This window comes from Arachis hypogaea, chromosome 13 (assembly GCF_003086295.3).
Source record: "Arachis hypogaea cultivar Tifrunner chromosome 13, arahy.Tifrunner.gnm2.J5K5, whole genome shotgun sequence".
In the NCBI taxonomy this organism is placed as follows: Eukaryota; Viridiplantae; Streptophyta; class Magnoliopsida; order Fabales; family Fabaceae; genus Arachis; species Arachis hypogaea.
Window position 1 is genome coordinate 43,219,851 of NC_092048.1, and position 72,089 is coordinate 43,291,939.

The window sequence follows — 72,089 nt, forward strand, 5'->3', positions numbered from 1 at the left end:
AATTTATTATTAGAGATTTTACTTTCAAAAATTATTTCATTGAGAATAATTAAATCAAGTTTTGATAATTAAAGTGAAGATTTTACTTAATTTCATAATTATTGAGTTATTTTCTATATTTAAAATTATAACGTTAGTAGTTATGAAATAATAAGAATTTTATATGATTTGGACTAAATAATTAATATTTTAAAATATTAATACTGCTGTTTTGGAAAATAAAGAAATTAATTATATTATCTCTAATTATCGGATTTGAACATTTTATTGAAAATAATTTGTGAAATTGATGAACAAATAGTACTTTTATATATTATTATTGTTGAATTAAAATTTATTTCTAATTATTATATTATCCCTATTTTTATTTGAAATTACCAAAATACCCTTATACCTAAATTTTTACCCAAAACACTAATTTTTGGAAAACACACATGCACCCCTCACTACCCCCTACACCGCCGTCACTCTTCCTCTCTCACACACACACACACACACAGTTTTCCCTTCATCCATGAAAGAAAGAGAACAGAGGAAGCAGAGGCAGGGAGAAGAAGAGAAGAGAGAGGGGCGCTGGCACCGGTGGACCTGGCCAAGAGAGAGAGAGAGAGAGTTCGCGTCGGAGAGGGAGAGGGAGCTCGTGCCTTAGCGTCGTCACCACGCTACTGCTACGGCCTAACCACGTCACCGCCGACCCATGAAGCTGCCGCCAAACTGCCACGCGTGAGGAGCCCGTGCTGTCGCCGCCATTACCATCGCGGAGGAGGAAGCTCAGAGGAGCGAGAAAGACTGCGCGACTCTGAGGGAGGAGGACGCGGCCAGTGACGCGAGGAGCGCAACCCACTGCACGGAACTGCGCCGCCGTGTACTATCACCGTCATCGAGCTCCCAGGGCAACCACCGGCAAGATTCAGACAGAGAGAAGCTCGAGGAGAGAGAGAGATCGGCGGAGGGAGGGTTTCTGTTCGTTCAGCCGTGCCTCCCCGCCTCAGATCCGTCATCGTCTCCACTGCCTTTCATCGCCACTGATGTCGTCAGTCGCCGTTGCTTACCATTCGGAGTGGCTGCATCGCTATTTCCACCGTTCTGCTCACCGGGTGTGGCGCGAGTCTTGCTGGAACCACCATCGGAGCTGCCGCTACTCGATATAGTTGTTCTTCCCTTGTTGCGGTAAGCATGTTCATTTCGGAAAGTCCTTTTAGTCAGTATTCTGTTATGCTTGGTTAAAGACTCTGAGGTTTGGTAACATAGGTTCGAGTTCTGATTGCTGCACATCGCTTTTAAGTTGTTGTGGTTGCTGAGAAAATGGTTTGGAGCTGAGGATTGCAGTTGCCGTCGATTTCGGGTTGAGAGAGAGGGTCCCGTTGGCGCGTTTGAGTTATGGTTTCGATGAATCGAGGTAGGGGCTTTTCTAAAATCTCAATTTTATAATTTGGAATTGTTATAAATGGATATTGGTCTGAGAATTATATACTTTTAGTGATTGTACCAGTCTTATGTATTGTTTGGCTATTCTGGATAAATATGATTATATGTTTTGATTAAATTATTGTTTGGTTTTGATAAATGAATTGTTGCTGAACTATTTCTTTAAAGTTTTGGAAGGGAGTTTAATCGGTTGATAATGATTAATCTATAAATGGTTTCCTTGAGATATGAAAATGAGGTGACTGTTGGATTTAGCTTGCTTTTGAACTGATTTTGGGTTTTGGACCGTTGAAAAGGATTGTGAAATGGTTTGGTTGGGACCCGAAAAAGGTGGCAAAGTCTAAGTTTTAGGGGAGATGCTGTCGAAATTTCTATAAAAATCTTAGACTTTGTTTGAAAAGTTATTTAGTAAGGCTCGGATTTGAGAAATTATATTATTTGATTTCTTAAGAAAATAGTTATGTTTTCGAGTTTAATTTATTTAAGAAAAACTATATGTCTTGAGTTTGATTTATTTAGAAAGGAATTACTTTACCATTTTGAATCATTGAAGAAAAGTATTATGTTCTAATATTAATTTTAAATATAAAAAGGGTTTATGCTTTAGTTAGACTTAAGGATTTCGTTCAGAGGAGCTTTTAGTGATTTAAAAGGAAATTGGATTTTTGATTGAACAATTGAGTTTGTGACATTTTGGAGGAAGTTAGAGAATTGATTTTAAGAAGGAACCTGAAAATGGTTTTGATTTAAATGGGTTGGCTCCGTTTCAAGTGAATTGGTTTTAGATTGGGTTGGACTTGTGACTTTATATGATTCGATTTTATAGTAAATTCTGTTTCTATTTACTTAAACTAAGAATCTATGATTTTAAGAGTTTCAATGAATTTTTGAGAAATTGAGATAGGTTGTCCTCCCCTAAAGTCTTGAGACTCTGCTGAGAAATTTCTATTACCAAATTCCGTTTTGGGATGACTAATTTTTGGATCTTTCAAAAGAGATTTTTAATTTGGCCTAGTTGCTGAATTGTTTGGAAGTTTTAGAAGGGTTTTGTAGAAATTTGGCTTGTTTTGAAAGAGAAAATTTCTTTTGAGAAAGATGGCTTATAAGCTAGAAGTGATTCGAGAATGTGGATTTTTGAAGTTAAGACTGGGATAAATTAAAATTGATTTTCAAAGAAAAGTGCTTTGAGAAAAGTGATTTATGACTTAAATAATGATTATATGTTTGATGATGTTGGATGGCTGTATATAATAATGAATTATGGTTGTTTGTGGAATATGTTATGAGCTGGAATGGCTGTATATGATAATGAATCAAGGCTGATTATAAATCATGAATTTAAGCTGGATGACTGAGATGAATGTTGATTTATGGCTGACAATAAATGTATATATGCTGAGTTATTGATATTGTGATTGTTTCACTTCACCTATCTGAGATACGAGTTTCCCTGGATGAAAGCAGTGGCTAGCCACCACGTGCTCCAGGTGGAGACTCGATACTCTACTGACCCTATGCCGTAAGTGTGGCCGTACACTGTGAAAGTTCCAGATGAGCTCGCCCCGTGAATATACACCAGTGAGGGTGTTAGATGTGAATCATGATTATAATTGTGAATAACTCGAGTTGGGATGCACGACAGAGGGCTAGTCCAATGGTTAGCTACCAGGACTTGTCGGGTTGGCTTTATAACCGACAAATGAGACTCATCAGCCACTAGAACAGGCATTCATCATATGCATCTATGTGACATTATTTGGGTGTGCATATTGTACTTGGTTTGCCTATGTGACTGATGAGCGGATAATTTATACGCTTTTTGGCATTGTTTTTAGTATGTTTTTAGTAGAATATAGTTACTTTTAGGGATGTTTTCATTAGTTTTTATGTTAAATTCACATTTCTGGACTTTACTATGAGTTTGTGTGTTTTTCTATGATTTCAGGTATTTTCTGGCTGAAATTGAGGGACTTGAGCAAAAATCAGATTCAGAGGTTGAAGAAGGACTGCTGATGCTGTTGGATTCTGACCTCCCTGCACTCAAAGTGGATTTTCTGGAGCTACAGAACTCAAAATGGCGCGCTTCTAATTGCGTTGGAAAGTAGACATCCAGGGATTTCCATAAATGTATAATAGTCCATACTTTGAATGAGTTTAGATGACATAAAAGGGCGTTGAACGCCAGTTCGATGCTGTTGTCTGGAGTTAAACGCCAGAAACAAGTCACAAACCAGAGTTGAACGCCAGAAATACGTTACAACCTGGCGTTCAACTCTAGAAAGAGCCTCTGCATGTGTAACATTCAAGCTCAGCCCAAGCACACACCAAGTGGGCCCCGGAAGTGGATTTATGCATCAATTACTTACTTCTGTAAACCCTAGTAGCTAGTTTATTATAAATAAGACTTTTTACTAATGTATTAGACATCTTGGGAATCATCCTGGATTGTATTCTGATCCTGTGATCACGTTTTAGGGGGCTGGCCATTCGGCCATGCCTGGACCTTTCACTTATGTATTTTTAACGGTAGAGTTTCTACACTCCATAGATTAAGGTGTGGAGCTCTACTGTTCCTCAAAGATTAATGCAAAGTACTACTGTTTTCTATTCAATTCATCTTATTTCGCTTCTAAGATATTCATTCGTACTTCAACCTGAATGTGATGAACGTGACAATCATCATCATTCCCTATGAACGTGTGTCTGACAACCACTTCCGTTCTACCTTAGATTGAATGAGTGTCTCTTAGATCTCTCAATCGGAATCTTCGTGGTGTAAGCTAGAATGATGGCGGCATTCAAGAGAATCTGGAAAGTCTAAACCTTGTCTGTGGTATTTGATGAGCGGATAATTTATACGCTTTTTGACATTGTTTTTAGTATATTTTTAGTAGAATCTAGTTACTTTTAGGGATGTTTTCATTAGTTTTTATGTTAAATTCATATTTCTGGACTTTACTATGAGTTTGTGTGTTTTTCTGTGATTTCAGGTATTTTCTGGCTGAAATTGAGGGACTTGAGCAAAAATCAGATTCAGAGATTGAAGAAGGACTGCTGATGCTGTTGGATTCTGACCTCCCTGCACTCAAAATGGATTTTCTGGAGCTACAGAACTAGAAATGGCACGCTTCCAATTGAGTTGGAAAGTAGACATCCAGGGCTTTCCAGCAATATATAATAGTCCATACTTTGCTCAAGTTTAGACGACTCAAACTGGCGTTCAACGCCAGCTCTCTGCCCAATTCTGGCGTCGAGCGCCAGAAACAAGCTGCAAAGTGGAGTTCAACGCCCAAACTGGCACCAAAATTGGCGTTCAACCCCAAGAATGATTTCTACACATGTAACACTCAAGCTCAGCCCAAGCACACACCAAGTGGGCCCCGGAAGTGGATTTACGCATCAATTACTTACTTCTGTAAACCCAAGTAGCTAGTTTATTATAAATAGAACCTTTTACTATTGTATTAGACATCTTTGGATGCCTGGTTCTTAGATCAGAGGGGCTGGCCATTCGGCCATGCCTGGACCTTTCACTTATGTATTTTTAATGGTAGAGTTTCTACACTCCATAGATTAAAGTGTGGAGCTCTGCTGTTCCTCAAAGATTAATGCAAAGTACTACTGTTTTCTATTCAATTCATCTTATTTCGCTTCTAAGATATTCATTCGCACTTCAACTTGAATGTGATGAACGTGACAATCATCATCATTCCCTATGAACGCGTGCCTGACAACCACTCCCGTTCTACATTAGATTGAATGAGTATCTCTTAGATCTCTTAATCGGAATCTTCGTGGTGTAAGCTAGAATGATGGCGGCATTCAAGAGAATCCGGAAAGTCTAAACCTTATCTGTGGTATTCCGAGTAGGATTCAATGATTGAATGACTGTGACGAGCTTCAAACTCGCGATTGCTGGGCGTAGTGACAGACGCAAAAGGATAGTAAATCCTATTCCAGCAGGATCGAGAACCGACAGATGAATAACCGTGCCGTGACAGGGTGCGTTGACCATTTTCACTGAGAGGATAAGATGAAACCATTGACAAGGGTGATGCCTCCAGACGATTAGCCGTGCCGTGACAGGGCATTTGGATCATTTTCCCGAGAGAAGACCGAAAGTAGCCATTGACAATGGTGATGTATCACATAAAGCCAGCCATAGAAAGGAGTAAGACTGATTGGATGAAGGCGGCAGGAAAGCAAAGGTTCAGAGGAACGAAAGCATCTCTATTCGCTTATCTGAAATTCTCACCAATAATTTACATAAGTATTTCTATCCCTATTTTATTAATTATTTTCGAAAACCCCATTACTATTTTATATCCGCTTGACTGAGATTTACAAGGTGACCATAGCTTGCTTCATACCAATAATCTCCGTGGGATTCGACCCTTACTCACGTAAGGTATTACTTGGACGACCCAGTGCACTTGCTGGTTAGTTGTGCGAAGTTGTGAACCATGGTATTGGCATCATGTTTTTGGCGCCATTACCAGGGAAAGAAAGAGCAATGAATTTTACATAATCAAAGTATAATCACAACTTCTGTGCACCAAGTTTTTGGCGCCGTTGCCGGGGATTGTTCGAGTTTGGACAACTGACGGTTCATTTTGTTGCTCAGATTAGGTAATTTTCTTTTTGTTTTCTTTTCAAAAATTTTTCAAAAATCTTTCAAAAAAATTTTTCTTTTGTTTTCGAAAAAAAAAATTATAATAAAAATAATGTTTTCAAAAATATATTTTTCTTCAAAAGTTTTAAGAATGAATTCTAGTGTTTCATATAACATGTTTTAGCTTGGCTGGCTATTAAGCCATGTCTAATTCCCAGGATTTTGATTGAGGACTATGAATTCATTGCTTCCTTGTTCCCAAATATTTTCGAAAAAAAATTAAAATAAAATACAAAAAAATCATAAAATCATAAAAATAAAAAATATTTTGTATTTCTTGTTTGAGTCTTGAGTCATGTTATAAGTTTGGTGTCAATTGCATGTGCATCTTGCATTTTTCGAAATTCTCATGCATTCATAGTGTTCTTCATGATCTTCAAGTTGTTCTTGGTAAGTCTTCTTGTTTGATCTTTGCATTTGCATGTTTTGTGTCCTTTCTTGTTTTTCATATGCATTCCTGAATTCTTTATGTCTAAGCATTAAAGAATTCTAAGTTTGGTGTCTTGCATGTTTTCTTTGCATTAAAAATTTTTCAAAAATATGTTCTTGGTGTTCATCATAATCTTCATAGTGTTCTTGGTGTTCATCTTGACATTCATAGCATTCTTGCATACATCACATGTTTTGATCTAAAATTCTCATGCATTGCATCATTTTTCTTGTTTTTCTCTCTCATCATTAAAAATTCAAAAATAAAAAAAATATCTTTCCCTTTTTCTCTCTTAAAATTTCGAAAATTAGATTTGACTTTTTCAAAAAATTTTAAAAATCTAGTTGTTTTTATGAGTCAAATCAAATTTTCAATTTAAAAATCTCATCTTTTTTTCAAAATCTTTTTCATTTTTCTTAGTTATTTTCGAAAATTCCAAAAATATTTTTCAAAAATCTTTTTCTTATTTTATATATCAAATTTTCGAAAATAACAATAACAATTAATGTTTTGATTAAAAAATTTCAAGTTTGTTACTTACTTGCTAAGAAAGATTCAAACTTTAAGTTCTAGAATCATATCTTGTGGTTTCTTGTGAATCAAGTCATTAATTGTGATTTTAAAAATCAAATCTTTTTCAAAACTAATTTCAATCATATCTTTTCAAAAATATCTTCTTATCTTATCTTTTTCAAAATTTGATTTCAAAATATCTTTTCTAACTTCTTATCTTCTTATCTTTTTAAAATTGATTTTCAAAATTTGTTTCAACTAACTAACTAACTTTTTGTTTGTTTCCTATCTTTTTCAAAACCACCTAACTAACTCTCTCTCTCTCTAATTTTCGAAAATATCTTCCCTCTTTTTCAAAAATTCTTTTTAATTAACTAATTATTTTAATTTTTTTTTAATTTTCGAAAAAAAAAATCACTAACCTTTTTCAAAAACAATTTTCGAAAATTCCCTCTCTCTCTTTTCTTCTCCTTTTCTTCCACTCACCTAAAGGGAACCTCTATACTTGGGTAAAAAGGATCCCTATTATTATTATTTTTTTGTGCCCTCTTCTTTGTCATATGAGCAGGAGCAAGGACAAGAACATCCTTGTTGAAGCAGATCCAGAACCTGAAAGGACTCTAAAGAGGAAACTAAGAGAAGCTAAATTACAACTATCCAGCAAGCACCTGTCAGAAATTTTCGAACAGGAAGAGGAGATGGCAGCCGAAAATAATAATAATGCAAGGAGAATGCTTGGTGACTTTACTGCACCTAATTCCAATTTACATGGAAGAAGCATCTCCATTCCTACCATTGGAGCAAACAATTTTGAGCTGAAACCTCAGCTAGTTTCTCTGATGCAGCAGAACTGCAAGTTTCATGGACTTCCATCTGAAGATCCTTTTCAGTTCTTAACTGAGTTCTTGCAGATCTGTGATACTGTTAAGACTAATGGAGTAGGTCCTGAAGTCTACAGGCTCATGCTTTTCCCTTTTGCTGTAAGAGACAGAGCTAAAGTGTGGTTGGACTCTCAACCCAAAGATAGCCTGAACACTTGGGATAAGCTAGTCACGACTTTCTTAGCCAAGTTCTTTCCTCCTCAAAAGCTGAGCAAGCTTAGAGCTGATGTTCAAACCTTCAGACAGAAAGAAGGTGAATCCCTCTATGAAGCTTGGGAAAGATACAAGAAGCTGACCAAAAAGTGTCCTTCTGACATGCTTTCAGAATGGACCATCCTGGATATATTCTATGATGGTTTATCTGAGCTATCAAAGATGTCATTGGATACTTCTGCAGGTGGATCCATTCACCTAAAGAAAACACCTGCAGAAGCTCAAGAACTCATTGACATGGTTGCTAATAACCAGTTCATGTACACTTCTGAGAGGAATCCTGTGAGTAATGGGATGCCTATGAAGAAGGGAGTTCTTGAAGTTGATACTCTGAATGCCATATTGGCTCAGAACAAAATATTGACTCAGCAAGTCAATATGATTTCTCAGAGTCTGAATGGAATGCAAGCTGCATCCAACAGTACTCAAGAGGCTTCTTATGCAGAAGAAGCTTATGATCCTGAAAACCCTGCAATAGTAGAGGTGAATTACTTAGGTGAACCTTATGGAAACACCTATAACCCATCATGGAGAAATCATCCAAATCTCTCATGGAAGGATCAAAGGCATCAACAAGGCTTCAATAATGGTGGAAGAAACAGGTTTAACAATAATAAACCTTTTCCATCATCCACTCAGCAACAGACAGAGAACTCTGAACAAAATACTTCTAATTTAGCAAACTTAATCTCTGATCTATCCAAGGCCACTGCAAGTTTCATGAATGAAACAAGGTCTTCCATTAGAAATTTGGAAGCACAAGTGGGCCAGCTGAGTAAAAGGATCACTGAAATCCCTCCTAGTACTCTCCCAAGCAATATAGAAGAGAATCCAAAAGGAGAGTGCAAGGCCATTGACATAAGCACCATGGCCGAACCTGTAAGGGAAGGAGAGGACGTGAATCCCAAGGGGGAAGACCTCCTGGGACGTCCAGTGATTAATAAGGAGTTTCCCTCTGAGGAACCAAAGGAATCTGAGACTCATCTAGAGACCATAGAGATTCCATTGAACCTCCTTATGCCATTCATGAGCTCTGATGAGTATTCCTCTTCTGAAGAGAATGAGGATGTTACTGAAGAGCAAACTGTCAAGTTTCTTGGTGCAATCATGAAGCTGAATGCCAAATTATTTGGTATTGAAACTTGGGAAGATGAACCTCCCTTGTTCACCAATGAACTAAGTGATATGGATCAACTGACATTGCCTCAGAAGAGACAGGATCCTGGAAAGTTCATAATACCTTGTACCATAGGCACCATGATCTTTAAGGCTCTGTGTGACCTTGGTTCAGGAATAAACCTCATGCCCCTCTCTGTAATAGAGAAACTGGAAATCTATGGGGTGCAAGCTGCTAAAATCTCATTAGAGATGGCAGACAATTCAAGAAAATAGGCTTATGGACAAGTAGAGGACGTGTTAGTAAAGGTTGAAGGCCTTTACATCCCTGCTGATTTCATAGTCCTGGATACTGGAAAGGAAGAGGATGAATCCATCATCCTAGGAAGACCTTTCCTAGCCACAGCAAGAGCTGTGATTGATGTGGACAGAGGAGAATTGATCCTTCAATTAAATAAGGACAACCTTGTGTTTATTACTCAAGGATCTCTCTCTGCATCCATGGAGAGGAAGCAGAACAAGCTTTTCTCAAAGCAGAGTCAACCAAAGCCCCCACAGTCAAACTCTAAGTTTGGTGTTGGGAGGCCACAACCAAACTCTAAGTTTGGTGTCAAACCCCCATATCCAAACTCTAAGTTTGGTGTTGGGAGGTCTCAACAAAGCTCTGCACATTTGTGAGGCTCCATAAGAGCCCACTGTCAAGCTATTGACATTAAAGAAGCGCTTGTTGGGAGGCAACCCAATGTTTATTTATCTAATTTTGTTTTTGTTTTTCATGTTTTCTTAGGTTCATGATCATGTGGAGTCACAAAATAAACAAAAAATTTAGAAACGGAATGAAAAACAGCAGAAGAAAAATCACACCCTGAAGGAAGCACCTGTCTGGCGTTCAACGCCAGAACAGAGCATGGTTCTGGCGCTGAACGCCCAAAATGGGCAGTGTCTGGGCGCTGAACGCCCAAAATGGGCATCATCTGGGCGCTGAACGCCAGAATGGCACCCTGGAGAAGAGCTGGCGCTGAACGCCCAGAACAAGCATGGTTCTGGCGTTCAACGCCAGAAATGGCCAACAAATGGGCGTTGAACACCCAAAATGGGCACCAACCTGGCGCTGAACGCCCAGAGTTGTGTGCAAGGGCATTTTACATGCCTAATGGGTGCAGGGATGTAAATCCTTGACACCTCCGGATCTGTGGACACCACAGGATCACCTCAAGATCTGTGGACACCACAGGATCATCTCAGGATCTGTGAATCCCACAGGATCCCCACCCACCTCACCCTCTCTCTCTCTCCATTCATGGTCATCCCTTCTGTTTTCCATTCACCACTCACATCCATACACACATCCTTCCATCTCCTCCATATCTTCGTCTTCTTCTTCTATTCTTTCTTCTTTTGCTTGAGGGCGAGCAACATTCTAAGTTTGGTGTGGTAAAAGCATAAGTTTTTTGTTTTTCCATAACCATTAATGACACCTTAGGCCAGAGAAACCTCAAAGAGGAAAGGGAAGGCAAGTGCTTTCACCTTTGAGCCATGGGAGATGGAAAGATTCATCTCTAAAGCCCATCACTAAGAAAAGGATGGAGCAAGCAATTAAGGGTGGAACATCAAGAGCACTCCATCATCCTTCATGAAATCAGAGAAGATCTAAAAGCAATGGAGGAGGAGCAACAAAGGCAAGGAAGAGACATAGAAGAGCTCAAGGACATCATTGGTTCCTCAAGAAGAAAAAGCCACCATCACTAAGGTGGACTCATTCCTTGTTCTTACATTCTCTGTTTTTCGTTTTCTATGTTAAGTGCTTATCTATGTTTGTGTCTTCATTACATGGTCATTAGTATTTAGTAACTATGTCTTAAAGTTATGAATGTCCTATGAATCCATCACCTCTCTTAAATGAAAAATGTTTTAATTCAAAAGAACAAGAAGTACATGAGTTTCGAATTTATCCTTGAACTTAGTTTAATTATATTGATGTGGTGACAATGCTTCTTGTTTTCTGAATGTATGCTTGAACAGTGCATATGTCTTTTGAAGTTGTTGTTTAAGAATGTTAAATATGTTGGCTCTTGAAAGAATGATGACTAGGAGACATGTTATTTGATAATCTGAAAAATCATAAAAATGATTCTTGAAGCAAGAAAAAGCAGCAAAGAACAAAGCTTGCAGGAAAAAAAAATATAGGCGAAAAAAAATGGAAAGAAAAAGCAAGCAGAAAAAGCCAAAAGCTCTTAAAACCAAGAGGCAAGAGCAAAAAGCCAATAACCCTTAAAACCAAAAGGCAAGGGCAATTAAAAAGGATCCCAAGGCTTTGAGCATCAGGGGATAGGAGGGCCTAAAGGAATAAAATCCTGGCCAAAGCGGCTAAACCAAGCTGTCCCTAACCATGTGCTTGTGGCGTGTAGGTGTCAAGTGAAAACTTGAGACTGAGTAGTTAAAGTCAAGGTCCAAAGCAAAAAAAGAGTGTGCTTAAGAACCCTGGACACCTCTAATTGGGGACTTTAGCAAAGCTGAGTCACAATATGAAAAGGTTCACCCAATTATGTGTCTGTGGCATTTATGTATCCGGTGGTAATACTGGAAAACAAAGTGCTTAGGGCCACGGCCAAGACTCATAAAATAGCTGTGTTCAAGAATCATCATACTGAACTAGGAGAGTCAATAACACTATCTGAACTCTGAGTTCCTATAGATGCCAATCATTCTGAACTTCAATGAATAAAGTGAGATGCCAAAACTATTCAAGAGGCAAAAAGCTATAAGTCCCGCTCATTTAATTGGAGCTATGTTTCATTGATAGTTTGGAATTTATAGTATATTCTCTTCTATTTATCCTATTTGATTTTCAGTTGCTTGGGGACAAGCAACAATTTAAGTTTGGTGTTGTGATGAGCGGATAATTTATACGCTTTTTGACATTATTTTTAGTATGTTTTTAGTAGAATCTAGTTACTTTTAGGGATGTTTTCATTAGTTTTTATGTTAAATTCACATTTCTGGACTTTACTATGAGTTTGTGTGTTTTTCTGTGATTTCAGGTATTTTCTGGCTGAAATTGAGGGACTTGAGCAAAAATCAAATTCAGAGATTGAAGAAGGACTGCTGATGCTGTTGGATTCTGACCTCCCTGCACTCAAAATAAATTTTCTGGAGCTACAGAACTCGAAATGGCGCGCTTCTAATTGCGTTGGAAAGTAGACATCCAGGGCTTTCCAGCAATATATAATAGTCCATACTTTGCCCAAGTTTAGATGATTCAAACTGGCGTTCAACGCCAGCTCTCTGCCCAATTCTGGCATCCAGTGCCAGAAACAAGCTGCAAAGTGGAGTTCAACGCCCAAACTGGCACCAAAACTGGCGTTCAACTCCAGGAATGACCTCTACACGTGTAACACTCAAGCTCAGCCCAAGCACACACCAAGTGGGCCCCGGAAGTGGATTTACGCATCAATTACTTACTTCTGTAAACCCTAGTAGCTAGTTTATTATAAATAGAACCTTTTACTATTGTATTAGACATCTTTGGAAGCCTGGTTCTTAGATCAGAGGGGCTGGCCATTTGGCCATGCCTGGACCTTTCACTTATTTATTTTTAACGGTAGAGTTTCTACACTCCATAGATTAAGGTGTGGAGCTCTGCTGTTCCTCAAAGATTAATGCAAAGTACTACTGTTTTCTATTCAATTCATCTTATTTCGCTTCTAAGATATTCATTCGCACTTCAACCTGAATGTGATGAACGTGACAATCATCATCATTCCCTATGAACGCGTGCCTGACAACCACTCCCATTCTACATTAGATTGAATGAGTATCTCTTAGATCTCTTAATCGGAATCTTCGTGGTATAAGCTAGAATGATGGCGGCATTCAAGAGAATCCGGAAAGTCTAAACCTTGTCTGTGGTATTTCGAGTAGGATTCAATGATTGAATGACTGTGACGAGCTTCAAACTCGCGATTGCTGGGCGTAGTGACAGACGCAAAAGGATAGTAAATCCTATTCCAGCAGGATCGAGAACCGACAGATGAATAGCCGTGCCGTGACAGGGTGCGTTGACCATTTTCCCTGAGAGGATAAGATGAAACCATTGACAAGGGTGATGCCTCCAGACGATTAGCCGTGCCGTGACAGGGCATTTGGATCATTTTCCCGAGAGAAGACCGAAAGTAGCCATTGACAATGGTGATGTATCACATAAAGCCAGCCATAGAAAGGAGTAAGACTGATTGGATGAAGGCAGTAGGAAAGCAAAGGTTCAGAGGAACAAAAGCATCTCTATTCGCTTATCTGAAATTCTCACCAATGATTTACATAAGTATTTCTATCCCTATTTTATTAATTATTTTCGAAAACCCCATTACTATTTTATATCCGCCTGACTGAGATTTACAAGGTGACCATAGCTTGCTTCATACCAACAATCTCTGTGGGATTCGACCCTTACTCACGTAAGGTATTACTTGGACAACCCAGTGCACTTGCTGGTTAGTTGTGCGAAGTTGTGAACCATGGTATTGGCATCATGTTTTTGGCGCCATTACCAGGGAAAGAAAGAGCAATGAATTTTACATAATCAAAGTGTAATCACAACTTCTGCGCACCAGTATTCCGAGTAGGATTCAATGATTGAATGACTGTGACAAGCTTCAAGCTCGCGAGTGCTGGGCGTAGTGACAGACGCAAAAGGAGGATGAATCCTATTCCAGCATGATCAGGAACCTCAGATGATTAGCCGTGCCGTGACAGGGCATCTTGGACTATTTTCACAAGAGGAGGGGATGTAGCCACTGACAACGGTGATGCCCTTGCATAAAGCCAGCCATAGAAAGGAGTAAGACTGATTGGATGAAGACAGCAGGAAAGCGGAGGTTCAGAGGGACGAAAGCATCTCCATACGCTTATCTGAAATTCTCACCAATGAATTACATAAGTGTTTCTATCCTTCTTTTATTACTTATTTTCGAAAACCTCATTACTATTTTATATCTGCCTGACTGAGATTTACAAGGTGACCATAGCTTGCTTCATACCAACAATCTCCGTGGGATTCGACCCTTACTCACGTAAGGTATTACTTGGACGACCCAGTGCACTTGCTGGTTAGCTGTGCGAAGTTGTGAAGATATTCACAACCTGAGTAACAATTTCGCATACCAAGTTTTTGGCGCCGTTGCTGGGGATTGTTCGAGTTTTCGGCAAGCTTTTGGTCCAGTAACATCAGTGCCAAGTTTGATCCGGCAACAACACCAAGTTTTTGGCGCCGTTGCCGGAGAATGTTCGAGTTTTCGGCAAGCTTTTGGTCCGGTAACATCAGTGCCAAGTTTGATCCGGCAACAACACCAAATTTTTGGCGCCGTTGCCGGGGATTGTTCGAGTTTGGACAACTGACGGTTCATCTTGTTGCTCAGATTAGGTAATTTTCTTTTTATTTTATTTTCAAAAATTTTTCAAAAATCTTTCAAAAATTTCTCATCTGTTTTCGAAAAAAAAATGTTTTCAAAAATATATTTTTCTTCAAAATTTTTAAGAATGAATTCTAGTGTTTCATAAAGCATGTTGAAGCCTGGCTGGCTGTAAAGCCATGCCTGTAGGGCATGTTAGGCGTGTCATGTCTGAGTTACATACTAAAGCTTGGCTGGCTATTAAGCCATGCCTGACCCTTTGATTGGAGCTTTAGACTAAAGAGCATAAGATTCCTGGAATTCATATTAAAAATTTTGAATCCTTATTTTTCTTTTTTCAAAATGATTTTCAAAAAAAAAACTAAAAGAAAATACAAAAAAAAAAAATCATAAAATCATAAAAAAATCAAAAATATTTTTCATGTTTCTTATTTGAGTCATGTGTCATGTTATAAGTTTGGTGTCAATTGCATACTCATCTTGCATTTTTCGAAAATTTTCATGCATTCATAGTGTTCTTCATGATCTTCAAGTTGTTCTTGGTAAGTCTTCTTGTTTGATCTTTGCATTTGCATGTTTTGTGTCTTTTCTTGTTTTTCATATGCATTCTTGAATTCTTAGTGTCTAAGCATTAAAGAATTCTAAGTTTGGTGTCTTGCATGTTTTCTTTGCATTAAAAATTTTTCAAAAATATGTTCTTGATGTTCATCATGATCTTCAAAGTGTTCTTGGTGTTCATCTTGACATTCATAACATTCTTGCATACATTCATTGTTTTGATCCATAACTTTCATGCATTGCATCATTTTTCTTATTTTTCTCTCTCATCATAAAAATTCAAAAATAAAAAAAAATATCTTTCCCTTTTTCTTCTCATATAAGTCCAAAGGATGAGTGCATAATTGAGTTTTTAACTGAAGTGGTTGATCGGAAGGAGTTGATTTCTGTTTATGATCTGCTGCAGTGGGAGGAGAATAAGGCTGCTGTGATAGACTATCTGGGTAAGATTTTGAATTGTGGATGTTGTGTCATATTTGAGGTTTTTTGAGTAGGTTTATATTTTCCTTATTTTTCAGGTGGTAAATATCCTGGTGTATCTGCGGCGAGTTTGAGGTCTCGGGTGAAGAGTAAAGGTTTGGAGAAAGAAGTATCTTCGTCAAAGGCGGACAAGGTCGGCGTTGGCGAGGTTGATCAGCCAAGGCCAGGAAGGAGGAAAGTTATTGCTAAGAAAAGAAAAAGTGATCTGGTTGATTTGTCCGATGTTTCTGATGATGAGAAAGATGTTGTTCCAATGGAGGAGGTTCATAAGTTTTGTGATAACCAAAAGAAGTTGCATGGTTTTGTTGAGCGGAGTGAGGGGTCGTCGCTCTGGGGAAAGGATTATCCTTTTATGATTACTGCTGATGAAGTTTGCCAAACCCCTGCCGATGTTAATTTGGCTGAAGAGGTGGGGGATGTGGCAGTTGATCAGTATATGCAGGTAATCTTTTACCTTTTGTTTTGTTGTGGTTGATAATCTTGTGGGTGATCTCGTTTAATTCTGTGTTTGTTTGTTGAAGGTTGTTGGTATGAGGCTTGCTAGTTTAGGGCGGAGCCGAGAGAAGAAACATCGTCAAGTAGTCGAGCAAAAGCCGAATTTGGAGGAACAATTGAGGCTGAAGGCTGCCAAGGTTTCAGAATTGGAGAGTAAACTAGCTGGGGTGGAGAAAGATTTAAAATTGATGAAGGAGAATTATGCCAAAGAGGTTGAAGATGTTAAAAAGAAGGAAGCGGATCTATCTAGTATGAGTACTCGGGTAGTGGAGTTGACTGCAGAATTTAAAAGCTTAGAAAAGAGTAAGGAGACAGCGATCCTGGACTCCTTCATTGAGGGTTTCGAAAGAGCTTCTCTGCAAGCCAGGTTCTTAGCTCTTAATGTTGATCTTGATCAGATGGACCCTGGTAAGATTGTTCATGACGGGGTTATGGTTGAAGATGATGGCGCTGAAGAGGAGGAGGATGAAAATAGTTGCTTTAGTGTGTATGTTTGGTTAGAACATGTATTTTGGTGGGTTACTTTGCTCCTGTAGTGAGCTTTTGACTGTACTGAAACAGTTTTATTTTGTTTTTGGTTATGTGACTTTGATGAAAACATATATATTGCGTAGTTTCTGTTTGGCGATTATTCTGAATGATATGGCTTTCGATTAGGATCGAATGTTTTGTGTGCTAGATAAATTTTGAATGATTGCGTGTTGAGCAGAATTAGAAAATTTAGGGAAAGTTTTGAAATATTGGTTTCCAATTTGGATTGGAATTTTGTGTGAATGATCGGATTCCGATGTAGATCGGGTATGTAAAAAAAAATTTTGTTTTTTAATGATCGACTTCTGAAGTAGATCGGATAGACTGTGTTGTCGGATTCTGATTTGAAGTCGGCAGTCGGATTGACTGAGTGATAGATTCCGTTCAGATTTGACTGATTGCTTCCGAGTTAATCAGATTTCATTTTAAGGTCGGCAGTCGGATTGACTGTTTAATTCCGAGTTAATCGGATTCCGTTTTAAGGTCAGCAGTCGTATTAACTGTTTGCTTCTGAGTTAATCGGATACCGTTTTAAGGTCGGCAGTCGGATTGACTGTTTGCTTCCGAGTTAATCGGATACTTTTTAAGGTTGGCAGTCAGATTGATTGTTAGGTTCCGAATGACCTATTTGATCAATGTTAATAGTATCTGATTTGTCGGAATGATAGTATAGGTGGAAATGATATGTATATGAAAATGAAATGGAAATTATGAAATAGAAAAAATATTAATGTCATAAAGTTGGGGATCTACTTATTAAAGAACCCTTGATGTCTAGGGCTCAGGTAGGCTAGCCTCGTTAAAACCTCTCCAAGCAAAACCCTTGTGGGAAAAATCTTGGCAGTAGGAAAAAGAGTACTCGCCTGTCCCTGGTATTAGCTGTAATATAACTTTAGGGAAGATACATTCCAAGTGCTAGGGAGATCTTTACCCTCTAGTGTTTGTAGTCGATAAGCTCCATTGCCGATTACTTCTATGACGCGGTAAGGGCCTTCCCAATTAGCTGCTAGTTTGCCATGTGCTGGTGGTTTCCTAGCTTGTTCTATTTTTCGGAGCACCAGGTCGTGGACTTGGAAAGACCTTGGTTGAGTTTGTTTGTTATATCTTCGGGCAATGTGCTGCTGCATGGCTAAATGTTTGATTGCTGTGGACGACCTTAGTTATTCAATAAGATCAAGTTCGGTTTGCCTGGCCATGTCTTGTGTAGTTTGATCGGCCAACTCTGTGCGTAGTGAGGATTGGGAGATCTCCACGGGTATCATTGCGTCTGAGCCGTAGACTAAGCGGAAAGGTGTCTCCTTTGTGGTTGAGTGTATTATTGTATTGTATCCCCATAGGATTTCTGGGATAAGCTCGGCACAGAGGCTTTTTGTATCGTCCAACTTCTTTCTTAGAGCATGTAATATTACTTTATTTGCGGCTTCAGCTAGCCCGTTTGTTTGTGGGTGCTCTACTGATGAGAAATGGTGTTTGATTTTCAAGTTCTACAAGAAAGATGTAAATTTTTGATCGGCAAACTGGCGACCATTATCGATGATAATGTGCCGAGGAATGCCAATCGACAAATAATATATTTCCAAACAAAAGAAAGCATTTGTTGTGATGTAATTTTGGCTAGAGGTTGTGCCTCTATCCATTTGGAGAAATAATCAATTGCTACCACAAGGAATTTAACCTGACCTGCTGCTGTGGGGAAAGGTCCGAGGATATCTATGCCCCATTGGTTGAACGGCCAACTAATCTCAGAGCAGTGTAGGGGTTCAGCCGGGAGATGTGTAATCGAACTATGTTTTTGGCAGCTGTTACAGCTTTTAACTTTTGCTTGGCAATCCTGTCGTGTTTTCGGCCAATATAATCCAGCTCTGAGGATTTTCGAATACAGACTTCGGGCTCCGAGGTGTGTACCACAGATCCCTTCATGTGCTTCAGCAAGTGCAAGCTCGGCTTCTGATCTGCAAAGACATTTGAGTAATGGACGGGAAAATCCCCGTCTATATAGGCAATTATTAAAAATTGTATAAAAGGAGGCTTGTCGGCGGAAATGCCGAGCATTTTTGACGTCGCCTGGCAAGACCCCTGTCTGGAGATATTGTATGAATGGGGATCTCCAATCTGTTTCCTGTGTTACACTTAAGACATATGTTAGTTCAACGCTTGGATTGAGTAGTGTTGACTGATAAAGCGATGACCTTTAGTGCACGAAATTGTGATCTCAGGCAACGGCGCCAAAAACTCTGTATGCACGTCTTAATAAATTGTTTTTCATTCACAACTTCGATACAACTAACCAGAAAGTGCACTGGGTCGTCCAAGTAATAAACCTTACGTGAGTAAGGGTCGATCCCACGGAGATTGTTGGTATGAAGCAAGCTATGGTCACCTTGTAAATCTCAGTCAGGCAGATATCAAATGGTTATGGAGTTTTTGAAAATAAATAATAAAATAAGGATAGAAATACTTATGTAAATCCTTGGTGAGAATTTCAGATAAACGCATGGAGATGCTTTCGTTCCTCTGAACCTCTGCTTTCCTGCTTTCTTCATCCAATCAGTCTTACTCCTTTCTATGGCTGGCTTTATGTAAGGACATCACCATTGGCAATGGCTACTTTTGATCCTCTCTGGAAAATAGTCCGATGCGCTGTCACTGCATGGCTAATCGTCTGGAGGCATCACCCTTGTCAATGGCTGCATCCCATCCTCTTGTGAAAATGGTCCAAATGCTCTGTCACAGCACGACTAATCATCTGAGGTTCTCGATCATACTGGAATAGGATTCACCCTCCTTTTGCGTCTGTCACTATGCCCAGCACTCGCGAGCTTGAAGTTCGTCACAGCCATTCAATCCCAGAGTCCTACTCGGAATACCACAGACAAGGTTTAGACTTTCCGGACTCTCATGAATGCTGCCATCAATTTAGCTTATACCACGAAGATTCTGATTAAGAGATCCAAGAGATACTCATTCAATCTAAGGTAGAACGGAAGTGGTTGTCAGGCACGCGTTCATAGGGAATAATGATGATTGTCACGTTCATCACATTCAGGTTGAAGTGCAAATGAATATCTTAGAAGCGGAATAAGTTGAATTGAATAGAAAAACAGCAGTACTTTGCATTAATCTTTGAGGAACAGCAGAGCTCCACACCTTAATCTATGGAGTGTAGAAACTCTACCGTTGAAAATACATAAGTGAAAGGTCCAGGCATGGCCGAGAGGCCAGCCCCCAAAACGTGATCACAGGATCAGAAATACAATCCAGGATGTCAAATACAATAGTAAAAAGTCCTATTTATACTAAACTAGTTACTAGGGTTTACAAAAGTAAGTAATTGATGCATAAATCCACTTCCGGGGCCCACTTGGTGTGTGCTTGGGCTGAGCTTGAATGTTACACGTGCAGAGGCTTTTTCTGGAGTTGAACGCCAGGTTGTAACATATTTCTGGCATTCAACTCTAGTTTGTGACGTGTTTCTGGCGTTTAACTCCAGACAGCAGCGTAGAACTGGCGTTCAACGCCCATTTGCGTCGTCTAAACTCGGCCAAAGTATGGACTATTATACATTGCTGGAAAGCTCTGGATGTCTACTTTCCAACGCAATTAGAAGCGCGCCATTTTGAGTTCTGTAGCTCCAGAAAATCCACTTTGAGTGCAGGGAGGTCAGAATCCAACAGCATCAGCAGTCCTTCTTCAACCTCTGAATCTGATTTTTGCTCAAGTCCCTCAATTTCAGCCAGAAAATACATGAAATCATAGAAAAACACACAAAACCATAGTAAAGTCCATAAATGTGAATTTAACATAAAAACTAATGAAAACATCCCTAAAAGTAACTAGATTCTACTAAAAACATACTAAAAACAATGCCAAAAAGCGTATAAATTATCCCCTCATCACAACACCAAACTTAAATTGTTGCTTGTCCCCAAGCAACTGAAAATCAAATAGGATAAAAAGAAGAGAATATACTATAAATTCCAAACTATCAATGAAACATAGCTCCAATCATATGAGCGGGACTTGTAGCTTTTTGCCTCTTGAATAGTTTTGGCATCTCACTTTATCCATTGAGGTTCAGAATGATTGGCATCTATAGGAACTCAGAGTTCAGATAGTGTTATTGATTCTCCTAGTTCAGTATGATGATTCTTGAACACAGCTTCTTTATGAGTCTTGGCCGTGGCCCTAAGCACTTTGTTTTCCAGTATTACCACCGGATACATAAATGCCACAGACACATAATTGGGTGAACCTTTTCAAATTGTGACTCAGCTTTGCTAAAGTCCCCAATTAGAGGTGTTCAGGGTTCTTAAGCACACTCTTCTTTTGCTTTGGACCTTGACTTTAACCGCTCAGTCTCAAGTTTTCACTTGACACCTACACGCCACAAGCACATGGTTAGGGACAGCTTGGTTTAGCCGCTTAGGCCAGGATTTTATTCCTTTAGGCCCTCCTATCCACTGATGCTCAAAGCCTTGGGATCCTTTTTCTTACCCTTGCCTTTTGGTTTTAAGAGTTATTGGCTTTTTGCTCTTACCTCTTGGTTTTAAGAGCTTTTGGCTTTTTCTGCTTGCTTTTTCTTTTTCTTTCTATTTTTTTCGCTATTTTTTTTCTGCAAGCTTTGTTCTTTGCTGCTTTTTCTTGCTTCAAGAATCATTTTTTTGATTTTTCAGATTATCAAATAACATGTCTCCTTGTCATCATTCTTTCAAGAGCCAACATATTTAACATTCTTAAACAACAACTTCAAAAGACATATGCACTGTTCAAGCATTCATTCAGAAAACAAGAAGCATTGTCACCACATCAATATAATTAAACTAAGTTCAAGGATAAATTTGAAACTCATGTACTTCTTGTTCTTTTGAATTAAAACAGTTTTCATTTAAGAGAGGTGATGGATTCATAGGACATTCATAACTTTAAGACAAAGTTACTAAATACTAATGATCATGTAATGAAGACACAAACATGGATAAGCACTTAACATAGAGAAAACGAAAAACAGAGAATGTAAGAACAAGGAATGAGTCCACCTTAGTGATGGTGGCGTTTCCTTCTTGAGGAACCAATGATGTCCTTGAGCTCTTCTATGTCTCTTCCTTGTCTTTGTTGCTCCTCCCTCATTGCTTTTTGATCTTCTCTAATTTCATGAAGGATGATGGAGTGCTCTTGATGTTCCACCCTTAATTGTCCCATGTTGGAACTTAATTCTTCTAGGGAGGTGTTGATTTGCTCCCAATAGTTTTGTGGAGGAAAATGCATTTGAGGCATCTCCGGGATCTCATGGTGATGAGCTTCATGCGTCTCTTGAGATCCATGAATGGGCTCTCTTGCTTGCTCCATCCTTTTCTTAGTGATGGGCTTCTCTTCCTCAATAGGAATGTCTCCTTCTATGGAAGCTCCAGCTGAGTAACATAGATGGCAAATAAGATGAGGAAAAGCTAGCCTTGCCCCAGGAGAGGGCTTTTCGGCTATTTTGTAGAGTTCAAGGGAGATGACTTCATGAACTTCTACTTCCTCTCCAATCATGATGCTATGGATCATGATGGCCCGATCCACAGTAACTTCAGATCGGTTGCTAGTGGGGATGATAGAGCGTTGGATGAACTCTAACCATCCTCTAGCTACAGGCTTGAGGTCCAGTCTTCTTAGTTGAACCGGCTTGCCTTTGGAGTCAATCTTCCATTGAGCTCCTTCCACACATATGTCCATAAGAACTTGGTCCAACCTTTGATTAAAGTTGACCCTTCTAGTGTAGGGGCGTGTATCTCCTTGCATCATAGGCAAGTTGAACGCCAACCTCATATTTTCCGGACTAAAATCTAAGTAATTCCCCCGAACCATGGTGAGATAATTCTTTGGGTTCGGGTTCTTACTTTGATCATGGTTCCTAGTGATCCATGCATTGGCATAGAACTCTTGAACCATTAGGATGCCGACTTGTTGGATGGGGTTTGTTAGAACTTCCCAACCTCTTCTTAGGATTTCATGTCGGATCTCTGGATACTCATTTTTTTTTAGCTTGAAAGGGACCTCGGGGATCACCTTCTTCTTGGCCACAACATCATAGAAGTGGTCTTGATGAGCTTTGGAGATGAATCTTTCTATCTTCCATGACTCGGAGGTGGAAGCTTTTGTCTTCCCTTTCCCTTTTCTAGAGGATTCTCCGGTCTTAGGTGCCATCAATGGTAATGGAAAAACAAAAAGCTTATGCTTTTACCACACCAAACTTAGAATATTGCTCGCCCTTGAGCAAGAGAAGAAAGAATAGATGAAGAAGAAGAAATAAATATGGAGGAGAGGAGGGAGTGGTGTAATCGGCCAAGAAGAGAAGAGAGGGTTGTGTTGTGTGAGAATGAGGAAGAATGGAGGGCTTTATATAGGAAAGGGAGAGGGGTAAAGGTTCGGCCATTTAGGGTGGGATGGGTGGGAAATTGTTTTTGAATTTTGAAGGTAGGTGGGGTTTATTGGAAAGTGAAGATGGATGTGAGTGGTGAAGAGGTGATAGGGAAGAGAGATTGAAGTGATTGTTGAAGAGTTTTGGGGAAGAGTGTTTATGGAATTGTGTGAAAGAGGGGTGAGAAGAAGTGAGTGGAGGTAGGTGGGGATTTTGTGGGGTCCACAGATGCTGAGGTGATCCTGTGGGTCCACAGATCCTGAGGTGTTCAAGGATTTACAACCTTGCACCAAATTAGGCATGCAAAATGCCTTTGCACACAACTCTGGGCGTTCAGCGCCAGATTGGTGCTTGTTCTGGGCGTTGAACGCCCATTTGTTGCCCATTTCTGGCGTTGAACGCCAGAACCATGCTTGTTTCGGGCGTTCAGCACCGGCTCTTCTCCAGGGTACAATTCTGGCATTCAAACGCCCAGATGCTGCCCATTTTGGGCGTTCAGCGCCAGAAACATGCTCTGTTCTGGCGTTGAACGCCAGCCAGATGCTTCTTACTGGCGTTTAAACGCCAGTAAGGTCTTCCTCCAGGGTGTGATTTTTTTTCTGCTGTTTTTGATTCCATTTTCAATTTTTATATTTATTTTGTGACTCCACATGATCATGAACCTAATAAAACATGAAAAACAATGAAAATAAAAATTAGATAAATAAAAATTGGGTTGCCTCCCAACAAGCGCTTCTTTAATGTCAATAGCTTGACAGTGGGCTCTCATGGAGCCTCACAGATGTTCAGAGCATTGTTGAGACTCCCCAACACCAAACTTAGAGTTTGGATATGGGAGTTCAACACCAAACTTAGAGTTTGGTTGTAGCCTCCCAACACCAAACTTAGAGTTTGACTGTGGGGGCTCTAGTTGACTCAGTTTTGAGAGAAGCTTTTCATGCTTCCTCTCCATGGTTGCAGAGGGATGACCTTGAGTTTTAAACACAAGGGAGTCCTCATTCCATTGAAGGACTAGTTCACCTCTGTCAACATCAATCACAGCTCTTGCTGTGGCTGGAAAGGGTCTTCCAAAGATGATGGATTCATCATCATTCTTCCCAGTATCCAGGACTATGAAATCAGCAGGGATGTAAAGGCCTTCAACCTTTACTAACACGTCCTCTACTTGTCCATAGGCCTGTTTTCTTGAATTGTCTGTCATCTCTAATGAGATTTTAGCAGCTTGCACCCCAAAGATTCCCAGTTTCTCTATTACAGAGAGAGGCATGAGGTTTATCCCTGAACCAAGGTCACATAGAGCCTTCTCAAAAGTCATGGTGCCTATGGTACAAGGTATTAAGAATTTTCCAGGATCCTGTTTCTTCTGAGACAATGTCAGCTGATCCAGATCACTCAGTTCATTAGTGAACAAGGGAGGTTCATCTTCCCAAGTCTCAATACCAAATAATTTGGCATTCAGTTTCATGATTGCACCAAGGAACTTGGCAAATTGCTCTTCAGTAACATCTTCATTTTCTTCAGAAGAAGAATACTCATCAGAGCTCATGAATGGCATAAGGAGGTTTAATGGAATCTCTATGGTCTCTAGATGAGCCTCAGATTCCTTTGGTTCCTCAGAGGAAAGCTCCTTATTGATCACTGGACGTCCCAGGAGGTCTTCCTCCTTGGGATTCACGTCCTCTCCTTCCCTTACAGGTTCGGCCATGGTGATTATGTCAATAGCCTTGCACTCTCCTTTTGGATTTTCTTCTGTATTGCTTGGGAGAGTACTAGGAGGGATTTCAGTGATCCTTTTACTCAGCTGGCCCACTTGTGCCTCCAAATTTCTAATGGAGGACCTTGTTTCAGTCATGAAACTTACAGTGGCCTTAGATAGATCAGAGACTAAGTTTGCTAAATTAGAGGTATTTTGTTCAGAGTTCTCTGTCTGTTGCTGAGTGGATGATGGAAAAGGTTTACTATTGTTAAACCTGTTTCTTCCACCATTATTAAAGCCTTGTTGAGGCTTTTGTTGATCCTTCCATGAGAAATTTGGATGATTTCTCCATGATGAGTTATAGGTGTTTCCATAAGGTTCACCTAAGTAATTTACCTCTGCTATTATAGGATTTTCAGGATCATAGGCCTCTTCTTCAGAAGGCACCTCTTGAGTACTGTTGGATGCAGCTTGCATTCCATTCAGACTCTGAGAAATCATATTAACTTGCTGAGTCGATATTTTATTCTGAGCCAATATGGCATTCAGAGTATCAATTTCAAGAACTCCCTTCTTCTGAGGCATTCCATTATTCACAGGATTCCTCTCAGAAGTGTACATGAGCTGGTTGTTAGCAACCATGTCAATGAGTTCTTGAGCTTCTGCAGGCGTTTTCTTTAGGTGAATGGATCCACCTGCAGAAGTATCCAATGACATCTTAGCTAATTCAGACAGACCATCATAGAATATATCCAGGATGGTCCATTCTGAAAGCATGTCAGAAGGACACTTTTTGGTCAGCTCTTTGTATCTCTCCCAAGCTTCATAGAGGGATTCACCTTCCTTCTGTCTGAAGGTTTGGACATCCACTCTAAGCTTACTAAGCTTTTGAGGAGGAAAGAACTTGGCTAAGAAAGCCTTGACCAGCTTATCCCAAGAGTTCAGGCTATCTTTGGGTTGAGAGTCCAACCACACTCTAGCTCTGTCTCTTACAACAAAAGGGAAAAGCATGAGCCTGTAGACTTCAGGATCTACTCCATTAGTCTTAACAGTATCACAGATCTGCAAGAATTCAGTTAAGAACTGAAAAGGATCTTCAGATGGAAGTCCATGAAACTTGCAGTTTTGTTGCATTAGAGAAGCTAGCTGAGGTTTCAGCTCAAAATTGTTTGCTCCAATGGTAGGGATGGAGATGCTTCTTCCATGTAAATTGGAATTTGGTGCAGTAAAGTCACCAAGCATCCTCCTTGCATTATTATTATTTTCGGCTGCCATCTCCTCTTCCTGTTCGAAAATTTCTGAAAGGTGCTTGCTGGATTGTTGTAATTTAGCATCTCTTAGTTTCTTCTTCAGAGTCCTTTCAGGTTCTGGATCTGCTTCAACAAGAATATTCTTGTCCTTACTCCTGCTCATATGACAAAGAAGAGAGCACAGAAAAATAATAATAATAGAGATCCTTTTTGCCCAAGCACAGAGGTTCCCTTATGTGAGTAGAAGGAAAGAAGGAAACAAAGAATGTAATGTAAAGAAAGAAACACAAGGGTGAGGAGAGCAGAGATGTGAGATGAAGAGAAGTGTTAGTAGATGAATAAACACATAGAAGGAGATGAGAGAGAAGGATTTTCGAAAATTATTTTTGAAAAAGGGTTAGTGATTTTCGAAAATGGTTTTTGAAAAAGGTTAGTAATTTTTCGAAAATTAGAATCAAAAATTAAAATAATTAGTTAATTAAAAAGAAATTTTGAAAAAGAGGGAAGATATTTTCGAAAATTAGAGAGAGAGAGAGTTAGTTAGGTAGTTTTGAAAAAGATAAGAAACAAACAAAAAGTTAGTTAGTTAGTTGAAACAAATTTGAAAAGATAAGAAGTTAGGAAGTTAGAAAGGATATTTTGAAATCAAATTTTTGAAAAAGATAAGCTAAGAAGATATTTTTGAAAAGATATGATTAAAATTAGTTTTTGAAAAAGATTTGATTTTTAAAATCACAATTAATGACTTGATTCACAAGAAATCACAAGATATGATTCTAGAACTTAAAGTTTGAATCTTTCTTAACAAGCAAGTAACAAACTTGAAATTTTTGAATCAAAACATTAATTGGTGATGTTATTTTCGAAAATTATGAGATGAAATTAAGAAAAGATTTTTGAAAAACATTTTTAAAATTTTCGAAAAAAACTAAGAAAAATGAAAAAGATTTGATTTTTGAAAAAGATTTTGAAAAAGATAAAATTTGAAAATTTGAATTGACTCATAGAAAACAACTAGATTTTAAAAATTTTTGAAAAAGTCAACTCAAATTTTCGAATTTTATGAGAGGAAAAAGGGAAAGATAATTTTTTTTTTTGAATTTTTTTGAATTTTTATGATGAGAGAGAAAAACACTAAAAATGCTCAATGCATGGAGATTTTAGATCAAAACAATGAATGCATGCAAGAATGCTATGAATGTCAAGATGAACACCAAGAACACTGGTGCACGAAATTGTGATCTCCAGGCTCAAACAAATCCTGATAATGGCTCCAAAGCTTGGTGCTCTGATCTTAATTCATAATTGTCACAACTTCGATACAACTAACCAGCAAGTGCACTGGGTCGTCCAAGTAATACCTTACGTGAGTAAGGGTCGAATCCCACGGAGATTGTTGGTATGAAGCAAGCTATGGTCACCTTGTAAATCTCAGTCAGGCAGATATAAAGTGATAATGGTGTTTTCGAATATTATAAAATAAAATAGGGATAGAGATACTTATGTAAATCATTGGTAGGAATTTCAGATAAGCGAATGGAGATACTTTTCGTTCCTCTGAACCTCTGCTTTCCTGCTATCTTCATCCAATCAGTCTTACTCCTTTCCATGGCTGGCTTTATGCAAGGGCATCACCGTTGTCAGTGGCTACATCCCCTCCTCTCAGTGAATAATATGCTCACGCACCCTGTCACGGCACGGCTATTCATCTGTCGGTTCCCGATCATGCTGGAATAGGATTCACCCTCCTTTTGCGTCTGTCACTAACGCCCAGCACTCGCGAGTTTGAAGCTCGTCACAGTCATTCAATCATTGAATCCTACTCAGAATACCACAGACAAGGTTTAGACTTTCCGGATTCTCTTGAATGCCGCCATCATTCTAGCTTACGCCACGAAGATTCTGGTTAGGAGATCTAAGAGATACTCATTCTAGCTTAATTCATGTAGAACAGAAGTGTTTGTCAGGCACGCGTTCATAAAGGAGAAGGATGATGAGCGTCACACATAATCATCACCTTCATCACGTTCTTGGGTGCGAATGGATATCTTAGAAGAGAAATAAGAAGAATTGAATAGAAAACAGTAGTACTTTGCATTAATCTTTGAGGAACAGCAGAGCTCCACACCTTAATCTATGGAGTGTAGAAACTCTACCGTATGAAAATACATAAGTGAAGGATCAGGCATGGCCGAGATGGCCAGCCCCCTAAAACGTGATCAAAGGATCATAAGGTAATCCAAAGATCCAAAGATGCCTAATACAATAGTAAGAGGTCCTATTTATAATAAACTAGCTACTAGGGTTTACATGAGTAAGTATTTGATGTATAAATCCACTTCCGGGGCCCACTTGGTGTGTGTTTGGGCTGAGCTTAAGTGTTGCACGTGCAGAGGCCATTTGTGGAGTTGAACGCCAGTTTTTGTGCCAGTTTGGGCGTTCAACTCTGGTTTTGGATCCTTTTCTGGCGCTGGACGCCAGATTTGGGTAGAAAGCTGGCGTTGAACGCCAGTTTACGTCGTCAATTCCTGGCCAAAGTATGGACTATTATATATTGCTGGAAAGCCCTGGATGTCTACTTTCTAACGCAATTGGAAGCGCGCCATTTCGAGTTCTGTAGCTCCAGAAAATCCACTTTGAGTGCAGGGAGGTCAGAATCCAACAGCATCAGTAGTCCTTTTTCAACCTCTGAATCTGATTTCTGCTCAAGTCCCTCAATTTCAGCCAGAAAATACCTGAAATCACAGAAAAACACACAAACTCATAGTAAAGTCCAGAAATGTGAATTTAACACAAAATCTATTAAAAACATCCCTAAAAGTAACTAGATCCTACTAAAAACATACTAAAAACAATGTCAAAAAGCGTATAAATTATCCGCTCATCAAACACTTTGAAGATCAAGATGAACACCAAGAACTTATTTTTGAAAATTTTTATATGCAAAGAAAACATGCAAGACACCAAACTTAGAAATCTTTCACGCTTAGGCACTAAGAATTCAAGAATGCATATGAAAAACAAGAAAAGACACAAAACATGAAAACATCAAGATCAAACAAGAAGACTTACCAAGAACAACTTGAAGATCATGAAGAACACTATGAATGCATGAATTTTTCGAAAAATGCAAGATGAATATGCAATTGACACCAAACTTTCAACTTGACTCAAGACTCAAACAAGAAACACAAAATATTTTTTATTTTTATGATTTTATTAAATTTTTTTGGATTTTTTTTATTTTTCGAAAATCATTTGAAAAAGAAAAATAAGGATTCCAAAATTTTTAATATGAATTCTAGGAATCTTGTATTCTTATTCTAAAGCTCCAATCTAAGGGTTAGGCATGGCTTAATAGCCAGCCAAGCTTTAGTATGTAACTCAGACATGACACGCCTGACATACCCTTTGGAAGCCCCTATCCAAAAGAATTAGACATGGCTTTATAGCCAGCCAGGCTTCAACATGCTTCATGAAACTCTAGAATTCATTCTTAAAAATTCTGAAGAAAAATATATTTTTGAAAGATTTTTGAATTTTTTTTTTGAAAACAAAACAAAAAGAAAATTACCTAATCTGAGCAACAAGATGAATCGTTAGTTGTCCAAACTCAAACAATCCCCGGCAATGGCGCCAAAAACTTGGTGCACAAAATTGTGATCTCAGGCAACGACGCCAAAAACTCTGTACGCACGTCTTAATAAATTGTTTTTCATTCACAACTTCGATACAACTAACCAGCAAGTGCACTGGGTCGTCCAAGTAATAAACCTTATGTGAGTAAGGGTCGATCCCACGGAGATTGTTGGTATGAAGCAAGCTATGGTCACCTTGTAAATCTTAGTCAGGCAGATATCAAATGGTTATGGAGTTTTCGAAAATAAATAATAAAATAAGGATAGAAATACTTATGTAAATCCTTGGTGAGAATTTCAGATAAACGCATGGAGATGCTTTCGTTCCTCTGAACCTCTGCTTTCCTGCTGCCTTCATCCAATCAGTCTTACTCCTTTCTATGGCTGGCTTTATGTAAGGACATCACCATTGGCAATGGCTACTTTTGATCCTCTCTGGAAAATGGTCCAATGCACTGTCACTACATGGCTAATCGTCTGGAGGCATCACCCTTGTTAATGGCTGCATCCCATCCTCTTGTGAAAATGGTCCAAATGCTCTGTCACAGCACGGCTAATCATCTGAGGTTCTCGATCATACTGGAATAGGATTCACAACACTCGCGAGTTTGAAGTTCGTCACAGTCATTCAATCCCAGAGTCCTACTCGGAATACCACAGACAAGGTTTAGACTTTCCGGACTCTCATGAATGCCGCCATCAATCTAGTTTATACCACGAAGATTCTGATTAAGAGATCCAAGAGATACTCATTCAATCTAAGGTAGAACGGAAGTGGTTGTCAGGCACGCGTTCATAGGGAATGATGATGATTGTCACGTTCATCACATTCAAGTTGAAGTGCGAATGAATATCTTAGAAGCGGAATAAGTTGAATTGAATAGAAAAACAGTAGTACTTTGCATTAATCTTTGAGGAACAGCAGAGCTCCACAGATAGGATATGACTGAAATTTCGATCCAAGATGGGATATGACTGAAATTTCGATCCAATCCGTCGATCCAAGATGGGATATGACTGAAATTTCGATCCAATCCGCACTAAACTCATTAGATCAAATTCGATATTCGCACTTTTTATGTTTCAGATCAGATCATATCCTCAAATTACAGATCAGATACGGATAAATACTGTGATTTATATGGATCGGCTGGTTCGACCGGAAAACTAGTGAATCGGACTAAAACCGAACCCTAGTTCGGTTCGATTTACTCCTTGGACCGTTTAAGGAATAAAACCGGTGCAAACCGGTCTAACCGAACTGGTTTGCTTGAAAAATTTTTTAAAATGTCTCCACAAGGTCTCGAACCAAGAACCTTGGAGCAAAAACAACCTCTACTTGCCACTTAACCAGTGCACTTCTAAGTATTATATTTGACAAATACTAATTATATAGTATACATAAATATCTAATTTAATTTAATTTTTATTTTTCTATTTTTAAAATTAATTATATTTTAATTATATACCATTATTAATATAAATATAAATTTCACTAAAAATTTATTAATTTACTTGATCTATTTTATTGCTAATATTGTGATTAAGGTTATTTGTTTTGATGTTAGTGTTAAAATCTACTGATATTATAGTTAGATGATAGGCTTTGTGAATTAATTATTTTTTTATTGTGTCAAAATAAGATACTATTGTAGTATTAAAATTTTATGATTTTTTATATTAGTTATTTTTAGAAGTTGAGACTTGATTCTTCATAAAATGTTAGTGAAGATATGTATTTCAAATTTTAATTTTAAGTTTTTAACTATTTTATATTTTATATTTACGTGAGACCGGTTTTATCAGTTCAACCAATGATTTATCGGTTGAACCCATAAACCAGTAAACCAGTAGCTTGACCGGTTCGATCACTGGTTTGGTTCTAACAACTATGTTTCAATCTAATTTCAAAAATTTCGATTTACTCAATTTAGTCTCCCAACTTAATAGTTATGACTCACATTGGTTCCTAATCTTATTTTTGTCACCGTCTCTCAAAATCGTTAACGACATGCTGAGATGGACTAACGACTGTTACATTATACATTCTAGCGACTGTTTGATGTGACAATTGAAATTTTTTTTACCTTATTTTTTTCAACTAAACACTTAAAATCCTAATATGAGTCACGGATACCTAAGTTAAAAAATCAAACTAAGTAAATTAAAACTTTAAAAATCAGATTAAAACTCGAATATAACTTCAAAACATAACTTTAACTTATGTAGTGATTAATTTAAATGAGAATCAAATAAATCAAAATTCAACATAATTTTTATCAATGTTTTCAAATTCGAAATTTCTATACCAAAATTAACTAGGATTTTTTTTAAATTAAAAATTTAATGAAATAGTGACTTTAATTATCTTAACCAATGTCCTAATTAATTACTTTTATGTCTTAAAAAAACTGTATATGAGAAAAAAATAATTAATTTGTCTACTTTAATAAATAGTTATTTTACTAAAATGAAAGAAACTATTTTTTTAGAATTTTTTAAGAACTAATTAATATTATATATATTTTGTTACACTACATTTAGTTATAAAAATTTTATTTATTTTTAATGTTTATATTAAAAATAAAAAGAAAATTTAAATTAGTGAATCTTAATATATAATAATAATAATAATAATAATAATAATAATAATAATAATAATAATAATATAGTAATTATTTTATATATTATACGAATATAAATTAATTATTTTTTTATTTATAAAAATTTTAAGAGCTTGTTTTATATATATATATATATTTTTGATGAATGTGATATATTTTTTTATGTAAATAATCTTTTAAAAAAAAATCTAATAGTTAATTTATTACCTTTTTTATTTTAGTCTAAATTAAATTTTTTTATTGTTTCTGGAAAGAAAATCTTTTGAGGAATTTAATAATATGTGATGAGGAACACCGAATAAATTATACAGAAACTAATTAAAACACAATATGAAAACATCTTTAAAAAAAGACGTTTTAGACGTCTTTATCTGAGTGGCTCCAAAATAAAAGGTATAGCTGAAGTGGTGAGATATGTTTTTCTTTTGTAACATAAGGTGGTAAGAAATTCACCTAGTTTGTCATTGGCTAAAGAAGAAGGTTAATTAGGGAACACAATGAAAAAAGGTGGAGTAAATGACTAAATGCCCATAATTTGAACAGCAAATTGCATCAAAGAATGGTTCCCTTCAATTTTGGTAGCAAAACCACTATGCTTTCCCCCCAGGGAAACAACTTGCAACTACACAGGGGCTCTCTGCCTATTAAGTATAAACAAACCAAGTGAAAATCTACTAAATTTGAAGTATTAAGGGAACCTTAAACCTTGTAAATTAGACCAGGTACAACTACAAGAAATGAAACCAGTTGGGAGTAGTGTGTCCATGGAACAATCTTCTGTGCCTTTGATATTACGCTTCCACCAGCTGAGAATTGAGACACAACACATAAACCACTCAAATTAGTTACACAATACAAAGTGATAAAAAATTCAAGGTAGATTGAAGTTAACTAGAAACAGAAAATAAACATAAAAAGTAGAAACCAAAGTTTTGAAGATGTTAACTTACCACAATCTCTTGTCGAATTTGTAGTACTTGAGCAGAGACACAAGAAACCTTGTGTATCAGCATCAAAGCCACAAGTCCCACCAGATTTCTCACAAGTTCCACACCCCACATCAGGCACACTAAAAGAAAGCTTAATCCCATAAACCCAATCCAAAGGTCCCACACCCCTCAACTTTCCCGTGTCAAACACGCTCGTATAGTGCGTGCAATCCAATATATTCATGCTCATGAACTTCACGGTGTTGTAGCTTGTGAAACAGCACGGTGGGGAACTGTTAGTTGTTGACAAGTGGAACACCCTGAAAGCGTTGCAGGAGCCGTAAAGCTCGTCGCAAGTGTGGCCTTCGAAGTTGAAGCAGAGGTACTTGTAATGGTTGAGAACTGGAGAGTCTATGGAGCAGTTTAGGAGCACGAAAATGGTGTCTTGTGATGGTGGGATTATGGCGGTTTGAACTTCTGTCATGACCAACTCATGGTGTGGTTGAAGGATGGAGCACGTGGACATTTCAGGGTCGTAGATTACCTACATCGATCCCACGAATACAAATACGAATACCAGCATTGAATACGATATAAAACTATACATAAATACGAATATACACATACAATAGTTAAGCATAGTAGATTACCATGGTTAGTTTGTTGTAGTCGATGGATTGAACCTTGTAAGAACCAGAAGGGGTTTGAAAGAACAAGTTAGTGCTGCAGTTAAGCATGTTCCTGAACTGAGGTGCACCGCAACCATCTTCTAAGCCAAATGGGTAGTTTATGGGAATGTTGCCACATGAGTTCTTGCAAATGGAGAGTGCAAGAGTAGTTAGAATAACAATGGCTTGTAGTTGTAGTAGGAATGTGAATATGAGAAGATGCATCTTCATGTTCTAGATTTGGAACTAGCGAGCGACAGTGGAATATGCTATGCTATACGCGTTTTTGGACCAAAGGAAAAGTAAGAAGATGAGTGAATTTGGGATGATGAATTTAATTTTACAAATTAAAAAAAAATGGTAGAACAAAGATGTATATTATAAAAGTCCGTAATTTACTCGAATAGATTTTTGAACGTTGGGGCACAGGCTGGTGTATGGGATCCACATTTGAAAAGTAAAAAGCTAACTTACCAGCCTGTGTGAACATGGGTTTTCTAAACTACATAATAATATGTTTTAAATCCAGAAGGCCTATATCAACATGGGGATGTAGCTCAAATGGTAGAGCGCTCGCTTTGCATGCGAGAGGCACGGGGTTCGATCCCCCGCATCTCCAAGGTTATCATTTTCTTTTTTGGCTTTTTCCTTCCCCTGAATGAAACCAAAGCGCTCCAAATATCGAAAAGGAATCTTTTCTGTTTCACCTACACATAAGCTTGATTTATTCCCGCCAACATGCAAAATCAGCGAGCCAAAACTAGGGTTTGTGAATTTTCACTCAGAGTCACAAGCACAAACCGAAACCACAACTTATCAGTAGCAGTGGTGTCAGACTAACAGCTGAACCATTTCCATGGCGGAGCTTACTCAGATCGCCGATCTTCTCAACCAGACACTCAGCCCCGATGCCAACGCCGTTCGTGCCGCCACCGATGCTCTCGATCGACTCTGCCTCACTTCTAACTTCCCCTTCTACCTCCTTTCAATTTCAACTCGTAATTTCACTTTCAAGCTTCCGTTCTTCCTCATCGTCGATTTCGCAGTTTTGCATTTTCAGCTCATTCTTTTTTACGAGAATTTTGATTCGGTGTTTGCATGCAGGAGGAGAAGATCAAGGTCAGAAGGTTGCTGCTGCTACTTACCTGAAGAATTTCACGCGCCGGAACATGGATAGCAGTAGCGCGGCCACGATTTCTAGTGTCGGCAAGGAGTTCAAGGAGCAGCTGATGCAAGCTCTGCTTCAGGCCGAGTTCCACATTCTGAAGATTTTGGTTGAAGTGGTACGTATCTTGATTGTTGCCGTTGTTGTTGATTCGCCCTTGAATTGTGTTTTCTTATGCATCTGAACGATTCTGTGGTGGCAGTTCCAGTCGGTTGCGGTTGCTGAGTTTGTTAAGCAGAATTCGTGGCCGGAGCTTGTGCCTTATCTGCAGTCTGCTATTCAGAATAGCAATCTCATCAATGGTTCAAGCTCTGCATGTAGCACAGTCAATGCACTTGTAGTTCTTCATGCTCTTCTTAGACCTTTTCAGGTATTCAAAGTCTCTATTGGTTTTTGACTTGGAGTGAAATTTAGGATTTTGTTTATTCATGCAATGTGCCTTTATGTGAAATCAATGTTGGCAGTGACAATTTGCATCAGATCATGTCTACTGATTGAGATTTATTGAATAAAATTTTAGATGTAGAAGAGACAGAATGCAGTTTAGTGGTTGCCATGACTCATCATTGATACATTGTCATGTGTTTTGCAAGGTTTACATGTGTATTTCTGTGTTTGTTTCTTATCTTCATGTTTTCTTAAATGCATTAAGAATCCTTCCAATTTCTTCTTTGAAACATTTATTTCCAAGATAATATCTACAAAATATTAGATAATTTTTTTTTTCTCTCTGTAATTATTCACTTGTGTAGCAGTTAGCTTAACCCTTAAGTTTGGTCCTGTTTATGTAACATACTGTCTCTTTGCCTCTATCAGAACTTCTGTATGCCATGAAACATGTTTTGATTCCTTTGTCTTGTATATAAATTAACTGCTTCATTTTGCAGTATTTTTTGAATCCTAAAGTACCAAAGGAGCCTGTACCACTGCAGCTGGAGCTTATAGCGAAAGAAATTCTTGTGCCTTTGCTTTCTATATTTCATCAGTTTGTTGGAAAGGTAATTTCTAGTCTTTTATCCCTTTTGTGCTTTACTTAACTTACCATTTCTTTTATGAACTCCACTTCTGAATGGTTTTATTATGCATGTACCAGGCTTTAGCTACCCTTGACAGAGCAGAAATAGAAACTGAGAAAGTTCTTCTCACTGTATGCAAATGCCTACATTTTGCAGTAAGTAATGTTTGAACATGTATATAGTTAACACAAACATATATGAATTAGTTATTATGTGCAATTCTGCATTCACTTGAGTATATTTATCCTTGTGGAGCTTAAAATTAACGAATATTTTTCTATAGTGATATAATTCAATTGTCTTCTTGTTGCATTGTTTGTGGTGCTTATACTCTTTTCAAGTAGTTTCTTTTTAATTGTTTTCTGATAAGTTAGATCCCCTATTCCCCTTTAAATATTTATGTTGCCCTCCAATATATTTTTGCCTTGTCAGCTTCAACTGGCATAAGTGGAGTTTCATGCTATTTTCCTCCAATTTGTTTTCTGTACAAACCATTGGCAGTATTGTAGAGTGGCTCATGTAGCAGATGATTCTATGACTAAAGTGTAGGTGCTAAATTTATTTTTATTTGATACTCCTATTTATAGGTAAAGTCTTACATGCCACCGACTTTAATTCCTCTTCTTCCTTCATTCTGTTGTGACCTGATTGCCATTCTGGGTTCGTTGAGATTTGATGATCTGGTAGCTGAAGAAGATGTATATTTCACAAGATTGAAGACTGGAAAAAGAAGTCTGCTTATTTTTTCTGCACTTGTCACTAGGCACAGAAAACATTCTGATAAGTAATATCATGCATAACTTCTTTGTTCACTGAATGAAGGCATTTTTACATTATATATATTAAAGTATATTCCCTCCATTTTCAGGTTGATGCCACAAATGATAAGTTGTGTTCTTAACATTGTCAAATATAGCAAAAATACCAGTGTAAGATAATGACCTCAATTTTTGTACTTGATTACTGGTTGGTTAGCAGTTGATTTAGACAATGCTTATTCTTTCTATTTCTAGCTTTGATTCTAAAAGTCTATCTTACTTATGAATTGTATCTTGAAATTGATTTTGCACTCATGTTACCTTATATTTATTTTAATTGTACTCCTTTTGTTGGGCATACTGGAATTTTAATAGTGATATTTCTTTTGCAGAAACTTCCTTTCCTGTCTGAGAGGGTTCTTTCTTTAGGTTTTGATGTAATTTCAAATGTACTGGAGACTGGACCGGTTAGTTTTTTTAGTTGTGAGCTCTTAATCGAGTTTCAATTGTTTGGATGCTGCAACTTTTGCATTTCACATATTCTTCCAAATATTCATCTTTAATATGGTTCAAGTTCAATAAATACAGGGATGGCGGTTAGTTTCTCCACATTTTACAACTCTATTGGAATCTGCAATTTTTCCAGCATTAGTAATGAATGAGAAGGTTAGGATGTTTCCTGAAAATGTTACATGGACAAATTTTTGTTTAAGAATATTATTTTAATCAAATTTAAGTAGCTTGACATACACTTTTTTCCTTCTTTAATTTATGAAAATGTTTGTGTAGGATATATCAGAGTGGGAAGAAGACGCAGATGAGTATATACGGAAGAATCTTCCTTCAGATATTGTATGAATTGAAAGTTGATATTATTGTTTTACATATTTTGTAGTTACTTACGACCTAAATTTTTTTATTAGGACGAAATTTCTGGATGGAGAGATGATTTATTCACTGCCAGAAAAAGTGCAATAAACTTGCTTGGTGTAATCTCGATGTCAAAGGTAAACATCATAAAAGTTTGTTGAGTTATGTTAGTTATTTCTATAGTTCATTTGCTGTAATTTCTACAGGGGCCACCTACGGAGAGTGCTGCTGATGCTTTATCAGCTTCAGCCAAGCGTAAGAAAGGCCAAAAGAACAAAAAAAGCAATCAACGGCGCTCCATGGGGGAGTTGTTGGTGCTTCCATTCTTGTCAAAGTTTCCAATTCCTTCTGATTCTGATGTGTCTCAAAAGCAAATTCTGAACGAGTGAGTTTCTACATATGCTTTACATATTTATGCTTTGATCAGACAATGGAAACATTCTCTCTCTCTCTCTCTCTCTCTATATATATATATATATATATATATATAAAGATCAATTGCACAATCTGTTGCATCAGTTACTCTGTTGATTTGTTGCTATTTATTTGAAAGCCTATTGGCTGAGCAGTGTTATAAGTGAAATACTGAAACATATGCTGATTGCTGAAATACTGCCTTTTTTTTTTCTTTTTCTTTTTCGCTTAAATCCTCTATTTTTCCTCCCGTAACCCCTTTCCGTACTTGATGTCATGTTACTAAAGTGCTTTGTTCATGTACGTATTTAACTTTAATCAGTATTTTGTTTTATTAATAGTTCTATACTTCTATACTCTCCTATTACTTTTGTACTTATTGTTGTTACATCATCAACTTTGGCAGTTACTTTGGTGTTCTGATGGCATATGGTGGCCTACAAGATGTGAGCACATTTCACCTATTGTTTCAACCAGCCATCTGCATTTGAAGTTTGATTTACATTTTTTTTCCCCAAATCATTTTATTTCTTATGCAGTTTCTGAGGGAGCAAGAACCTGGATATGTAACAGCTCTGCTTCGCACAAGGATTTTGCCACTGTATGCAACAGCTGCCTTGGTGCCATACCTGGTTGCAAGTGCAAACTGGGTACTAGGAGAACTAGGCTCCTGTCTACCTGAAGTAAGACAGCATATCAATTATGCTATCTAAACCTGAGCAAATTCGTTTTCAAATACTGTTCCAAAATGCATTTTGGTGAATGTTGAGGACACATTTAGCCTATCTTGTTTCTAACTTTCTGTTTCATCGTAGGAGATGAGCGCTGATGTATATTCTCAATTGCTTATGGCATTGGTCATGCCAGATAAGCAGGATATGTCTTGCTACCCTGTCCGGATTTCTTCTGCTGGGGCAATTACGACACTACTTGATGTGAGCTCTTAATTTCTACATCTACCAGGGATGTCCAATCTTTTTTTTTTTTTTTTTCTGATTTACCACTCAGCTTCTGTTTTTCCTTTTTCCAGAATGAATACATGCCCCCTGATTTTCTACCTCTAGTTCAAGTAATCATTGGCAACATTGGAAATGATGAGAGTGAGAGCTCCATCTTATTACAACTTCTCAGTTCTGTCATGGAAGCTGGAGATGAGGAATTAGCTATCCATATCCCACATATTGTCTCATCATTAGTTGGTCCCATCTCAAAGTGGTTAATACCTAATCCGGAGCCTTGGCCTCAAGTATGCGCTGATCTCTCTTGTTTATTTGCTGTTTAGCAATGATTGCTACCAGTTGTTTTGCTAACAACTCTAATAGATAATAACATTGAATTTGGTTTGATGAATAAATATAACTTTGCTATCAGTAATGTGTGATAAATAAATATAACTTTGCATTCAGTTGCTTTGTTTGATGGAGCAAATAACATGCATGTCTAGTTAGTTATTTTGGACCATGCTGGATTTTTCATTGGCCCATACTATTGCACCAACGCAATACTAATTTTGATCTGACTATGTATCTGCAATAGGTGGTTGAGCGTGCAATTGCTGCTCTAGCAGTTATTGGTCAGACTTGGGAGGACTGCAGACGTGAAGAATCTGAGTCAATTGATTCTCTTGAGATGTGGGATGCTGGACAAGCCTCTATTGGTAGAAGTTTTGCTGCACTGTTGCAGCAGGCTTGGCTTACTCCGCTGTCCACACTGGTTAGTTTGAGTGCCTTTTTTAATTCTGCTTATGTTCCACAGGCAGGCTTCCTTCTTTTTTTTTTTTTTTTAATTCATCAATGATTTGATAGATATGCAGATATAATCTGCGTTTACTCCATTCATTTTTTCCAATTTTGTTTATACCATTATACTTCTTTGATTATCTTTATGTGCATATAAACTATTGTGCTTCTTATTGTCCTTTTGGTGGTTTGGCTATCAGATAACGATTGTCTTCAATAATTCAATCTTGCAAATTAAAAATATTCCCACATTATACTTTTTTTGTGAGAATTATTTTAAAATAATTATCTTGAACTGAGGATCAACAGGATCAGCATTCTCCCCCTTCATCATGCATAGAAGATTCCTCAACTATGCTAAAGTCTGTCATGCTTTCTATTAATGGAAATGACATGATTGAAGAGCTTAAAGTGTCAGAGCTGCTGTTGGTTTGGGCTGAAATGATTGCAGAGTGGCATGCATGGGAAGAATCAGAGGATTTGTCCATTTTTGATGTGATTAAGGAAGCTGTGTATTTAGCTCGTAAGTATAGGCTGAAAAACTTCATTGTGAAAGATATGCCATCTCCTCCAGCTCCCCCTGTGCCTGAACGTTCAATCATAGAAGGCATTGGCACTTTCATCAGCGAGGCCATTAAGCAATATCCATCTGCAACATTGAGAGCTTGTTCATGTGTGCATATATTACTACATTGTCCAAGCTACTCACTTGAAACTGAAGGTGTAAAGCAGTCATTGGCTACTTCTTTTAGTCGAGCAGCCTTCTCTCGCTTTAGAGAAGTTAAGGGCAACCCTGGTTCACTTTGGAAGCCTCTATTGCTTGCTATATCTTCATGCTATTTGTGTTATCCCGATATTGTTGAAGGTGTTCTGGAGAAGAGTGAAGAGGGAGGCCTCAAAATTTGGGCATCTTCTTTGTGTCATCTATCCAATAGCTCCTTTGAGGCAGGTCTGACAGCCGAGTCCGAGATGAAGTTGATTGGTAAGTAGCTTGCCTTCAGCTATAACGAAACTTCAGAATATTGTATTTTTCTTTTCCTTGAAGAATGGGCTTCACAACTATTGATTGTCTTCATTATACACTTACAAAGTTTTCTCCTTGATCATACCAACTTTACCCTCCTCTAAAACTATCTCTTTGAATCAATTTAGCCGTCTTTTCTTTTGTTTCTGTTTTTGTTTTTGTTTTTTGGTTTGGGGTTGTTGTTCGTGCTGAAGGCAGACATTGAAGGCCATGCTTATTAATACTTCATTCTGTACAGAATCTTGCTAATAATTTTAAGTATAAATTGTTTGAAGGTTGCTGTTTCTCACAACATCATTATGTCTTTATAAATAGAACATTTGAATAGTTGAAACTGGAATCTATTTTTCCACAGTTGCTAACAATTTCTTTTATTTTATTTATTTGTTTGTTTTTACATGCATTTTAGTGATGACGCTGGCCCAATTGATTGAGCAACTACTGAGAAAAGGGAAGTCAGGTGTTGATTCAATTCAAAGCTGCTTTACTTTTCTGTTGGAAGTATTTATACGACTGAAAGAGGTGCGTGACGGGAAAGAAGATGACCCAGAGGAAGAAGTGGCTGAAAATGATGAGGAAAACAATGTGGATGAGGCCAGTGATGATGATGACTCTGAAGATTATGATGAGGTTTATTTTTGCAATTTCTTGACTTATATTGTTTTTCAGCGTTGTTCTAAATCAACTTATATCTTTGTTGTAGCAGTGATTGGCTTTCATTACTCAATTTGTCTTTTACTTTCTTGGTTTACATTAGGACTCTGACGATGAGGAATACGAAGAAACAGAAGAAGAATTTCTTGATAGGTATGCTAAAGCTGCTGAGGCATTAGAAAATGGTTCAACTATTGAAGAGGGGGATGATGAAGATCAAGAAGTGGAGATGGAATTAGGTAAGCCATTTATGTGTATGCATGATATGAATATTTGCACATATACTGTTTGATCTTTTGTACTTGAATCATTTATGCAAAGATATCAGTATATGCATCATTGCAGTTAATCTGCTAGTGGTCACACCCCCAGCAAAATTAAATTAAAATGAAAGAATATTTGGATTTCTTAGTTCCAGTTATTACTTTTTTAATTTTATGATTGCTTATCCACAAGTTCATCATAGATGAAAAATTTGCACCCTTTTTAATCCATCTGCTGTCATGGTGGGAATACAGGTCCATTAGGTGATGTTGATGAGCACGACATTGTGTTATCCTTGATAGACAAATATCGGCATATACTCATAGATGGACAAAGTTTTCCCTCGAATGTGATCGTGAATTTTCTGAATGCCTTCCCCGAATTTAGTTTGTATTTCCAGCAATATAGATAACTGGGATAAGTATGGTTTGTATCATGTATTGCTGTTGTGTGTAAATGAGTTTCTTCTTAAGAAAAGTCAGGGTTTTGAACTGTGTTGTATAAAATACGTTACAATTTTATTTATATTATTATTCGTATAATTATTCCTTTAACTGGGGAAAAGGGCAGCGGGATATTTACCATGTCCAGATTTGAGAGTCGAAGCATCCAGCAATTGGAAAACGTATATTATTGAAGAAAATTTCCTCTTTTGTGTAGCCCCTATTGTGTTATAATTGCTCTGTTCTTTGTTAATGCTTAATTGCTTATCATCGCTTTAGCGACTTAAACTCTTAAGGGTTATCCCCAGCTTCTGCACGTAAAATTTTACATTTGTTACAAGTTTATCCCTTTAATTCTAACTAGACAAGTCAGTAACCCAAAATCTACTATGTAGGAAAAGATAAGGATTCTGCATTAATTCTCTGGATATGAGGATGCCTGATAAATCACCTAACGTATGTATATGCGTTAACAAACAGAAAAACAGATAGGCCAGAAGATACTACTCTCATTTTCAAATTATTTGTTTCATTTACCCTTATTTTAGTTGCAAGTTAAAAGTCTTTTTTATTATAAAAACTTATTGATTAATTTTTATGATTTCACTAATTTGTGTTTTAAGGACACATTTTAAGAGTATAATAATCTTTTAAATATTTTGATATATTTAATGTATTGAAAATATAAAAATGTTTATTTTTTAATAATTTTTATAAAATATTTTTTGTAGTGTTCTTAACTTCTGTCTAGTGAACTCAACTTATCAAAATTCAATTTTTATTTATTATATCCTTTATTATTAAATAAAAAGAAAAAATTAGAAGAATAAAGAATTGATAGAGATAAAATAATATTAAGAGATATTTATTGTTTATATTTTTAATAAATCCAATAATTATACACTACTAAAATAACAGTTAAATTTGAAAATGATGAGATATAAATAATAAATCAATTCCAAGGTCCATTAAGGTACCTCCTCTCATTTTACTATTTTAGCATCCGTGGGCTCTTACTCCCTTTTCATCTACTTATTATTTATTTGTCTAGCCTTACTCTTTTTTTTTTTTTTTTTTTGAAAGAGGTATAGCCTTACTTAGCACTTAGCAGTGTGGTGAGCACTTAGCACTTGATATTTATTCTCTGTTGCATATTCTCGAGTTGTGCTTTACTTGTATTTCTCTGTCCGTACTCTATTTTCTATTTTCTTTGTTTCTGCTGATTAAATTGTAGTATATTGTATTTTTAATAATTTTATTTTATATTTAACGAAATCGGTTCGATCACAGTTCAATTACGGTTGGACCATTGAACCATTAAATCAGTTATTTGATTGATTTAATGACCAGTTCGGTTCTCATAATCTTAGTAAATATTAGTAATTTTATGTATCAGCCATATATTTATTTATATTTTTAATATACTTCAGTTAACCTTCTAAATCGATAAATCAGTAATTAGAACGATTTAATGATCAATTAATTTTTAGAACCTTAATATTATCTAATGAGTAACTAAATTAAGATAACATTATGATTCTTATTATTTATTGTAATTTTTCTCAAAATCTGTTATTTATAGACCCATTTATATTCTAAGCATAACACTATAAAATTTAGATTCTAGCCAATACCTATTTTTATTTATATAACAAATTATACCCATATTTAATATAATGATATAATATGTTTATTTTGAATTAAATATATATTAAAAATTAAAATATATAAAATATATTTTTAAAAAAAAACTTAGCACAATAAAAAATTAAGAATGAAACTTATTACAAATTAGAGAAATAAAAAGAAACAAGCAAAAACATAAATAATAACACAAACTAAACTACTCAAACACAATACCCTACATACTATTATGTATTCTAAAGTCTAAAATATATAACATACATTTAAAATGAAAACGATAAATTAACAAATTAAAATACAATTATACTAATAATTTTTTGTCTGTTTATTTTTTTATTATTTTACAATATAAATATAATTAAACTAATAATTTTTTCCGTAACTGTTATATTATATTTACATAGCATTATAAAACTTTATTTGTTTTTTTATTTTAATTTATATATTTTTAAATTTTTTGTATATTTATTTATTATTTTTTATATATTATTTTAATATAATTCAATTATTTCAATTGAACCTCTAAATTAATAAATCAATAATTAAATTAGTTCAATGACTTATTTAACTTTCAAAATTTTGATATTATACAATGAATAATTAAATTAAAATAATATTATAATATAGAATATAGATCCATTTATATACTGAAAATAACATTATAAAGACCTAAAGACCAAAACACCCCTAAGAACCCATCCTTCTCTCCTCGTTCTCTCGCTCATGTTGCCCTTCCCACCCACCGCTTTATATAATTCTTTTTTGATATTTCAGTCGAAAAATATAAATACAAACATTTCTTACTCCTCTTTTTGAAGCTCCAATTTTTCTCCATAAAGCAGACGAAAGCGAATCTCATTCTTTCTCTTCATTATCGAATTCTTTTCTTTTTATTCATTCTTCTGCTGTATTGGGTTTTCTTTGAATTACGATGTCAATGGCGAGGCCTAATCAGGAGGCAATTGAGACATTTATGAGCATCACTGGCAATTGATCTAATGAAAGCCAGCACCAAAAAGATTCACAACCAGCGATTTCAATGTACTTGGCTTCTTCTTTTCTTTTCTTTTTTACTTCTATTTCAATTTTCATGGCCAAGAATTATGCACTGCTGATTTTCATGTTGTCAGTCTTTTCAATGATAAGTCATTTAACATTCAAGAAACGCCATTGTTGTCGATGTTCTTGAAGGTTTTTGGTGGTCTTCTTTCAAATTCCATAATAACTGAAATCTTTTTCTCCTTCTAAAATATTGGATGCCTCAGATTCACTGGTTCTTGTTTAATTTTGTATTCTTTTTCCCCTCATTTTTCTGAGGATATGATGAAATTGTTCAAACTAGGGAAGTTACATTTGTTTCGGGTTTAGGAGCTTTAACTTCTGTGGGTTTTTTTTCTCCTTTGCAAGATGTGTACAGAAAGAAAGTGGCTGAGAAACTGAGTTTGCATTCAGAAGTAAATCTGTTGAAGATGCTGGTTTTTAGGGCAGCGCTTTAAAACATTTGCAATCACCAAATGTTCCGTAAATTGCCAAAGGTTTCTGTTCACTCTTTTTCACTACATTTTTGCATCAATCTGTCCATAACATATTCCGGTTGATTGGCTTATTCATTATTGTTTTCAATATAAAAAGAGAAATGATTGTCCGTGTGATAGGCTATGGTACCAACTTTTCCTGAAGAAAGCCCTGCAATAAGTAAATTCATAAATGAAAATATGATAGGAAGAAACAGAATTATTCTTGAATTATTTGTTCTCACTTACCAGAAGCTACAAAAGTCTCAGATGCATAGAACCCTATTCCATTGATTCCACTAGCATGTTCACATATTTTAAACCAACACCAATCTGAAATTTTGTAACGAACTATTAGAAACCTTTGATTTGACCAATTTTATTATGTTTGTGGCTAAGTTTCTGCAGTGAGTAGTATGTTACTTACAACTAAATAGCGTATATATTTTCTTTGGAACAAATCCAATAGATTAGCCTTAGGAAGGCTTTGAACAGTTACAATTAATCCTGTTATCCAAAACATATGTCAGTTTAAACACCAAACTTGTTTGATTCAATATATTCAATCTGTATGCATATCTATTGACTTGATGTACTTTAAGTTTTGGTAGAGCTGAAGATTACTTGGCTAGAGGCTCAAGGCCTACTACAGTCCCCTCTTGACCATGCTCCCTACATTGTGGTGATTGAAGGTTTTGAATTTGAAGGATGAGGTACTTTGTTCTTGCTTTATGTCTACACTATCTATTACATGAGGGGAGAAAGATAGAATACTTGCACATTCTTAATGATATGGATGCATTACTTGCCTTTAAAATTTCTTCCTCTTTTTTGTTAGATCGAACTACACAATAATGGAAAGTTGTTTAGATTGTTGACCTTGATGCCATATTTCTTGCAGTTGTGGCATGAGAAAATCCAAAACAAAACAAAATGGTGTGTTACCAAGTGGATATGCACGGAGGATTGGGTCCTAAATACGGAAAATTAAATACGGAAAATTGGCTGAACTACGGAAGGTAGTTACCATTATTTAATTGTTCTTGTCTTAATCCTGAATCCTTTTCTTTACAAAATTGAAGAGGGACTCGCATTTGTTTAATATTTGAATCTTTATTTTCTTATCATGAATGTTGTGTTTTTGCTGCTCCATAAATGACACATTGGTTATCAAATCATTGTGGTGGTGAAAAGATCTAGAAGACTCAACGTAAAAATTGTCTAAGTAGTAACCAAGTTGAGTGTCTCTTGTTGAAGCAATCATTGGCCAAGCTTTTTACCAGTGAAGCAATCAAGTCTGAGGTATGCATTCAAGGTTAGTTTGAATTTTTTCTCCATTGCGATACCTTCACTTTGATCAGTTCTGATTTCATTTATGTTGTCTACTACTACTACTAGTTTCTCTTTGATACTCTTGAGCACGTATCACTCTTGTTTAGAATTGACTGCAGCATAACATGAATTTAGGTTTTCTCTTGCTTAGAGTTGCAACACTACTACTACTACTACTACTACTACTACTTGTAGCACAACTTGAAACTACACTTGTAGCACAATTTGAATTTAGGTTTCCTCTTGCTTAGAGTTGACAAGTTGACAAGTTGACAATGAAACTACTACTTGTAACACTACTTCAATTTAGATTTCCTCTTGCTTAGAGTTGACAACACCACAACCACTACTACAACTTGAATTTAGGTTTCCTCTTCCTTAGAGTTGAATTTAGGTTTCTTCTTGTTTAGAGTTGACAAAAACACTACTATCACTACTACTACTACACAACTTGAGACTACTACTTGTAGTACCACTTGAAACTACAACTTGGAGCACAGCTTGAATTTAGGTTTCCTCTTCCTTAGAGTTGACAATAACACAACTACTACTTCGTCTTTCTTATAGTTGACAACAACACAACTACTACTACTAGTACTACTACTACTACTTGTAGCACAACTTGAATTTAGGTTTTCTCTTGCTTAGAGTTGCAACACTACTACTAACACTACTACTACTACTACTACTACTACTTGTAGCACAATTTGAATTTAGGTTTCCTCTTGTTTAAAGTTGACAACAACACAACTACTACTACTACTACTACTTGTAGCACAACTTGAATATAGGTTTCTTCTTGTTTAGAGTTGACAACAACACAACTGTTACTACTACTACTACTTGTAGCACAACTCAACTTGAATTTAGGTTTCTTCTTGTTTAAAGTTGACAACAACATTGCTATTAATACTACTATTACTTGTAGCACAACTTGAAACTACTACTTGTAGCACAACTTGAATTTAGGTTTCCTCTTGTTTAGAGTTGACAACACAACTACTACTACTACTACTACTTGTAGCACAACTTGAAACTACTACTTGTAGCACAACTTGAATTTAGGTTTCCTCTTGTTTAGAGTTGACAACACAACTACTACTACTACTACTTGTAGCACAACTTGAATTTAGGTTTTCACTACTACAAAACTTGAGACTACTACTTGTAGCACAACTAGTTTATGTTTCTTCTTGTTTAGAGTTGACAACAACACAACTACTACTACTACTTGTAGCACAACTTGAATTTAGGTTTTCTCTACTACACAACTTGGGACTACTACTTGTAGCACAACTTGAATTTAGGTTTCCTCTTGCTTAGAGTTGACAACAACATAACTACTACTATTACTACTTTGTCTTGCTTAGAGTTGACAACAACACAACTACTACTACTACTACTACTACTTGTAGCACAATTTGAATTTAGGTTTTCTCTTACTTAGAGTTGACAACAACACAACTACTACTAATACTCAACTTGAGACTACTACTTGTAGCACAACTTGAAACTACTACTTGTAACACAACTTGAATTTAGGTTTCCTCTTGCTTAGAGTTGACAATAACACTACTATTATTAGAACTACTACTTCGTCTTGCTTATAGTTGACAACAACTACTACTACTTGTAGCACATCTTGAATTTAGGTTTTCTCTTGCTTAGAGTTGCAACACTACTACTACTACTATTTGTAGCACAACCTGAAACTAATATTTGTAGCACAACTTGAATTTAGGTTTTCTCTTACTTAGAGTTGCAACACTACTACTACTACTACTACTACTACTACTACTACTACTACTATTTGTAGCACAACCTGAAACTACTTCTTGTAGCACAACTTGAATTTAGGTTTCCTCTTGCTTAGAGTTGACAACAATTCAACTACTACTACTACTACTACTTGTAGCTCAACTAGAATTTAGGTTTCCTCTTGCTTAGAGTTGACCACAACACAACTGCTACTACTATTACTACTTTGTCTTGCTTAGAGTTGACAACAATACAACAACTACTACTACATGTAGCACAACTTGAATTTCGATTTTCTCTTGCTTAGAGTTGACAACAACACAACTACTACTAATACTTAACTTGAGACTACTACTTGTAGCCCAACTTGAAACTGCTACTTGTAGCACAACATGAATTTAGGTTTCCTCTTGCTTAGAGTTGACAATAACACAACTACTACTACTTGTAGCACAACTTGAATTTATGTTTTCTCTTGCTTAGAGTTGCAACACTACTACTACTACTCTTTGTAGCACAACTTGAAACTACTACTTGTAGCACAACTTGAATTTAGGTTTCCTCTTGCTTAGAGTTGACAACAATTCAACTACTACTACTACTTGTAGCACAACTTGAATTTAAAATTTCTTTTGCTTAGAGTTGACAACAACACAACTACTACTAGTACACAACTTGAGACTACTACTTGTAGCAAACTTGAACCTACTACTTGTAGCACAGCTTGAATTTAAGTTTTCTCTTGCTTAGAGTTGACAATAACACAACTATTCCTCTTTCTTAGAGTTGACAATAGCACAACTGCTACTCTACTACTACTAGATCCTCTTGCTTAGAGTTGACAACAACACAACCTGAACAACTGTAGCACAACTTAAATTTAGGTTTTCTCTTGCTTAGAGTTGATTGCAGCAGAACAACTTGAATTCAGGTTTTCTCTTAGATTTGAATGCAGCACAAACTGAACAACTGTAGCACAATTTGAATTTAGATTTTCTCTTGCATAGAGTTGACTGCAGGACAACTTGAATTTTGGTTTCTGTATTGGTTCCATCTTTTGAAACAAGGTGCTACTACTACTAGATTCTCTTGCTTAGAGTTAAATGCAGCACAACACAACTTGAACAACTATAGCATACTTGAATTTAGGTTTCATCTTGCTTGGAGTTGATTGCAACACAACTTGAGTTCAGGTTTCAGTGTTGGTTCATTCTTTTGAAACAAGGTACTATTACTACCACTCCCTGAACAACTCCAGCACAACTTGAATTTAGGTTTCCTCTTGCTTAGAGTTGATTGCAACACAACTTGAATTCAGATTTTAGTGTTGGTTCCTTCTTTTGAAACAATTTACTATTATTACTACTACTTGAACAACTACAACACAACTTGAATTCAAGTTTTTTCTTGCTTAGGGTTGATTGCAGCACAACTTGAACAACTGCAGCATAACTTGAATTCAGGTTTTCTCTTGCTTAGAGTTGACTGCAACTAGCATACTAGAAAGAGAGAATGAGAATTTCCGTGCAGTGTTGTTTCCTTCTTTGAGCTTCGTTTGAGATTTCTTTGTTATGGTTTTCTGATGTCTATTTTTTGTAATTGAGGAAATGGCTAATCATGGTAAAGTGAGAAAATGAAAAAGCCATTAGTGAAAAGAGGCAAAAGAGATAAATTGAAAAAGCCAAAGTAATTTTTTGTGTATTTGGTTTTTGTTGAACTAGGTTTAGTTCTCCTTAGCCAAGTTGGGATAACACTTGGTGGCCGTTGAACTAGATTGGAGTTTTCCTTAGTTAAGTTGGGATAGCACTTGGTAGATACTAGGTGTAGGTTAGAAATTTGGTGGGTGATACTAGATGAATTAGGTTGTAATTCAATGGTATTGGTGCATATAATCAGTTTGATTATAGTGAAAATTCCACCATGGTTATGGTGGAGACTGGATGTAGGTTTCATTGCACTTGGAAACCGAACCAGGATATATGCTTGTGTGATTCTCTTTTTCTGTTATGTTTTGTTCTGCTTTTGAGTCAACCCCCTTCTCAAGTTCTAAAAGATCTTGGCAAGGGTTACAGGTTAAAAATCACTACTCTTATCACTAACCAAAACATAATAATTACAAAGAGTGAACCTAATTCGTCAATCTCTACAAATTGTGGAAAATCAATAAAGCTTAATTAATCTAATTCATAAATGTTAACCAACTTATTAATTGAATTTAGTAAAAAGTTAATGTTACTAAAAACAAGGTTAATTAATAGTTCTAAATTTGTACTAAAAATCATTTGGTCTTTAACTAAATAAAATCGTACCTCATGAGTTAATATCTCCTACTAAAAACAAGGTTAATATAGTTTGATATAGTGTTAGTGTGTGGAAGAAGGGTCCAAGTAGTTAGATGTGTAAAGTGTACGTTGGATGGGATTAGGGGAACAACAAGCTTTATTATCAAAGTGTATTAACATTTGGATTCGAATTTCGCTAAGTAACTAACATCCAACCAGTCAATTATTAGCTAATTTATTATTAATTAATAATTTTAATTTTTCAAATGATCATTAATCAATTATTATTTAAATTTAAATTTTAAAAAATACAAAATTTAAAATTGTTAACCGAATGACATTGTCCTTTTCTTTTTTGACTCCAAAAATCACATCCGTTCAATTTTGGTACTGCTAATTGTAGACAGAAGGACACGTCATTAATTGGGTTTATTGAAACCAAAACCACCTACTTATACTTTTAATTTTTGTCAACAACAATTATAATAGTCATTCATAATTTTTTTTTTACCAAAGATAGGAGACTCGAATTCGCAACTTCTTAATTGAGTATGAGAAGATTATGCACCGGATTCGATGGTTCCAGAACGTTTGGATCATTAAATGGTCTCATAACAAAACATGTTTTTAAGTTTTTTAATAACTAATAAATAGTCCTTATCTAATTTTAATTACAAATTAATTCCATATATTTTATTTATCATAAAAATTATTTTTTATTTTATAAATTATTATTTTATCATTAATTTATTATGTTTATTAACAATCAAAAATAAAAACAATAACGAATTAGATCTTCCATTGATCGTAATAAACTTTTTTGCTATTCCAATCGATTAAAAGATTATATTTGATCCGTGACGTTCGTTCAGGACTGTGAAATCGTGTTTCTTTAAAAATCAATCGATTGGATTATCAAAACAATCGATTGAATTTCAGATTTTCAATAATTCAATCGATTGGACTACAAGTTCTTATCACAAAATAATCGATTGAAAATTACAAGGCAGCATGATTTTCACAAAAATCAATCGATTGGTCATATTACCCAATCAATTAAACGATGACTAAAATGTGGATTTTTAATAATTCAATCGATTGCTTATACTATCCAATCGATTGCTTATACTATCCAATCGATTGAATGCTTCAAATTGAAAGAATTGATTGATAATCCACTATTAATGGAAAGAATTGAGGATATACATGCCTATTCAATTTTCCCTTTTTCTTTTCGTGGTCACCATAACATTCACACTAAGGTTAAAGTATTCTTAAAGACTTACATAATTGAGATCGACGACATTGATTAAAAAAATACATGTTAATAGAAGTTGTTATATTCAGAAATTCTACTTAATTATTATTGGTGGTAGGCTGGGTGCAAGTATATATTAAATTATCAACTACTATTATGATTTTGTGAATAAGTGTTACTATTTTCTTATATGTATGATCTTTTGTTGCTCCTAGGTGAGGCTTTTCCAACGTACCCTAGAACCTACGATTTGGTGCATGCAGACGGACTTCTATCCCTCGAAACTTCTCAGCAGCGCAGATGCACTATGCTTGATATGTTTATTCTTTCAATTTGAAGCATTCAATCGATTGGGTAGTATAAGCAATCGATTGAATTATTAAAAACCCACATTTTAGGCATTGTTCAATCGATTGGGTAATATGACCAATCGATTGATTTTTGTGAAAACTATGCTGCCTTACAATTTTCAATCGATTGTTTTGTAATAACAACCTGTAGTCCAATCGATTGAGTTATGGGAAACCTGAAATTCAATCGATTGTTTTGATAATCCAATTGATTGATTTTCAAAAAAACACGATTTCACAGTCCTGGACGAATGTCACGCATCAAATATAATATTTTAATCGATTGGAATAGCCAAAATGTTTATTACGATCAATGAAAGATCTAATTCATTATTGTTTTCGTTTTTTATTGTTAATAAATATAATAGATTAATAATAAAATAATAATTTATGAAATAAAAAATAGTTTTTATGATTAAATAAAATATATGGACTATTTATCAGTTATTAAAAAAGTTTAAAAAACATGTTTTGTTATGGGACCATTTAATGGTCCAAACGTTCTGGGACCATAAAATTCTTTGCCGAAAGACTATGCCATTTAAGTTATAACTCATTGGCCTAGCTGTTCATATTTCATTTATCTATAACAATGTGGTTATTGGTTAAATTAAAGGAGTCAAGTTATGTAGAGGAAACTCCATTCGTGTGTTTGATCACAATTTAATCAGTATGGCTTATTGTATTCATTTAACTGTATACAGTGACGGACCCAGAAAATTTTAGGAGTGGGGGCAAAAATATATACACTAAAATAAAATTTGTTAAACATTATTAATTATATATGGAGATATAAAAATTTAAAAAAATTAGTGAACACTTTTATTTTTAATATACTATTCATTATATATAATTTATAAAAAATATTTTTTTATTTCTAAAACTTGAACTTAAAATATTTTAATTAAATTATAGAAAATTTGTTATCCTAACTAATTTTTTATACACATTTAATAATAAAAAACTGAATCAATTAGCACATTAACAACTAATGGTACACTAGTATTTATAATTTGAAACTAGAATTATATATAAATAATAGAAAAATTAAATTTGTATATAAAAAGTATGTTTATATAAAATAATAAAAACATAATTTACAATTTTTTTCTTTCTTTCTTTTTAAAATAATTAAATTTATTATATATTTTTTAATTTAATTTTAATATAATGTTAGATAAAAATTTTTATGCATCTATTTAATTATGTATTGTAATTTAAATATTTTTTTATTAATATATTTAAAAAATATATATATTCTAAATTAGTAAATTAATCAATTTATTTTAAAATTTTATATGCAACATAGGTACATATAATAGAACAAAAGATATAAAACAAGTAATTAGGATGAATAAATTGAGAATAAAATAAAATATATAAATTCATGAAGAGAATAAAAAAATAGATTAATACCTAAACTATAATTGTTTGAATTAAAATTTGCAATTAAAAATATCAAAAAGAGAAACAATAAAATTGAAAGATACATAGAGTCATAGAGAGTTATATAAAATAAAATAGAGAATTTAAAATTTACCTTTTGATGAAAAAAGATGACCACTAGACAAAGAATAGAAAAAGAAAGTTGAAAATCTGAAACTAAGAAAAGGGTTTAAGAGAATAAATGAGTGACGGCTGGGATTTAAAAACAGAAGAAGACTAAATTTAATTAGGTTAACTAATAATTAAAATCATAAAAAAATAAAAATAGATTTAAACTTTTAATAATTAGACTTAATTTATTTATAGTGGATCATTTAAAATTTTAAATGAGGGCATATTATATATATATATATATTTGATTTTAAAAAATCAAATGACACTGGGGCAAGTGCCCCCTCATTCATAAGCATGGGTCCGTCCCTGTATATATATATATATATATATATATTTGATTTTAAAAAATCAAATGACACTGGGGCAAGTGCCCCCTCATTCATAAGCATGGATCCGTCCTTGACTGTATATATACCCCTTAAAAAGATGGTAAACAGATAAAAAATTAATTATTAATTCAGTCATTTAATACTATACATGTTTTATTGAATTTTCGTTAGTAAAAGAATATGCATATGCCTTACATTTGTATTTTTGATACTTAAAATCTTAAATATCAATCCGTCATCAAACATATTTTTGAGAGACGCAAAAATTATACGCATCAAACAACTACAATAATTCTACCGACAAACACCATAAAAAGGCATCAGAATATAAATAGCGTACAATTGTTATCGCCGGATGGACAAATTGTGATTAAAATCATTAAATACGGTTGTTAGCGAATTGAGTTTGGAGATAACTAAAGTTAACCAAAACCAAATAAATTGATGCCTAAACAACATTAATTTGGCATATATAATAAAAAATATTTTAAACAAGGTACTATTACTACCACTCCTTGAACAACAGCACAACTTAGAACTTGAATTTAGGTTTCCTCTTGTTTAGAGTGTATTGCAACACAACTTGAATTCAATTTTTAGTGTTGGTTCCTTCTTTTGAAACTAATGTACTATTATTACTACTACTTGAATAACTATAACACAACTTGAATTCAGGTTTCTCTTACTTAAGGTTGATTGCAGCACAACTTGAACAACGGCAGCATAACTTCAATTCAGGTTTTCTCTTGCTTAGAGTTGATTGCAACTATGCATACCGGAAAGAGAGAATATGAATTTTTGTGTAGTGTTGTTTCCTTTTTCTTTGAGCTTTGTTTGAGATTTTTTTTTGTTATGATTTTTTTATGTCTATCTTTCTGTAATTGAGAAAAAGGCTAAAGTGAGAAAATGAAAAAGCCATTAGTAAAAAGAGGCATAAGAAATAAATTGAAAAAGCTAAAATGATTTTATGTGGATTTAGTTTTTGTTGAATTAGAATTAATTCTTCTTAGCCAAGTTGGGATAACACTTGATGACTGTTGAACCATATTATAGTCTTCCTTAGTCAAGTTGGGATAGCACTTGGTGGATACTAGGTTTAGGTTAGAAATTTCGTGGGTGATACTAGATGAATTAGGTTGTAATTCATTGGTATTGGTGCATGTAATCAGTTTGATTATCGTTGAAATTTCATTATGGTTGTGGTGAAGATTGGATATAGGTTTCATTGCATTTGGAAACCGAACCAGGATACATGCTTGTGTGGTTCTTTTTCTCCGACATGTTTTGCGCTACTTTTGAGTCAACTCGCTTTCTCAAGTTCTAAAAGATCTTGACAATGGTTACAGATTAAAAAATCACTATCATTATCACTAATTACAACATAATAATTATAAAGAGTAAACCTAATTCGTTAATCTCTACAAATTAAAGAATGTTGATTAAGCTTAATTAACCTAATTCATAAATGTTGACTAACTTACTAATTGAATTTAGTAAAAAGTTAGTGTTAACAAAAACAAGGTTAATTAATAGTTCTAAATTATTAATCAATTTAGACATTAGTAACTTAAGATCATCATAGTTTTCAATTCAATCCAAGAATAAAAAAATATATTTTATAACTAGTTCAAGCATTTTGTTAAATACTTAGAGTGTATAAGGATAAAACATCATAAATTACAACAATTGATAAAAACTACAACTATCTAATTCAAGAACACGACAATAACATCTCAAATAAGTAAGAATAACATAAAATATCAAATTCATTAATAAAAAAACATAAATCCAACAAGAGGTTATAAACTAAATGACAAGATAAAGAAAAATCACAAGAGAATCTAAGCAAAAGGCGAGGATGTATTTAGTTAGGTGGATTAAGAATTTAAACTTTGATTAGCCTAAATCTCTATCTAACCTACAATAACTTTTTTAATCCTAATGTATAAATCTAATTACCCATAATGTTTTATCCATACTTCACTTTTCACACACATCTATGCATCTTTAACTAATTCACATCATATATGCACCAATTTCTAAAAAGAGTAAACTACTAAAAATACATCTAAATAATTTTGTCCCTAACAAAAATGCACCCGAATTTTATTATCGAAAAAATATTCTTAAATAATTTTAAAATGCAACAAAAATGTCCAAAAAGAATATTATCTTTTTGTAAGTGGCAAACGACTTTTGTATTTGACAAACTATTTATGCATTTAATCCAAAATTTTATAGAAATATTTAGATAATAGTTTAAAAAATACACACAAAAAACAAGATAAAAATTTAATCTCTATATTTTTATTTTATTTTTTAAAAGTATTATTGGCTATTGAAAAAAATATATACTAAGCGAAAATTTATCAAATTTTAAGGATAAAAATATCTTATTTATCTAAATCGCATCAAAATTGAATCTCTAAAGCATTTTTTTTAGAATACATATTTAATATTAGGCATTTTTAAATTATTTGAGAGCATTTTATTGATAACAAAATTCGAGTGCATTTTTGTCAATAATAAAATTATTCGAGTGCATTTTTGGTAGTTAACCTTTCTAAAAATTTTATTTAGAACATCTATCATTTACCACTACTTTACCTATGACATTTTGGGAGGAGTCCTTCTCAAGTATTGTCTACTTATTAAGTAGGTTACCTACTTGCATTCTTAATCATTTATCACCCTTTTAAAAGTTGTACAATAGAAAACCAAATATACATTGCCTAGAATTTTTGGTTCTGCTTACTTCCCTTTTCTAAGACCATATAATAAACATAAATTACAATTTAGATATGAAAATTTCATTTTTCTAAGATATGACAATAATCATTATGGTTTTAAATGTATGACTAAATCAGGCAAAATATACCTATAAAAAATGTGCAATTTGATAAAAACAGTTTTGGGTTATACTCTGTGTACACTAAAATTATCCATCAAAGTCAGCCATCAGTATAAAATACATATTAGAATATAAATATACATTGAAAATAAATTAAACCACACATGTATTTATACATAAATACATTAGTGACTAATTTTAGTGGCTGATTTTGGTGTACAAATAGCATTTTTGAACCGTTTTTTGTACTTGTTTGGATGCCATTATTTTAATAAAAAAAGATATTTTTTCAATGAAAAAAGATCTTTTTTTTTTTATTTTTTAGCGTGTTTGGCAAATTTCGAATAGTAAAAGTAAAAGTATTAGAAAAATCAGAAAAACATCTTTTTTGAGAAGCTGTAATTTACATCTTTTTTTAAAAGATATTTTTTCTTTAAAAAAAAGATATTTTTCATGTGATAAATAAACAAAAAGTACTTTTATATTGTTATATCCAAACATAATTGATAGATAAAAAGATCTTTTTATATGAAATACCCAAACATAAAATTACTTTTACTTTTCCATAAAATCTTTTAAAAAAAGATAATTAAAAAAAGATATTTTTTTTAGAAGCTCACCTAAACAAGCCATTTATATGCTGAATTATTCTCACATAATACTACTTCTCTTACATCTACTATTGGCAATCAAAATTCTGTGACTACTTACCTTTCTTTTCCTCTGATGTCTATTAGTTCCATTCCTAATACTACAATGATGTACACTCTTACTCTTACATTTACACATACTCAATCTCCATCCTTGACTCATAGCAAAGAACATCTACACATTGCAGAGGACAATGTTAACACAACACCACGCACTCAAATTGATTCATCATCAAAAATATCTTTGCACAACACCAACATCATCCCAATCAATGGAATTGAGGTTTGTTTTCCACCTATTATTGATAATACTAGCAACCAACATCCAATAGTAACAAAGTCAATCTGGTGTAAGGAAAACTACTCTATATAGTGTTACTACTCCTCATGATTTAACACAAAACTTGCCAAATAATGTGACGCAAGTTTTGTAGTGTGATCATTGAAAGGCTGCTACGAATGCTAAGTACGAAGCACCGAGGCAATGTGGAACATGGACATTAGTTGAACCACCCCTTAGTGCCCCTATCATTGGCAATAAATGGGTCTTTTCTATTAAAAGAAACAACAAGGTGATATTATGAGATATAAAGGCAAGCTTGTTGCCAAAGACTTTCTCCAAGTTGAAGGGACCGATTATGAACAAAATTTTCCCTTGTGATCAGACCATCCACATCGAATTGTCCTCAGCATTGCTAGGGGTGTACATAAAATAACTAAATTGTGGTTAACCGATTAAAAAATTATAACCACATTTTGGTTAACCAATTTAATAAAACAATTTTAAAAATCATATCCATATTATTAAAAAGTGGTTAACCAAAACTAAATTTTAAAAACTGATTTTTAACCGGTTAACCAAAACCAAAATCAAATTTTATACAACTCTTGTAATCAAATTTGTTAACCGATTTTTTTATAAAAACCGGTTTTTAACCGGTTAAAATTGATTTTTAATCGGTTAAAAACCAATTTTTAATTTTAATTTTTGAAAAATCCAATTTTTTTTATATAAAAACCGGTTTTTTAAAAAAATCAGTTATTTTTTAAAATCAATTTTTTTATAACCAGTTAAAAATCGGTTTTTGAATTATCTAACCAGTTAATAACCAGTTTTATCATATAAAACCAATTTGATTAATTAACCAAATTATATTTTTGGCTAACCCAAAAATAGATTTGGTTTTTGGATTAACCAAACCATATACAGCCCGAAGCATTGCTCTATCTCAAGGATGAGTTACGAGATAGTTTGACTTCAATAATGCCTTTTTAAATGGCATTCTCACTAAACAGTTCTATATGACACAGCCTTAGGGCTATGAACTCTCAACTAGAAATCTAGAATGCAGACTAAATATTCTTTATGGCCTTTAAAATGGAACCAAGAGCATGGTTCTCGACTTCAAAATATACTTTGTAACACTTTGGATTCAATAGCATTATTTTTGATACTTCTCTTTTTATTAGACAAACCTCAACCTATATTACTTATATGCTCATTTATGTAGATGATATTGTTGTCACAAGTAATAATGCTCAAGAAATTGAAGTTTTAATAGCCAAATTAAATACTATTTTTCCATTGAAAGACCTGAGAAGATTCAACTTCTTCCTTTGTCTTGAAGTCACTTATCAGAATGACGGCAACATCATGTAATCTCAAGAAAAATATGCTAGAGTTATTAATAAAAACTGGCATGATAAATGCCAATCCAGTGCCAAGCCTAATGCTTTCCAACCTCAAATCATTTGTCAATGATTCTGATCTCTTTGATAATCCAAAACTATATAGGTTCATGGTAAGAACTTTACAATATTTAGCTACAACCAGAGAAATGACTCAGATTATTCTATTAATCGTGTGTCTCGATTTTTGCAGCATCCTACTATTTAGCATTGAATGGGTTGCTTACTTTTCAATATGGAGATATAAACAAAGTGATATCAGTAACAAAATTTAAAGATGCAGAAACCAAAACAATTGCTGAATTTTTAAGAGATTACTATGATTTTCACCATGATTTGTTAGGTGTAATTTGTCTACTTCTCATTGTATTCCCTGTTATATTTGCCCTTCTATTTGCATACTGCATTGGACACCTCAACTTCTTAAGGAGGTAAAATCATTTTGTAAAGAGTGCCCCTATAGAATATACAGGTCAATATGTAAATCATTTGATTAATAAAATCTTATTCTTGTGTTTTTGACTTTCTGTATGATATTTGTTTAGTGTATCTTCTGACATGCTTTTCCTATTGTTTGCTCCGACCACACTGAGAAGCAAAAATTTTTGCTGTCAAAATAATCAGTTAATCAGTATCCATTCTTCTTTCTTTCTTTTTTGCTTAACTATTATATTATATTTACATAGGATTAAAAAATTTTATTTGGTTTTTATTTTAATTAATGTAATTTTAAAATTTTTGTGTAGTTTTTTATAATTTTATATATCATTTTAATATAATTTGATTATTCCAGTTAAACTTCTAAACTGATAAATTAGTAATTAGAGTGATTCAATGACTGATTTAATTTTCAGAACCTTAATATTATCTAATTAGTAACTAAATTAAGATAACATTATCACTCTTAATTATTTATGGTAACTTTTTATCAAAGTCTGTTATTTGTAGACCCATTTATATACTAAGGATAACATTATAAAATTTAGATTCTAGCCACTAACCATTTTTATTTTTGGACATGTGAGAAGAAGACTGACGCTCACCTAGTCAGAAGGGTGGATGAAATGGAAGATGGACAAGGAATGAAAGGCAGAGAAAGACCTAAGAAGACCATCCATGAAATGGTCAAACGAGATTTATATGTAAACGGTTTCTCTGTAAACATGATACATGATAGAACTCAATGATATCGTTTGATCTATATAGGTGGAACAAGACTTTATTATTGTTGTTGTATTAATTTTTTGTTTATATAATAAATTATTCCCATATTTAATATAATGATATAATATATTTATTTTTAATTAAATATGTATTAAAAATTAAAATATACAAAATATATTTTTTTAAAAAAAATAAAACTTGACACAATAAAAAATTAAGAATGGAACTTATTACAAATTAGAGAAATAAAAAGAAACAAGCACAAATATAAATAAAGACACAAACTAAACTACTCAAGCACAATATCCTGCACACTATTATGTACTCTAAAGTCTAAAATATATAAGGAAAAACTACCATTTGTACCCATGAACTTTACGAACGCTGACAAAAGTATCCATGGAAGAAGAAAAGTGACTTTGTATCCATGAAAGGCTGGATCCGTCTGTCGATAGTACCCGAACGTCATTAAAATGTTAGCTCCGTTAAGTTAAAAGCCAACATGGCACGTTAACTGCTTACCTGACTTTTGATTTTTAATTTGAATTTTTTTAAGAACCTTCCAGGTGGATATAGAAGAGAGAGAGAGAGAGAGAGAGAGAGAGAGAAACGTTAGAGTCACTTTGCGCCATTCCATCTTCTTCCTCACCACCCTTATGCATGTCCTAGCAGAGAGAGAGACGTGAACCACGTACTGAACCCAACGCCACCAATCAATCCGCCCAACCGCATCCGTCCGCCCAAAACACCACCGGCGACCAGCATCGCCCAATCATTCTTCCATTTTCTTCTCCATTTCCCTATTTCTTGAGTTAAACCCTATTTTGGTCCCTGAGATTGGCAAGTTGTACTGATTTGGTCCCTGACTTTTCAATTGCTACAATTTAATCCTCTAGATTCAAAAAAGTACACCAATATAGTCCCTCGTGTATCTTCCGTCGCTGGAATTCAACACCGTTAGTGGCGTAGCTCAAGTCTTGTTACGCTAGATATATTAAAACGACGTGGTATGCATTTTGGCACTAAAGAAGACACTAAATGACGTGGTTTGAGGGTTTGAACAATACTAAAACATTATATCCCTCCCTTTTGATATTGTTCAAACCCTGAAATGACATTATTTAGTGCTCTTTTAGCGTCAAAACGTGTACAACGTCGTTTTAATATGTCCAACATGGTAAGACTTGAGCTATCTCACTAACGGCGTTGAAGAGGGACTACATTGGTGCACTTTTTTGAATCTGGAGGACCAAAGTGTTGCAATTAGAAAGTCATGGACCAAATCAGTGCAACTCGCCAATTTCAGGGACCAAAATAGGTCTTAACTCCTATTTCTTCCCTCCTTTGGGCGTAGTCACTCTGTCTCAGCGCGAACAGCCCCTGCTTCGCATCTTCCAGTCCGGCGAGGAACCAAGGGCGGCGAACTTTTGTGCCGATGCGACCGCCGCTCCTCCGCGTCGCCCAATTTCTTCGTCCTTCCCTCTCATCAGCGCAGGTTCAATTCCCTTTCCCTGCTTCCCTGTCTTTCTTCTCTTTATTTTTTATTGCTTTTTCATTCTGTTTTAGTGATCTGTGTAGGTTAAGTTACATGATTTCTGTGTTTTGAATTTTCTGGGTTGTTTGATGCCAACATAGAACTAAACACGCTGTTTTAATTTAATTTGCTGCACACCACATGCTCGATATATCGCCTGAATGAAGTTTGTTATTTAAACCTTATATCTGATTAGCATAGGGCTTAAGTTTTGTTTTCATTACGCATTTTAATTCACAAATATGCAATTTTCTGAACTTTGTGATGATGATTGTGATTAAACTTTGGTTATGCGCTAGTTGAATGTCCTTGTTGAACACCAAGTTATCTATATGTTGTTGTCACTCAATGAAGAGATACCTACCTAACAAAATATAATTTGGTAAATTCTTCATATTTTACACAGTTGAAAACAATACCACCACCACCATAATATAATTATAGTTTTCAGAGGATATTTTTCTGAAAACATTCACTATTTTACACGGGTTGGCACTTGGCAGCAAGCATAGCCTATTACATATTCCTCACCAAACGTCATAACATGTATATCTCAAATCATTATTCTATAAATCAATAATTGAAACCCCATTTTTCATGTAATAAATAATGGAAAGGATTAAGGGATGTATTAGGCTGATGAATGCAGTTTAGCTAAAATTTCAAATAATGTATAACTAAAATTTTACTAATTCTCAATTATTCTAATAAATTTAAATCATATCTTTTTTATTGTGTAATAGATTTATAGAAACAATAGTCATTTAATTATTGAGTGAATCATATTTTGTAATTTAATAATTAGAAAAGTCAAAAACATTCTCTAAACTTTTTCGTGAGTCAATTTTAGTGAGAATAGACAATTAACTTTCCCATGAACTAGGATTTGTTCATTTAGTGGTAATAGACATACCTACATAATTAATAAGATTTACATGAATAATAATATTTTAAGAAACTAATTATCACGTTAATGTTTGAATATTTTTTATCTTAAATATTTTTTATTTTAAATTTTTATCTATTGTATAACTAAAATATTTTTATCTATTTTATCTTAAATATTTTTATCTATTGCAGTTTAGCTTCTCTTGTTGCTTGTCTCAAATAAAGTGCAACTATTTTCTAAACTTTTTGATGATGATTGTGATTAAACTTTGGTTATGTGCTAGTTGAATGTCCTTATTGAAATAGTAGGTGTATTGATATGGACTGTTCATTCTTTTTTAATTGACAGAAATGGCTACCACAACGCATATCACATTAATAATACACCATAGAGGTAGATTTGAAAGGGGATCGGATTTTCTAACAAATAGGATTTTCTAGTGTGAATTTGTTTTTTGATGAAGTACTTACTGTAATGAGAGCTCTATGAACTCTTATATTATGATTTTTTTGTAACTTATGCCTAGTAATTAAACAGCACAACTTGATGCTTTCATGTTCATAGTTTGTAAAGGTTCTATTAGGTACATTTGATTTGCTACTGCTACATCAAACTCATACCCTCGGGTTGAGGCTTTTGTTGATAACTGCATATGAGTAAATTACTTCAAGGTTTATTATAGCTTATGGAATGAATATTTAGTTCCATTTTCAGGTTACAACTTTGCTATTTATTTTACAATACCATATTTCTGGCTAGATTAAGACAAATCACGACATTTATATTTCTTTTTTTTGTCAAAATTGAGTTAACTCCAATCTAACAGATATCAAATACATTAACAATCATGGACATTAATGTCATAACACAACTTGACTTTTTCCACAACAAGTGAAGATAGTAACAGAGTTTTGAAGTTCATCATCATCGAGACCAACCAACTTCTAAGTTCATCATCATTGAAACCAAAAAGCTGCACAAAAAGACCCCAAGACAACATACACCATAAGCACAGTTACATATTGATTAATTGGAGTAGATTCAGCCCTACACAAATCAGTAAACTCAAAAAATAGTTATAATCCATGACCTAATAGTTCTAATTTCACCTTGGAGCTTCCCTATCTTTAACAAAATCTTCACACTATTCTCTTGAATCTCTCTTCTTTGCCCAGTGAGATTGACCTCATGGTTACTACAGGAGCTATCTTAATTTTTTCTAATAAGGGCTCTTGCCAGTCCCTCCCATCCTCCGTCAATCTCATCCACCCATACAAAATACTTGCAATCCATCGTCTGTAGTGTGAAAAGGAGGAATAAGGAATCATTCACAATAAGTTAATCTGATCAGAAGCACAAAAGCAAAAAGACTTACCTTCCATAGAGGACACCTTACGAACCATCTCCCAAGATTTGTTAAGGTTCCAGATTGTAGCAACACCATGCCCTGTCCATAAAAGCATCTTCCAGACAAAGTCTTCTCTTCACCCCTCTTGGAAGACAAAGTCCCTTCTTCGCTGATCCTTCCATTCGAAGAACATTGGTTACCTCTGCTTCTCCTAGACATTCTAGGATTTTGAAATTGAAATTGGGAAAACAGTTGAGGATAAATTAGGGAAATGGGTGATGTTATAACGGTATATTTATGCTTGGACACGTTAGACTGCTGATTCAAAGCCAGGTAAGCAGTTAACATGCCATGTTGGCTTTTAACTTAACGGAGCTAACGTTTTAATGACGTTCGGGTACTATCGACAGACGGATCCAGCCTTTCATGGGTACAAAGTCACTTTTCTTCTTTCATGGGTACTTTTGTCAGCGTTCGTAAAGTTCATGGGTACAAATGGTAGTTTTTCCAATATATAAAATACATTTGTTTTCAAATATAAACGATAAATTAACAAATTAAAAAATAATTAAACTAATAATTTATGTGTGTTTATTTTTTATTATTTTACAATATAAATATGATTAAACTAATATTTATTTATAATTTTTTATTGTGCTAAGTTTTTTCTTTATTGTAAATTAATTTGTTCTCCAATTTTACCTATAGTCACAATTTTTCTCTTTCCGTCATCACCGAAAGTCACAAAACCTTCATCGTATTTGTCAAGTTTGATGAAAAATATAGATTTTTCGGTCATGTACTTAGAGCATCTACTATCCAAGTACCACATGTCATTCTTCTTCTTGGATGCTAAGAAAAACTGCACAATTCTTTTAAGTGACCTTAGGTATCCAAATCATTTTGAATCCTTTAATGTTAAACCTTCTTGGTTGTCCAAAAGCATTGCATTTGCTAATCACTTTGTAAACTTTATCACTAATTTTTCTTTCAAAGATAAAATATTGAATAGGTAAATAACCAACCCGATTGTATGTATGACAAAAGTTTTTTGTTGCTGTTTTTCAATGTGATTAGGGTTTTGAAAGCTTAAGTTTTTGGATGTTGAGGCTTCATTTTTAAAATATAATTTTTCAAAAACAAATTCAGATTTTTCTTGATATCTCAACCCAGCCTTCACAAAGAGAGGTCTTTAACTAGCTAAAAATTTGTCCAAATTTTTAGAACTTTGGGCAAATTTAGCTATGTCTTGATTTAAACCTTTAATCACTTTATGCAATTCTTTCATTTTCTTCAATGCAATTCAAGTAGGTAACAACAGAATGATTTCCATCAAGACTTTTAATTTCAGATTTAAGCCGTTTGTTTTCTTCAGGATCAACAGTATTTTCGGCTTCTTTTAATTTTTCTTTGAGGTAAGAATTTTCAGCCTTTAAAATGTCATTTTCAGATTCAAGTTCATGACATTGATTTAAAAAATTTCTAATTTTCTTAGTTCGATCATCAATCATAAGATGGAGTTCTTCATTAGAGGGTTCAAGAAAGATTACCTCATTATGGTAACTGTGGTCGACTATTAAGCATGCTTGAAAGTTGTGGTCTAATTCATCATCCTCTTCACCTCGTTCTCCAGATCTTTCCAAGAAGCCATAGGTCTCTTCTTCTTATCCTTTCGAGACTTGTCTTCTCTCATCAGCTTGGGACAATCATATTTGTAATGTCCAGTTTCTTTACAGTTGTGGCAAATGACCTTGCTTATGTCCTTTTTTGGTTCCTTTGAGCTGCCTTCTCTGTTCTTTTCTTTTTGTCTCATCAGTCTTCTAAGTTTTCTAGTAAAAGACACAATCTCGTCATCTGATAAACAGTCATTGGATTCATCATCCAATAATTTAGCAACAGATTTAAGAGTCATTCCTTTCTTTTTTGTGTTATTTTTTGTGAGTGATTTCATATGCTAGTAACTTTTCTCTCAACTCATCATAGGTCATTTGGCTTAGGTTACTGCTTTCAAAAATAACAGTAATTTTGGTTTTCCACTCTTTTGTTAGGCTTCTCAAGACTTTCCTCACCAAACTTGATCGGAATGAGTAATCACCATAGCATCCAAGCTATTAATGATGATAGAGAACCTCTCAAATATTTCATCTATTGATTCTCCTTCCTTCATAGAAAATATTTCATACTCTTCACTCAGCATGTCAATCCTTGTTTCTTTAACTTGTGTGGTGTCCTCATGTGTAACTTGGAGCTTACACCACATTTTCTTTGCTGTTTTGCATCTTGAAACCTTTCGGTATTCTTTGAAGATGATAGCACAGTTCATCATGTTGATAGCCTTAGCATTGATTTTCACCTTTTTGCTTGTCATCATCATTCTACTCTACTTTAGCTTTAGGAGAAACAACACCTTCAACACTTGTTTTGGTTGGAATTTGAAGACCATTCATGATTATCTTCTAGAAGTTATAGTCTACTGATTGAACAAAGATCTTCATTCTTTCTTTTCAGTAGTTGTAGTTTTCCCATTGAAAAATAGAGGTCTATTATTTGATTGCCCTTTAGTCAGTGTATAAGCCATTAAGTTGGATCCCATGTTGTTTGTCATCTGAATATTTCCTCCAAGCTGTGAAGCTTAGTCTCTTTGAGACCAAGCTCTGATATCAATTGTTGGATATCAGTGGCTAAGAGAAGGGGGTTGAATCTTGGCCTCTTTTTACTTTGCTTTCAAACTGAGAATCTGTTGAGTCACTTTGAGTAGAAACTTAAGAGACACTTTGGTTTTGTCTTTTTTTGAGGGAGGAGTCAAAACAGAATAACGAGCATGGTGTATTTCAGTGAAGTATAGCTGGATAGAATATTCATGAGATAATTTTGTTTTGTCTCCTAAAGTGTGGAACCAAAAGCAGAGAAGAGAAAGAGAGGTGACACAACCATATATCCTGGTTCAGCTACTTCATGCAATGTAGCCTACATCCAGTCTCCATCACAACAATGATGAAATTTCATTATCTTTGAACAAGATTATAAACACCAATTTTTTCTAGGATTCTACCCAATTCTATTTGGGACAAATCTAGTTTCTAACCCAAACTAGATTTGACTAGGAATTTACCCTAACTTTTAATAGTAAAGTGCTCATCCAACTTGCAAGGGAATCCCCTCAAGATCATGACAACAAAATAGAAAATTTTACAAAAGATTTCTAAAATAAACATAGACTTTTTTCCAAGTCTAACTCTCTTGTCTTTTTCCACCCAATGACTTTTTCATACAATCATTGCAGTATTGCCTTTTACCATTGAAAACAAAGAAAGACTAGACTGAGAAAATAAGATATTCAATGAGAACCATGAAAGAGAAGAAGATAATAGCTCTACAAGCTATAGAAACCCAAACTTGTACTCTCACTCCTTACTCCAATCTTTGGCTGTTCACCCCTTCAATAGAGGAGTGAAGCTTCTAAAGCTTGAAACTTGCTTTAGCACTTGTTTGACTTCTTCTCCCAAAAATCAGAAGAAGTAGCAGCGGCGTCACAGAGGAGAGATAGAGTAGAGGCAGTGACTGAATCATATATGCATCCTATCTTCTATCTCCTCTTTTAATCCTTTTCATCTTGCTTATTGAATCTAAACCTTTCATTCTTGCTTTGGTTCCAAATCATATTTTTGAATGTTAATTTACAGTGGAGTTTCATCATCTTCAACATTTTCAATTTTCTACTTCTATGTGTGCAAAGAGATAATTTCTTCACCAAGTTTCAATGAAGCACAAATCTAGAAATACGTCTCTGATGATACTTTAGAAGTGATTTTTGCTTTTAGCCCTAGTCTCTTTGACTTCCTTCTTGTTTGATTGAATTGGTAACCCATCTTTTGTTTTCTTGATTTTGCCCTAACTCAGAGTTTTTCTTTTTCTTGCTTTGCTTTAGAAAAATCACGTGGGGTTGGCAAAGAGAAGAGAGAGAAGAGAGAGATTGGTTTCGGAGTGTGATGTTTAGTTCATATGGGAATGAAATTGAATTACTTAGTAGCAACCAAGTGAATTATTAGACTTGGATTTGGACCATTGATTTCGGCTTGTTTATGGATTTGGGCTCACTTCATCAATTTGAGGCCTAAAGCATTTCTTTATTTCAGATAGGGATTTGTTGTTGTAATCAACAATTCTTTGAGCTTGAGTATATGTGTGTGTGGGCCTATTTTTTTGCTTCTTGGGCTAATGTGATTAAATTAATTTTCTACACACTAAACAAACTAATCTCACATATAATTGGCTTTTAACCCAATAATAATGTTTAATCATCATCTTTAAAATGTTGTTAGTTCTTCAAACTCAACAATTTTTTTCACCCCACTTGTCAAGCCTTCCTCCAAATCTTCTCAAGTTAGAATCTTCTAATTTTTTGCTTAGCTTTGTTCGGGTCACTTGATAAGTTAATGAGGATGGGGAAATAGTCTGATTTATACCTGTAAAGATGTTGCATAGTTGTCTTCGAGCTGGCCTTTCTCTATTCAAGATTTGCAAAGTCTCTGTCTAGACATTCTTATATATTGTTCTGCGGGTTGGCCATTTGTCCAAGTGAAAGAATGACCAACATAGCCAGGTCCTAAAGACCAATGTCTAGAACATCTTAAAATCCCTTGATATGTGAATAGATGACTCTATTTCTTCCTAATTTCTCATGTTGGCTTAGGACCTGGTTAAAATCTCCAAACATCATCCATAGCATATTAGATACACTACAAAGAGCTTTAATTAAATCTCAGCTCACATGTTTATTCTGATTTTTTGGACAGCCATAAAACTCCGTTGCTCTCCATTTTTAATTATCATCTTTTTAAACCACCTCTATATGGTTAATCAACATTGAGGTAATGTGAACCTCCAACAAGCTATCCCACAAACATGCCAAACCTCCACCCCTTTGTCTTTCTTCTCCTCGACAATCTATACTAACAATATTTCCGAGTCCTACACTATACTTAGTATTGTTATCTCCTCTGATTTCTTCCTTGTTTCCATAAGGAAAACAAAGTTGGGATCTTTTTTTTTAATAAGCTTATGCAAACTCTCATTGTCCATGGGTTCCAAGTCCACAATAATTCCAATTTATGGTTTTTATGGCTCTCGGCAGAGCTGTCTTTGCCTTTCCAATCATTGAAGTGATTGTTATCTTCTTAATATGTGGTTCTCCTCCCTCCCCGAGTTCTATCCCTACTATACCCACTTTCCTCTCACTCCCATAAACTCAGTTTCCATATTGTTATCCTTCTCGATCATGGGTTCTTTTGCTTGTCGCTTCCATTTTCTCCATGTCCCCTTTGCCCATTTTTTCCTTCTGATTGGTTATCTCTTGTAATTTTGTTGGATTCTTTTTTGTTTTCTTCTCTTTTATCACTATTTCCTTTTCCTATCCATCCTTTGGTTGTTGTTTTTTTCCTCTTTTTTTGCAATCTCTCCTGTCTCTTTTCCATCTCCTTTTATTTTTATAGATTGTTAGTTTGAACTCATGAGAACCTCTTGGACATCAGCCCTTTTTTTGACAGCCCCCACTAGTCCCCTCCTACACTGAGAGTTTTTGTGGTTTCCACCGCAGATGATTAACCTGTGCTTTCTTCAATGACAGACCCTATTGGGTCTTTCATTGTCAAACTTGCCAATTTGTCCATTAATTTCTCAGTGAGTGCCTCATTCTGTTTCATATTTTACCTTGTTCTCTCTCACCAACTTCGTCTTCGTCTTCTCCAATTGTCTTCAACTTCCTGTCGTCTCTGCCTGCTCTCTGTCCTGCTCGCCATCGTTCATCGCGCTCAACCGCTCTTTGTCATACTCTTCCCAACTTCTCAGATCAAAAGTCAGTGCTTTGAAGATATTGTTATTGAATGAATGTGTTTTGTGTTTTGAAGATATTGTTCTTCGTCATACTTTGCAGGTGATTATGATTTTGTGTGTTTTTTTATGCTTTGTTCAATATTGTGGGTTGTAATTATTTTGTGTAGTAATGTGCTGCTAGAGAGTGATATGCTGGTTTGTGTTTTGTGATTAATTGTGCTTAGATTGTGAGTTTGTGACTACATTTTCTGGAGTTATGTGTAGTTAGAGAATTAGCGCCAATTGCTTGAGTAATTAATCACGTAGAACACTAATTAGAATGATTTTTTTCACTTGGAGCCTTGAAGATGTGAATGTCATAAACAATGTCATTTTATTCTAGTGTAATGTTCACGAACATTATAATTTAGACTGCTAAGCAACAACTTGCTTTCTGATTTTGTTATAGTTTAGTATGATTTGTTAGGTTAAAAGATTTTAATTTCTGAACTCTGATGTATGGATCCTGCTCCATATGATCATGTTTTAGGAATCAATATTAATTAAATTAATCCTTAATTCAGTATTCAGTATATGAGATTCACAGTTCAAATTGTACGTGCTTTCAATTGGAAAAGAACGAGAAATCTATTTTGATTCCCAAAACCATCGTAATGACAGGAATTTATTTTTGCTTCCTGCTACAGATGATGATCAAGATCTAGGTTTCTTTGCCAATTTCCTTGGCATCTTCATTTTTGTACTGGTGATAGCTTACCAATTTGTTATGGATGATCCAAAGTATGAAGGGAACTAGGGTACTCTGAATTTCAGTGCTGTTGTGCTCATTCTGCTCACTGCTAGTACTCTAAATTTTACTACATTGTTGTGCTTTCTGTGCTCTTTGTTTTTAATTTAATGAAGAAATAGATGAATTAACTCAATTAACTAAATGAGTAAATGATCAAATATTTGTTATGGGTTTGGTTAATTCAATGAAATTTTTTTGTGACTATCTTAATGAGTTCAATTATGATATAATGACTAATGAATAATAAATTGTTAATAATTGAAGATCAAATGTTATATTAGATTTTAGTTGACGAAGTGTTTTAAATTTGGAAGATATTTTAAAATTTATATTAAACTATAATTATGTTTTAAAGTATTCATTTATAATTTATTTATTATTTTTTTTATAAAATGATTTTTCGGTTAGATCACAGTACTAATAAATTAGTAATTAAAACGGTTCGATGATCGATCCAATTTTCAAAACCTTGCTTCTTCCTCTTTGTCTTCTTGTTGTGCTTGTCTTGGTTTTGTTTTCTTCTTCTCAAGTTTTTTCCCCCAAGATGTTCAGCTTTTAGCCATGGACCCTACCGCTTGGATCCGTCTCTCCTGTCGATTGTATCTTGTCCCTACGTGTATCCCTTTTTTAAAAGGTGTTTCCACATTCATCTTGATCGTAGCCTTAATAAACCTGCATTGCTTCTTAACAGTCTCAAAGATGAAGCACTCCTTTACTTTTTCCATACTTGTTGCTATTTATTTGCCCTAATTTGACAATTTTGCAGTATTTTGGAAGTCTCCAGATCTGCAGTTTGACTTCTATAATGTCCAAATCCTTCTCAAATGAATTTTCATTCCTCTCTCGAATTTTCACTATTAGCTATGAGTTTCTAAAGAACCATGGGTTGTCTCTGAAGGCTTTGTCCAAATAAAAAAATATTATTTGGTTAGTTATACAAACTCGAATAAGATGAGTACGTTGCACAATATTATACGTAAAATTATTTGGTATATATAAAAAATAATATTATTTTTATCTCTTGAAAAAAATGAGATA

The 72,089-nt window shown here is 34.9% G+C and overlaps 3 protein-coding genes and 3 non-coding genes across 29 annotated transcripts; 4 read left to right on the forward strand and 2 right to left on the reverse strand.

Annotated features, from left to right (window-relative positions):
* Window positions 1-8,137: 8,137 nt before the first annotated feature.
* LOC112738659 (small nucleolar RNA R71) lies at window positions 8,138-8,245 on the reverse strand. The gene has a single exon (XR_003169605.1). It is a non-coding gene; the product is annotated as a small nucleolar RNA R71 (small nucleolar RNA).
* Window positions 8,246-25,592: 17,347 nt separating this feature from the next.
* LOC112740034 (small nucleolar RNA R71) lies at window positions 25,593-25,700 on the forward strand. The gene has a single exon (XR_003170970.1). It is a non-coding gene; the product is annotated as a small nucleolar RNA R71 (small nucleolar RNA).
* A 7,041-nt stretch (window positions 25,701-32,741) lies between these two features.
* Window positions 32,742-34,297, reverse strand: LOC112738225 (uncharacterized). Its single transcript, XM_025788571.3, has 3 exons — window positions 33,913-34,297; window positions 33,284-33,806; window positions 32,742-33,139 (listed from the first exon to the last, which is right to left on the reverse strand). The coding sequence occupies exons 1-3, from the start codon at window positions 34,159-34,161 to the stop codon at window positions 33,033-33,035; spliced, it is 879 nt and encodes a 292-aa protein (XP_025644356.1). The 5' UTR covers window positions 34,162-34,297; the 3' UTR covers window positions 32,742-33,032.
* Window positions 34,298-34,476: 179 nt separating this feature from the next.
* TRNAA-UGC (transfer RNA alanine (anticodon UGC)) lies at window positions 34,477-34,549 on the forward strand. The gene has a single exon. It is a non-coding gene; the product is annotated as a tRNA-Ala (tRNA).
* Window positions 34,493-42,493, forward strand: LOC112738226 (uncharacterized). The gene is made up of 21 exons (XM_025788572.2): window positions 34,493-34,928; window positions 35,035-35,213; window positions 35,298-35,465; window positions 35,983-36,093; window positions 36,189-36,266; window positions 36,699-36,895; window positions 36,980-37,040; window positions 37,262-37,336; window positions 37,458-37,535; window positions 37,659-37,721; window positions 37,793-37,876; window positions 37,946-38,124; window positions 38,560-38,599; window positions 38,693-38,836; window positions 38,969-39,088; window positions 39,184-39,399; window positions 39,690-39,866; window positions 40,202-40,874; window positions 41,326-41,546; window positions 41,674-41,809; window positions 42,089-42,493. Exons 1-21 carry the CDS (start codon window positions 34,787-34,789, stop codon window positions 42,244-42,246), a joined length of 3,300 nt encoding a protein of 1,099 aa, XP_025644357.1. The 5' UTR covers window positions 34,493-34,786; the 3' UTR covers window positions 42,247-42,493.
* A 2,156-nt stretch (window positions 42,494-44,649) lies between these two features.
* LOC112738227 (probable methyltransferase PMT12) lies at window positions 44,650-55,102 on the forward strand. 24 transcript variants are annotated; one of them, XR_011869675.1, is made up of 7 exons: window positions 44,673-44,962; window positions 45,329-45,456; window positions 46,038-46,148; window positions 46,337-46,454; window positions 46,630-46,750; window positions 49,675-49,750; window positions 52,281-52,748. XR_011869675.1 is itself a non-coding variant. In XM_072211856.1 (7 exons), the coding sequence occupies exons 4-7, from the start codon at window positions 46,369-46,371 to the stop codon at window positions 52,400-52,402; spliced, it is 342 nt and encodes a 113-aa protein (XP_072067957.1). In that variant the 5' UTR covers window positions 44,673-44,962; window positions 45,329-45,456; window positions 46,038-46,148; window positions 46,337-46,368; the 3' UTR covers window positions 52,403-52,748. The 24 variants fall into 24 exon arrangements, 4 of the variants coding, with proteins under 4 accessions (XP_072067957.1, XP_072067958.1, XP_072067959.1 ...); XR_003169308.3 differs by lacking the exon at window positions 52,281-52,748 and adding an exon at window positions 49,941-50,532; XR_011869678.1 differs by lacking the exon at window positions 52,281-52,748 and adding an exon at window positions 49,941-50,532 and having other exon boundaries at window positions 46,693-46,750.
* The last annotated feature ends 16,987 nt before the right edge of the window (window positions 55,103-72,089 follow it).

What these genes read in the sequence shown, in the direction of transcription:
- LOC112738226 (XM_025788572.2), top strand. Translation starts at nt 34,787, where the DNA reads ATGGCGGAGCTTACTCAGATCGCCGATCTTCTCAACCAGACACTCAGC. An exon ending in GTGTAATCTCGATGTCAAAG is followed by an intron (nt 37,877 to 37,945) that starts GTAAACATCATA and finishes TAATTTCTACAG; the next exon opens with GGGCCACCTACGGAGAGTGC. An exon ending in GTCCGAGATGAAGTTGATTG is followed by an intron (nt 40,875 to 41,325) that starts GTAAGTAGCTTG and finishes CATGCATTTTAG; the next exon opens with TGATGACGCTGGCCCAATTG.
- LOC112738227 (XM_072211856.1), top strand. Translation starts at nt 46,369, where the DNA reads ATGGTGTGTTACCAAGTGGATATGCACGGAGGATTGGGTCCTAAATAC. An exon ending in GTCTGAGGTATGCATTCAAG is followed by an intron (nt 46,751 to 49,674) that starts GTTAGTTTGAAT and finishes ACTTGAATTTAG; the next exon opens with GTTTCATCTTGCTTGGAGTT. An exon ending in GTTCATTCTTTTGAAACAAG is followed by an intron (nt 49,751 to 52,280) that starts GTACTATTACTA and finishes TGTTGCTCCTAG; the next exon opens with GTGAGGCTTTTCCAACGTAC.
- LOC112738225 (XM_025788571.3), bottom strand. Translation starts at nt 34,161, where the DNA reads ATGAAGATGCATCTTCTCATATTCACATTCCTACTACAACTACAAGCC. An exon ending in ACTACAACAAACTAACCATG is followed by an intron (nt 33,807 to 33,912) that starts GTAATCTACTAT and finishes GGATCGATGTAG; the next exon opens with GTAATCTACGACCCTGAAAT. An exon ending in AAATTCGACAAGAGATTGTG is followed by an intron (nt 33,140 to 33,283) that starts GTAAGTTAACAT and finishes CTCAATTCTCAG; the next exon opens with CTGGTGGAAGCGTAATATCA.